Genomic DNA, 67448 nt, shown 5'->3' with positions numbered 1-67448 from the left:
CACAGGGGTCAGGAGGGGCTCTCCCAGTTCCTCCAGTTTCCATGGAGAACTCTTCCACCAGTATTCTCACTGCAGACACAGTCTGAGCTCCAGATTCATGCTGGGATGAACATTCTTTCTGTAAAGGTATTCTGGGGATGGCTGGGCTATGCTGGGTGTGGGGCTGTGGCCAGCATCAATCTGTCCTCACCAGGATGAAGGCAGTCACTACTGGACACATCCCGGTGAGGAGTCTTGGAGCTGAATGATCACTTTGTCCTGCAGCCAAAAGTCTTCTCCAATTGCCTGGTACTGTTTTCTCCCCAAGTTCTGATCCAGCTCCCTGGCCAGCTTCCCTGGGAGGACCCACGTGCATGGAGGTGTCCCAGTTTCTTCCAGCCCTTGAGCCATTCTGGCTGCCTGGTACCACCCTGTCCTCTCCAGCTCCTCTGTGCCTGCCGATGCCCATGGCTATACCACTGACCCACTTACATGGCACACCAGTGCATGAGGGCTGTGCCACAGAGCTGCTGGCTCGCACCCTCTGCCCACGTTGCTTTCCCAGGCTCTTGGAAGCCCTTGGTGATTCCAGAAAATGGGGAAATTATCTTTAAGCTGTTGAGTTATCCAATTGTTCCTCTTCCACAGATGACATCAAACATTTCCCTGCATTTGTGGGGGCTGGAAAATGGCTCCAGGCAGCAGTGAAGGGGAGGCCTCACTGTGAGCCAGGGCTACCAGGCCAGGTCTGGTTTCGGTTGGTGTAGCTCCTGCCCAGTTCCATAGCAATGTGTGGGGTGATACAGATGTGGTTCCCCACTATGTCATAGTCCCACATGTGATGGTCCAGAGCGCACTGGGGATGCTTGGTCCCAGACACCCCTTGATGACTGTGATGCTGCTGCAGAGCCTGAGAATGTGCTTGTGTAGCCAGGGAGAAGAGACGAATGAGATGGGGCTACCCACAAGCAAAGGTGGGTGATGACTCCTTTTTCTGGAGCACGGATAATGCCCAGCCTTGGCACTGCCAACCAAACTGCAGCTGGAGTGGGCATCCCACTCGTCCCTTTGGCTCAGAAATCATCACAGGAGCAGAGCAGAGCCCACTGCCAGGCTTGGTGCAGGCAGCACAGGACATGGTGCCAGTGCTGTCATCTCAAGCCCCCTGGAGCGCAGCTGGGAAGTGAAAGGCTCCAGTCCCATAGGCAGCACTGACTCCAGCAATTCCCCAGCTGCATGCCCGCCAGCACATCACGCTGCAGACATTACCAGGGCACTCACCTCCCTTCCCTCACAAGCTTCTGCTGTGCCTGGGGACCCCCAGCAGGATCTGCCCCCCCCCCCTTTGCAGGCAGCTATTGATCCACCTGGAGCCTCGCCATCGCTGGCAGGAGCTGCTTTTCAAATACCTTTGCTGTCGGCGCTGGGCATTGATCCGGCGCTAGCTTTTGTGTTCTCACCGCATCCACTTCCCAGAATAGCCGTGGCCAAACTGTCCTCTGACCAAGAGACTGCTTCATCCAGAGCCTGCCTTGCTCCCAGCCCCTCAGCCCCACAGCACCCGCTGCCGGGTGGTGCTGCCCTCCTGCCCCAGCTTCCCTTCCTGCAAAGCGCAGGGCTTGGTGGTGACCATAGCGCAACACCAGCACAGGGCTGGTCTGGGGGCACCTCTGCATGATGGCAGCTCCGGGCAGGCAGACCAGAGGCACATCTGGGCAGCCTCAGGAACATCTGATGCCCTCAAGCACATCGGCAGGGCACATCTGGGCAGCCAAACCTGCTCTGCCAGGGGACAACAGGCTTGGCTTTTCCTCACATCACCCCTCTGCTTGTCCCCTCTACTCACTGGGACCTCATTCTGCCCATGTGGGGCAGCCCCTCTGCTGCTGCCATGGGACCCGCTCAGGCACTGGCTCCAGCACAGCTCCAGTTGGCTTTCCCAGCTTGTCATGGTGCGAGGTGGAGGAGATGACATCCCCACTCCTGCCAAGACAAACACAGCACGTTCCAAACACGCAGGGCTTGGCAAGCCATCTCCTCAGCCATCGATCACCGACCCGCTGCGCTCCAGCCCACGAGAGCCCGGGCAGGGTGTGGAGCAGGGGGGAAGCAGTGTGGGGATCAGGGGGGCTCTCACAGCCCCCTTCCCCTCTCCCAGCACTGCTGGCTGAAGGATAGAGCACCCGCCTTCCTCGGTGCCAAGTCCCAGGCCTGGGACTCGGGCTTGCCCTGGGCTCCTAGCGCCCACGATGGGGTGCTGAGCAGTGTCAGGGGGTCTGTCGCCACCCCCTGGGCAGGCAGAGGGTGCCCAGAGTGGGGACATCTCATCCCAGGGGTGGCTGTGCCGAAGGGTGCCCTTCAGCTGCTGGCTTGGCCCCGGGCGGAAAGTTGGCCAGAGCCACCTCCAGGCTCTTAGAATAATAAACCCTGCTCAGGCAAGCATTTGTCACTGGGGCAGAGCAGCAAAGGCCCAGATATGCCAAACATTTGCGGGAGGGAGCGTGGGAGGCAGAGGGTGATCAGGGAGGTCCTGGAGAGGCCGGGCAGGGTCTGTCCTCTCCACTGTGTCCTCGGATGGTGACAGAACGTAGCATCGCCAGTCAACCCTTCTGGAGGCTCTACGCAGCCTTGAGAGGCAAATCCTACTTCTTTGCATCCCCCTGCAACAGTTCTGAGCTGGAAGCAGCTTGGGGATGCATATGAAGCTGGAGCCTCTGAGAGCTGCAGTGTGCAGGCAGCTTGTGGGGACGGGGCGGGGATGCAGGCTGTTCTCAAGGCATTGCCAGGCTGAGCTGAGGTGGAAGTGTGAGGGATGCTGCTTCCATGTCCTTGTATCCCCCTGCCCTGCATTGCAGCACCTCTCTCACTGCACCCTGTACCTCCCTGCCTGCGTATCCCACCTGCATTCCCTGCTGCATCCCCTGCTGCATCTTCCTGCCTGCATTTCCCTGCCTGCATCCCCCTGCCTGCATTCCCCTGCCTGCAGCCCCTGTCTGCATCCCACTGCCCTGCCCAGTCTCTGGGCCCTGCCAAGTTGCCCTGTAGCCCTGTCACGTTCTGCCCTCTCCTGCTGTGCTCTCCCCGGGACGGTGTCAGGCTTCAGGCATTCTGGAGACCTGGAGGGATCCCCTTCCACTGCCCAGCTGGGCTGGGGGACACTGGCAGTAGAGGCGGTCCCTCCTGTGGGTCAAATTGACAGATGCTGCTTCCCTGCTTCCCAGAGGCTCTAGGTAGAGGAGTGGGGCAGCAGAGGGTTAAGTAGTGTCTGGCAGGCGGGAAGGGGACCGGGAGGAGGGGGGGAGATGGAGGAGTTTGTTTAATAGCTGTAGACAAGCTATGCAGCTGTGCAGGTCGGACAGGCCCTGCAGCGCCTGACTCCTGCTGCCCCCCCTTCCCGTGCCCTGCCTGGGCACGGCCCCCCCGGGCTGCTCCGAAGCAGGCAGGCAGGGCGGGCAGGCTGGCACAGGGCTGGCACAGAGCTGGGGAGTGTCACAGAGTTATAAAAAGCAGGAATGCTTCCCCCAGAGCAGGACACTGAAGGCAATTGCTGCCAGGCTGTGGGGGGCTGGCACGGAGCACTCCCAGCACCGGAGCCCCAGGGTGCCAGCCTCAGGGGATGCTTTGGCATCTGAGCAGCATCCAAAGGGCTGAGCTGGTCCCAGGCTGCATTGCAGGCTCCCCTGGGGTAGGTGGCAGCAGGCTGTTGCCCAGACCGGCAGGCACGGAGGAGCCACCAAACCTGGTGCACCAAACCTCCCACCCCTCGCTGCCGGCATTACCCCTATCCCTCCTGGAACCATCCTCCTCCCTGGAGACACCCACCCGGCACCCCTGGCATCCACTGCTTGGGCAGGTGAGACGGGGACCCCAGGCCTGGGGAGGAGGTGAGAGACGACAGCCAGGCAGGGGACAGATGGCTGGAGCATGACGATGGCACAGGCTGTGCCAAGGCATCCAGGAAGTGGGAATGGGGACAGGAATAAGGGTAAGCAAGGGGGTGGGAATGCAGATAGGGACAGAGATGGGGATGGGGACAGGAATGGGGATGGAGACAAGAATAGGGATGAGAAGTGGGTCAGGAAGAGGGATGAAAACAGGAACGGGGTTCTGGGTAGGAAGTGAGTGCCCACCCCAGGCCTGCGGGCAGAAGCTGAGGAGGCAAAAACCAGCTCAGAGGAGCTGGGACAGACCGGCAGCGTCCCTCAGTGGTGTGAATGTGGCCCCTGTCCCTGGGGCTGGGGGTAGAGCTCATGGTGAGGGGAAGGGTCCAAGGGTCAGTGCATGACCAGAGAACGCAGTGACCAGCCCCTCAGAGTGGCTTGGAAGTGTAGAGAGGCTGGGGGCCAATTAACCTTACTGGTTAATTAGGACAGGGAGCCACAGGCTTAAACTGTAGCAGGGGAGAAGGAAGTTACAGGGAAGGCTGATTTATAAGGATGGGGACTTGGGAGGGTGAGGCCATTAACGGCTCAGTTCTGGGTTAATGATACACTGGTGGAGCCAGGACCCTTTCCATGCCAGCGAGCCAGGGTTCTGAGGGACAGGGAGGGGATGGTGGGTACCTACAGTCCTTCTGGGGGTCAGATCACAGGAAGGTGGCCTGAGGCAGGGCTGGGCACCCCCTCTCCTGCTTGGTGTCACCCCACTGCAGATGAGGGAGCACCTGCAGCCCCCCCAGCACCAGGCAGGTAGCTTGGAGGTGGCTGAGAGCAGCCTATGGCTGAGGCTGCCCCAGTTTAATTTACTGCCAAAATGTGTGTCACCACCTCCAGAACTGCAACCGGGGGCTGGGCAGCTCCACTGGAGCCCAGTGGCCCCAGGCATGCTGTGCGCTGGGGATGCTGGTGACCTGCTACCACTGCAGCCTTGAAGCAATGGCACAGGGGAGAGGGTGCCCCAAAGCATCGCCCAACGCACCAGCTGAGAGGAGAGAAAGTGAGACTGGAAATTCAGGACAGCCTTTGTGTTTGGACCAGACCGCAAGAGACTGGGGCTCTGAGGGGAAAATAAAACCTCTCCTCAGAAATTCTTTTATCCCAGGAAGCTCCCGCATATCGTATTTCGGGCCATTTATTTGTACTGCTGACTGGGGCCATTGCAGCCGCCCTCTCCTGCACACAGAATGGCCAGAGATCAGAAGCTGGTGACAAACTCCTTGTTTTTCAGAGAAAGCCAGAGAAGCATGACGGTGAAGGATGGAGCCTGCTGATTTCCAAGGAGCCATCCCTGGGACAGGAGGTGGCAGCGGGGCTGGGTGCAGACACCCTCTCTGCCTCCTCCTTGAGCCCCACTGGGTGCCTGGGTGGAGGCTCTGCCCTGCACACCGTCCCCAATCCCTGCAGTGTAACAGAGGGTAGAGGGGCACTAGGACAGAGCAGGGGACTGTGCTCAGGGGTGAAAATGCTCCAGCATCAGTGCCTGCTTGATGGTGTCTACTGGTCTCCATGCTGTGGCCCTTATGTCAGGATGGCCTTGGTCCCCTGTACCCTGCTCCTGCCCAGGGAGCCTGGCTCAGAGGCACCGGCATCACCCTGGGAGGGACAGCCCAGGCCCACACAGGCACAGGCTTGGTCTAAGATCAATGCACCTTTCCCTCTAGGAACCCTGTTTGTACTTTCTTGGAGTCCTTAATGCCTCATTACCCTGCGTGGGAGCAGGGTAGCGGAAGAAGAGGTGGAAAACCTGTGGATAGGACCTCTGAGGCCAAGGGGGAAGATCTTGCTAGAGTGGGGGTCACCATGCTTGCACCGGGGTTATACCCGCAGCAGAGGGAGAGGCAGCTCCTGCCTTTACAGGCAGCACCGCGGAGGCCCCAGGCTTCGGGAGCAGAGCAGGGTAGAGGAGTGTGACTGGAATCTGGAGGGCTCCGAGGTGCCCAGCTCCGGCAGAGAGCCACGGGGACCAGCTGCTCGGCACCTGCCGGTACTGCTTTGGAGGGCAAGATGCTGCGGCGTGCAGGGGAAATGGTGCTGGGCAGGGCTCGCCCAGAGGCCGGCAGGTCCCGGGACAGCGGGATGCAGGGGACTGGAGCAGGGCAGGGATCACCCATCTTCCCTTGGAGTGGGGCTGCGGGTCACGGGGGGATCAACGGCGGGGGCGGGGGGAGGGTGGGGGGGCAGAGGGAGCGAGGTGGGGCTGGGGGAAGAGCCCCGCTCCCTGCCCAAGGAGTTGCCGTGTGTGGGAGGCGGTTTCTCGCAGGAGCCGCAGCTCTCACAAAGCCGCCGGCTCGCCCGGGCTCGGCTCCCCGCTGCCTCTCGCCGCCCAGGGCCGCCCCCCGCCGCCCGCCTTGGCAGACAAAGGAAGGCCGTCGCTTATCTATCTGCTTCCTTCCCGGGGCCGCCGGGAGGGCGGTGGGCGCCGGAGGCCGACCGAGCCGCCCGCGGCTTCTCACTGCGGGGCGCCGCCGGCACGGAGCAACAAAAGGCCGGAGCTGGAGGTGAGCGATGGGGGAGGTGGCGGGCCTCGAACCCGCGGCCCTCGGAGATGGGCGGGGCTGGCTGGGCGGGGCTATGCAAATCACGTCCCCCCTTCTCCCCCCGAGCAGTGCGCGCACGGGCTGCGGCGCCCAGTCGGGGCCGGGCCGCTGCCCCGCCCCGCCGCCGCCGCCGCTCACGGGCCGGGGCTGGCAGTCGCGATGGCGGGGGGCCGTGGGTGCCGGGCGCGGCGTTGAGCCCCGCCGCCCTCCACACCCCAGCCGCTGGCCCCCGCAGAGGTAAGGGCGGGGAAGGGCGGCGGAGAGGAGCCCCCGTGCGGGGAAGGGGAGCCCCGGGAAAACTTTCTGCCGTTCGGAACTCGCGTGTGTCCCCCCGCGTCGTAACTCGCCGGTGGAGCGGGCAGGCTGGTGGCTGCAGGCCGGCGGCGGGATCGCTGACCTGAGCTGATGGCGACACCAGGTGTTCCACAGCGCAGCCCCGTCCAGCTTAGCGGGCGGCGGTAGCGGGGTGGTGGCAGCCCCTCCGGTGACCCCCGCTCTCGGGAGCCGCTGGCTGGGTAGGCGCGCCCCTCTCCGGTGGCGGGAGGGTTGTGGCTGGGCCACACGCCGGGGACGGAGGCTGGCGGGGCACTGCTGGGGCAGGGCGGGCTGCGGCAGGGCTCGGGGCGCCCGAGGAAGCGGGGCTGGGGAGGGGACGCACGCCTGAGCCCCCCGGCACCGCGGGGCACGCAGCTGAGGGCCGCCCGCTTGGGACCCCGATCACCTCCGGGGCCGGGGCATGGGGCGGGCAGAGCGCGGGGGACCGGGCGCTCTCCCGGGGCCGGGACAGGCGTGACCGGGGGCCGGCGGCGTAAAGTTGTGCGAAGTTATGTCCCGGGTGCGAGGGGCCGAGCCGCGCGGGCAGCGTCCTCATTTCGTTTTATTTCGTACTGTTTCCCCCCCCTTCCCGCCGGTGGCATCGCGCGTTCGGGCACCGCGGCCGAGAGGAGGGGGCAGGCTCCCCTCCCGCTGCCCATCCTGCCCGTGTTCCTGTGCTCCTTCTCTCTCCCAACACGTTTCCTGCACCCTAGGCTGGCTCCTGAGGCCACTGGGACAAGGCGTGCGGACAGCCCGACCTCCGAGCCCCCCGAATTCCCCCCTCAGGCCAGGGTCTCGGCCCCAAAAAGGCGTCCCCGTTCCAGCCAAGGAAACCTTCCCCTAATTGCTTCGGCTCCGCCGCGCTTGGTTGACCGGCCTGGGGAGGGGGGATAAAGTCGAGCGGGATTTTTCTCATCCTTCGGCAGCACCAGCAATGGCCAAACTTTTATTGCTAAGGAAAACACCCCAGCCCCAGCCAGCACGGATGCTGGGGGAGAGGAACGTGGCTGCTCTCCCCCCCTGGAGTTCCCAGTTTCCCTGAAGCGCAGATGACCCTGGAAATAGAGATTTTTCTGGCCAAGGTGCACTCCAATGGGCCATTTCCCTTTCTTGCTTCCTTGGAATTTGCCTTTCCCGGCCGGGCCTGGGTGCCCCCGCTCGCCGCCGGCCCTTTCCCCCCTCCTCGCCCTGCGCTCGCTGCGCTCCCCTCCTCTCCCTCTTTTCCTTTGTTTGCCATCTCGCTCCTTGTCTCTGACGCGTACGCCGCTCCATCCAAATGCAATAGTGGGATTTGCCAGAATTATTTCCTAAAGCTGCCGGGGAGAGCGGGGGGAGGTTTGAATGGAGAGGGGGGGTTATTTAACTGCAACCAACTGGAGTTTTGGCTGGCTGGAGGAACTGGGGGCTCGGGCTGTCCCGGCTCTGATGGGAAGGGCAGAGCCTGGAAATGGGTGGGAGAAGGGGGGGCAGCCTGGAAGGGGGCCGAATGCCAGTACAATGGAGAAGAGCTGGGTGTGCTCTGGGGGGAATAGAGCAAATCGAAATATTTCCTGACTCCGAAGGCAAGAGTAAGAAATAAGATACTGAGCCCCCGTGAACAGCGATGCCGCTGCGCTCTGGGGCTTGCCCCAGTGCTCGAGGAAGCGCGTCACTGGAGGGGCCCGCGTGCCGGTGACAGTGCTGCTGCCCTCGTCCCGCTCAGGGCTGGGGTCGGTGTGGTGTGTGCTGGGCACCCCGGGAGGGGCCAGCCAGACCACCCGGATGGGCTGTGGGCAGAGCCCCAGGGTGCGGGGTTGCCCCCTTTGCAGCTCAGCATTCGTCTCCCTTGTGCCTCAGAGGGTTCCTGGCCACCCACCTGGCACCTTCGTGTATTCCTGTGCCCTGTGGGGCAGTGCTGCTCCACCCAGCTGGCACAGCGGTGGAGGGCACGTCCCCATGAGGGTGGCATGGTGGGGACCCCCTAGCGCAGAGGCTGGGGCTCCTTGGATGCTCAAGCACCCCGGTACCACAGCATGGTGCATCCCACCCTGATCTGCAGCTCCTTGGGGATGTGAGGGGCTTCCCACTGCAGGCCTCCTTCCAAATCCTGTCCTGAGCCCCCTGGAGCTCCCCACCCCAAGGGTGCTGCCTTGGGAGAGGGAACAGGGCCCGAGGAGACTGTCCCTTGGTGGGCGTGCTGGGGGCTCTGCTGTGCCGGGGTGCGTGTGTGGCTTGCTGGAGGCAGCTTGGCGGACTCCGCTCCGTGCCGGAGCCCCAGGGAGTCCAGCTGCCTGGCACACAGGCAGGGCTCTTCTTTTTTTTTTTTTTTTTTTTTTCTCCTTTTTCTTCCTCTTTAATTTATGAAAGGGAAAAATTTTCTTTTTTTTTTTCCTTTTTTTTTTTTTTTTTTTTTTGTACGTTCTTGGTATAATGAAGTCCAGATTTCCTTCATGTTGGAAAGATTTGATCCCAGCTCTGCTTGCTGTGGCTTTGCTGGGGGCTGGGACGAGAGGTGGGGAAAAGAGGGCTGGGAGTGGGACCCCTCTGGGTGCTGGGGTGGGGGGAGCCAGTGTGGTGGTGGGGGGGGAATGCTGCAGGCTGGAGGGGTGAGGACGATGCTCCTCACCTGGGCAAGGCTTGCCGGCTCATCTGGAGGAGTGTGCCGCAGCCTCCAGCGCTGCCCTCCCCTCGCCTTGCACACTCGGCTTGGCACCCATGGAGGTGAGGCTGAGCACTCCCTATTCCTGCCCCCCCACCATGAGAGCAGAGTTCGGCTGAGATGCTCCGGGCTGGCGCCATCCCCCCCTGGAGGATGCTGCATGCTGGGGAGTGGGATGGGGAGATGTGGGGCTCGTCCCCGCCCCCGGGGGGTGGTGAGTGCAGCACACTGACATCCCTCCTCCCTGTGCACTCTTTGGCAGGCTCGGCCCCCCCCGGACTCCCCTCGACCCTGGCACCCAAGCGTGTGTCCACCATGCCCGTGGTTGGTGTCCTCCTCTGGACCACCCTGCTGACTCTGGGCTGGAGGGCTGCCCACGCCAAGGATCACGGCTTCGGCTTCGCCACCCCCAGGGTCCAGCTGTCCTTCAAAGGTAAGAGCCTGGCGGCGTAAGTCGGGAGCAGGGAGGGACCCCAAGAACGTGGAGAAGACCGGGGCACCCTGGTCCAGGCTGCTTCTTCTCATCTTGGCGGGCATCAGCAGGCTGCACCCCCATAAATCTCTGCGTGCTGAGCTCCCAGTCTGCCCCCCACCCCAGTCTTTAGGGCTATCAGCCAATCCAGTTCCCCTAGTATGCTTCCCCTTGCAGATGGGTGGCTCCCTCTGTCTGTCAAAGCTGGGTGCAGAGGTGCAGGGAGCCCCCCAGCTACACCCCGAGTCCAGACACCAACTTGATGTCAGTGACCCCCCCCCAGCTGGCGTTAATGCCTGGGAGCTGGCAGGGAGCCGGCAAGAGGCAGGAGGGAAGCATGCTGGGGGTGGGGGGAAAGGGGCTTAACTCTTCGGTAACAGGGCTGCCTGACCCACCCAGCCCGCACTGGGAACTCAGGGAGACCCCCCCGTTCAGCTTTAGGGTGCATGTTGGCAGAGGGGTTGGTTCTGAGTGCCTGTGTCAAGGATGCTGAGAGGGGTGGGATGGGGGGCAATGAGGCAGGTTGCAAATCTCAAGAAGCAGAACAAAAACTGGCTCTGCCATAGTGGTGTCTCCAGTGCCAGGGCCATACTTCCATGCATCCCAGCCCAGGGACAGGTGTCAGGGGGGTGACAGGCATGTGGAGCTCCCTGTCTGCCTCCCGCTAGGGTCCTGGGGGACATGAGCTGCCAAGGAGAGCTGGTGCTGCCTCCATTGCACAGTGCCTTTGCCCCTGCTCAGGTACCAAACCCATGAGCCCAGGATGCAGTGACAGAGCTGATGATGAGCACGGCAGCTCTGGTCTGTCAGAGTCCAGCAGGAGATGCCGGAGGGGGGTGATGGCAGCACAGCACAGATAGGGTTAGACACCAGTGTAAAGGCTGGTTTCAGCAGGAAAAATGGCTGGTATGAAGAGGCTGGGGACAAGTCTGGGCTGGAAAGGTGTGAGCAGTTCCTCCCCACGCAGCAGGCGCTGCTTTGCCTCTTCAAAAGGCGGTTTTGGTGGGGTTTTGGGGGTTGATGGGGCACTTTGGCCACTGCTGTTTCCTACCCAGGGATGTACCTTGTGCCAGCTCCAAGTGTCTTCCTCATGCCCACGGTCAGGGGAGGCTCTGGTGAGGCCCTGGCTGGACCCAGCACCCGCCGCCCCGGCGAGGTGTGTGTTAATGCCTGTCGTCGTCCCACAGCCGCCGGCATACCCGGGAGTGGGATTAATTCTGGATAAGCATGGTTGGGCCTGTTGTGCTGTGGGTGAGGGCTGCTTTGGGGTTGGTGTTTTGTCCCTGGCTGGGTGGAGCAGAGGTCACTGGCTGTGCCCAGGGGACCAAGTGCCTGTGTTGGGAGCTCCAGTCCTTCTTTCCACATGGGGTGGTCTGGCAGGGCCCCCCTATGCCCTTTCTGCCCAGAGAGGAATTTGCAGTGGGAGAAGGGCTGGTTTGCACTGGCATATGGAGAAAATAGCACACTGGGATTGCGAAGGGATGTGCTCACCCCTTCCTTGCCCCTGCCCTTGTAGTGTGGTGGCAGAGAATGAGCCCAGGGTCTTCCTCGAGGGTCAGCTATGAGCTGCATGCTGAGCTGCTGGTGAGCAGCTTCCCCCAGTTGATAATTGCCCAGAGCTTCTTTGAAGCCATGGGCTTTGCTTCCCAGTTGATCCCTTCTCTTGCATGGGTAGCCTGGTACAGTACCTAAATCCCTGTCCCCAACCCCCCTGGGGTAGCTGAAGGCAGTGGGGCTGGATGTGATGGGAGCTAGGCTGTGGGACACTGGTGTGGTGAGTTGAACTGAGCCCTGCTAGCAGGGGCATGACCACTGTACTGCAGGGGACCTGTTGCCTATTGGCGTGGGCTGGAGGGATGCTGCTGCGGTTGGGGTGCAGAGCCCCACCATCAGCATCCTTCATGCTGAAAGCTGGAGCATCGCAGTGCAATGGTGTGGCTGTGGCCTCGTGCTGGTGCCTGGTGGGGTGCTGGGAAGGAGCTGTGTGTCTCCGTGTCTGCCCCCCCCCCCCCCACTGCCTGGAGCTCTGCCAGCCCGGGGAGCGTCTCTGGGTTTGTTTGCCTTTGCTTGTTATCGTGCGCGGAAGGTTTGTCGCAGCTCCCTGGGGCCTACGTCATCCTCCACGGAGCCCCAGCGTCTCCGAGTGCTGTGAAAGAAATAATATATGAAATAAGGAAGCCCTAGGAAAGGAGCAGGAGCCAAGCTCCCTTGCCCTGCTGCAGGGTCATCCCCCGGTCCTTGCCCCCATCCCGTAACCCCTGTGGTCCCTGTCCGTCTGTACTTCTCAAGGCTTTCCTGTCCATGTGCTGGCGGGAGGAAGGTGACCGGCACGGAAAGAACAGTGCTGGGAGCGGCTCCGGCATGGCTCCGTATTGCCAACAGCTCTTCCCAGATCCCAGCCCAGTGCTGGCCAGAAATAGGGTGGATATTTTTAATCATCTCCTTGCTAACAGTTCCCCCTCTTCTCCCATACACATCCTGCGGCCCCCCCTCCTCCGAGCTTTCCTCTGGGCCAGGGGCTCGGGCACCAGAGAACTTGATGCTTTCCCCGCAAGGATGCAGGAGGTGATGATGATGATGGTGATTCATCCCTCTGTGTCCTGCTGCCCATCCGGCGTGGGAAAAGCATGCGGGAAGGAAGGGTGGGCTCTCGCCCCGCATCATCGCGGGAAGCCCTCAAGGTCAGGGCTCTCCATGGGGCTTCAAAGGGGGAGCAGCCATGCCAGCACGTCTTGGAAAAGTGACAGCGGAGCTCCAGCCGTGGGGCAGCCCTGGCCAGGAGGGGATGGGTGAGAGGCAGGGCAGTTTCTGCAGGGGGAAAATGTCACTTTAAAAAGGATAAATCAAGTGGTGGAGTCTCTTGTGGGCTCTGCTGTCAGACCCCTGCCTGACCTCGCTCCTGGATGCCTCATGCCTCAGTTTCCCCTCCCGCCCTCCTGGCATCTCGGCTGGGGGCCATCGGCACGCTTGATCCGGGCTGGGGGGGTAGCAGATGGCTGGAGGGGAGCCCGGCAAGGGGCCGTGTCCCCAGGGCCATCCTGGCGCCCTCCTAAGCTGCCACAGCTGTGGGCACTGCTTGGTGACAGCGCGCTGGGATAAACATGGGGGGAAACGGGGGGGGCATGGGCAGGGCCAAGGGCACGGGGACAGCCAGGTCTGGGGATGTGCTGGGGAGGCTGGGTGCCGTTAGTCCCCATCCTGGCATGGGTTGCGGGTGCACCAAACCCCTATGCTGCTCCTCAGACCCCTCAAAGGTGGGGGGCATGCTGCAGTCCTATCCTGTGCCTTGGGGAATGGGGAACATGGGCCTGAGCTCTGTGACCTCTAAGAGGATTTTCTCAGCTGTGCTGATGGGGGGCTGCAGCAGCCCCCCACTGTGCTGGGACCGGCTGCTGCCCAGGGATAAGCCCCCCAGGCTCTGGCTGCAAACCTCCATAAGCTCCTTAACCCCACATCCAAAAAACCCCCATGTGATTACAGCCCCCGCCCCCCCAAGCCAATATCTAATAAGCTCATTAGCCCTCAAGTTAACACCACTCCTCCTGGAGCAGCGTGGCCTTTCCTGGGGTCCTGGTATGTGTCATCCCCTAGACCCAGCTCCAGCCCTGTCAGCCCCTTCCCAGAGCACCCCCGGCTGCTGCTCCTTCCGCTACCTTTTTGGCATGGAGCAAATGGCCTGGAAAAGCAGCTGTGTTTCTGTCCGGCACCTTGTCTGGTGCTCGGGGGCTGCAGATAGAAATAATGTCAAAAAAATTTGAAACAAAACCCCCAAAGGCAGCGGGTGGGGACCCCTCAGCTCAGCTCTTTGGTTTGGGGGAGATGCAGGTATTTTTCCTGAAGCCATGCTCTTTCTCGAGGGGATTTTCCTGCTGCTGGAGCATCCCATGGCCCGGCTCCCACTGGGGACCAGGGTCACTGCTGCCCAGTGATGCTCGGTGGTGCCAGGGTCCCCCCTGCCCATGATGCTGCTGGGGCACATTTGCCGCCAGTGCTTGGGGCAGGCTCCAGGCTCCGCGGGATGAATCAGCGGTTTCGGGTGAAAAAATGTAGGTTTTCTTTCTTTTATGTCTTTTTTTTTTTTGTGTTGGCCTGTGCCCAGCTGGCCGGGCAGCAATGGGGGTGCACCCGGCCGGCCCCGCTTTCATCCTGAGGGGTTTGATCTTGGCAGCCATGGCACCTGCTGTGAGTGCTGGCTGGAGCGATGCTCCGGGGGCGCTGGGGATGGTCTGGGGTGGGATGCAGCGAGCGGAGCTGGAGCCATTTCATCTTCCAAGCCCCAGCAAGGCAGCTTTGGTTTCCTCCCACCTGTGAATCGGTTAAATGGGAAAAGAGCTTGGCTGGGGGCCACGGAAACTCTCTTATTACATGTAATTAGCTTAATTACATCATAAATAACCCATCAAGGGGTAGCGGAGTGACGTTCAAACAAATAAGCAATTCTGCTTTCATCGTGCGACCCACCCAACTCTTTGATCAACCACAATAACAACAAATGCTTTAGACACGCGAGGGGATGCATCCAGCCCCCCATTCCTCTCCCAGCATTGCTCCCCATCGCTCCCCTCCACCAGGTACCCAAGGAACTGCTTTCCAAATTTCAAGCAGGGAAAAAAATAGGGAGGAGCATCCCTCAAATTTGGGGTATGCTTATAAATTTATGGGATAAAATGCTTTGGGATGGAGCTGGGATTTATCCCTGCTTGGCCAGGCTCCCTTGGGACTAGCGCTGAGCTTATCCATCGGCATTTGGAGTGAATTCATTCGTCCCTGTGCAAAGAAAGGGCTCCCGAAAGGCGCTGCCTCTGCCAGCCGGGGGGGGGGGAGAGCGGTTATTGAATATAAACACGCCATGTAATTTACATGCTAATTATGTTGAATGCGCTACAAGCCCATAATTAGAAACTAATTAGGTGAGAGCGCCTGTAATTGGTTTTGGGGGGTGCAACTATGATGCACGATTGTGCACCTGGGGAGGTGACTGCCTCGGGTCCTTACGGCATTAAATCTTAGTGCCGGCGCCCTGGTGATGTTGGGGGGGAGATCAGGGGGTTTGGGGGGCTGCGGTGAGGAGTAAGCAGCCCTTTGGATGCTCGGTTTGTCGAAGGCCTCCAGTATCTCCCCCTTGCGTTAGGGGTCAGCTTCCCTCTCGTGCCAATGGGCGACGGGTCGGGACCGGATGGGGGACAGTGCTGGCAGTCAGCGGGGGTGGAGGTGGGGGCAGCTGCCGGAGCGGTAGATTCATCCCGAATTTGGCATTACGGGGGGAATGAGGCTTTGCAGAGGATGTAATCGGGTGGTGCTGCTTGCCACAGCGAGCCGAGCATCGCCGGTTCCTGGCCGCCGGCATCGCTCGAGGGCGCAGGGTAATTAAATCTCAATGCCTGAGGCCACCAAACGGTGCTGGGGAGGCGAGTCTGGGGAAGGGGGGCTCGATGGGGGCTCCGCGGGACGCTGCGAAGGGACTCTCCCCAGGGAGGCCACCCTGGCTGCGCTGCTGGGCAGCTCCTGGCTCCGGTGCTGGGTAATTAAAATGGGATTAGGCTCCCGGCCAGCCGGGAAAGCTCTGCTGGTGCCTGGGCTGGCAGCGTGGATGCAGGAGGGAATAAGCTCATCAGGACACACCGGCTAACGAGGTGGCTTCAACCGCCCCGCGGGGCCCCTGCCCTGCTCTGTCCCCAGGGTCCCGCTGCGTTTGCTGGGGGCAGGTTTGGGGGCACGGTGGCAGTGAGGGATTAGGAGGGCAGAGCAAGGGGGTGTCAGTTTGGGAGGTCAGAGGTTGGGGCAGGGGCTCGCCCGCCCCTCCGTCCCCTTTGGAGAGGGCGTCACGGGGCAGTGGGTCCGTCACCGCCCTGCTTCAGGGGTGCCCCCTCTGATCGCTGGGCTGTGGGGGGCTGAATGGCTCCCTTTTGTGCTGCTGGTCTTGTGTCCTGCTGAGTCCTGGGGCCTGCCATCCTAACGGATGTGGGGTATGTGGGACCATCACTCATATGGGACCCTTCTACACCAGTGTCCAGCACTGCCTGGCTCAGCCCCACGGTCCTGGCTAGAAGGGTGAGGATGAGAGCATATCCCCAGGGAGCTCGGACATGGTGTCTCTGGGCCAGGCAGCAGTGGCAGATGTGGGGTTGTCCCAGTGTGGGGGCTCCGGCCCAGTTTGGCCACCACTGCCTGTACCAGGGCTGTGTCTGCCCCAAGCACCATGGGTGAGTGCATGGTTCCAGCACCAGGTCCCTGGGCTGGGGGTCACCCACTGCCACAGCTGCAGCCGGGGCCATCCTGCCCGTTCCTGGCTCCTGACCTCCAGCCCCACAGCAGCATCCCTGGGGCGGGGAAAGCTCCAACAAATTCATCCTGTGTCCCCAGGGCACTGCATGAGGCGCACACATGCACACACATGCACACACTCACTGCATAGAACACCTGTGCACACACATGCAGTGTGGGACACATACATACACGCACATGCAGTGCACACTGTAAGTTCATGCACACGCATGCACGTTATGCTATACACACATGGTGAATGGGGCACACACATGCACGCACATTGCACACTATATACATGCATGGTGCATGGGGCACACGCATGCATGCAGGTTACGTGCTGTACACACACATGTGCTGCATGGGGCACGTGCATGCACACGCACATGCACACACCCACTGCGTGGGGCACATGTGCGCACGCATGCAGCATGGGGCATACATACACATGCAGTGCACACTGTACGTGCACACACACACGTGTACAGCATGTTACCCTCTACACACACGGTTCATGAGGCACACACATGCACGCACATTACTCTCTGTACACATGCACATGCTGCATGGGGCACATACATGCACGCACACTACTCACTGTACACACACACGCACTGCAGCTGCAGGCCATGGGACAGGCAGGAACCAGACCCATTGCGCCACAGCACAGGCAGGGAATGCTGGGACAGGCAGGGAGCATCTGGAGCCCAGATGGGACAGGCAGGAGAAGGAAGGAACGTGCTGTGGGTGGGCAGCATCCCCAGTCCCCTGTCCTTTGCCACCCCACCTCTGCCGTGGTGGGGGCACACTCCTGCCTGCAGCCGCTCCGCATGCCCACCATGCTCTCTCCATCCATCCAGCTCTGGCAGGCAGGCAGGCCCCAAGCTGGGGGGAGGTTGATTTCACCTCCTGTGATGCCATTTCCCATAGCCTGCCCCAGCGGCTTCCACCCCGTGTGCCCAGCACGTACTGGCCTTACCATCATGGCTGAGTGGTGCTGAGCAGGCTGTGGGTGTCTCTCCATGGGGCTGGGGAGCACTGCTGTGGCCATGGCGCAGAGAGGGTTCTCCCAGTGACACTGGTGGGCATGGATCTGGCTGTTCCTGGGCACCCCTGGGCCTCTTTGGTGTGGGCTCCCATGGAGACCCTCCTTCTCCCTGGCCAGGGTACCCACCCCTGGGATGCCAAGCAGGAGGTCCTCAGGGCTGTGTGAGGGAGTCCCTGGCACTGTTGGGGTTCCGGGGTGCAGGGCACAGCCCCCCACCATCCCTGTGCCCAGGATGGGAAAGGACCCTGGGGACATCCATGGGACATTGCCAGCCCCCTCTGGGGTCAGGGAGATCTGCAGATGCTTGACATCCTGGGTGGGAACGGCACCAGGTGCCTGGAGCCCTGCCTGACCCTGCTGGGAAGCTGGTGTGATTTTCTTGCTACTGACCTGCAGGACCCCATTCTGCTCCTGCCCACGATGGGGGGTCCCTGTGGGGTCCCTGACCCCAGTCCAAGCACCTGGCGCCTGCATGGATGGGGCCTCAGTGAAGGGACAAGCTCTGCAGGGTGGGGATGATCATGGGGCCAGCGTACCATGGAGTGGAATCTGATGGCTGGGGATGGCATCCAAAGGGGGTGACACCTTCAAAGGCGTCATCTGAGGCAGATGGCACCCCATGCATGTGACATCCAATGAATGGGGATGGCTTCTGATGGCTGTTGGTGTCACCCAAGGAGGGCGACACCTCCAAAGGTGGTAGCATCTCCAAAGGAGGTAGCATCTGGGGCAGATAGTGTCCCATGGAGCTGGCATCTGATGGCTGTTGGTGGCATCTGAAGAGAATGGCACCTCCAAAGAGAGTGGCATCTCCAAAGGGAGTGGCATCCAGTGCAGATGTCATCCCATGGAGGTGGCATCTGATGGCTGAGTGGCTTCCAAAGGGAGTGGCACCTCAAAGGGGTGTCACCTCCAAAGGGGCTGCATTCAGGGCAGATAGTGTCCCAAGGGCTTAAGTCCTCTCTCGCTGTTGCCGTGGCCCCTGCTGCGTGGTCCTTGGCACGGGCCCACATCATCTGCAGCACTTCTGCCTTCCATCTGGCTGCCTCATTGCATTTGTGAATATTCATGACCCTCATTATCCTCTTTCACTCGTTGCTCCCACACTCGGGCTAAAAATAACTTCCAAGGGGGGATGGGGTGTGCGGGGCCGGGGGAGGCTCATCCCGGCCCCGAGAGATGGCTCCTTGGGGTCCCAGCTCCCCATCCGAGCAGCCTGGCTGGGACATGAGGTCACAGGGCAGGAGAGGGACAATGCTGGAGCTTTTGGGAGCTGTGGGCTCCTGGATGGGATGTCAGGAAGCACCCCCTTCCCGACCCATCTTGGTGGGGAGCTCCACTCCCTGCTGTGGGGCGCTGGGTCTCTTGAGCCTAGATCCTGTTATCCCCTCCTCTGGCCACTCCTGGTTGTCCAACCGGCCATGACCATCTCCATTGTCCCATGTTCTGCACAGAGGTGGCAGCATCATGGCACTCATGGAAGGGGAGATGAGCACCATGGCCTGGAAGGTGGCATCTCCTCTCGCAAGACGTCCTCTGGCCAGGACCAAGCTTGGACTTGGGCACGGATGCACCAGAGAAAGTTGGGGTCCTTGGGGTGCTGACACCTTTGCCCCCACAGAGCTGAAGGCGACGGGCACAGCGCATTTCTTCAACTTCCTCCTCAACTCCAGCGACTACCGCATCCTGCTGAAGGACGAGGACCACGACCGCATGTACGTGGGCAGCAAGGACTACGTCCTCTCACTGGACCTGCATGACATCAACCGCGAGCCCCTCATTGTAAGCAGCCATAGCGGGGCCGGGGGAAGGTGGAAGGGGGACAACCAGGGGCTGTTTCGCATGCCAGGGCAAGAGTTCGATGGGTATCGTTGGTGCTGGTGGGGAAGAGGTGGAGCAAGGCAGGAGCTCTGATCTTCCTTGGTCTGGTGTCCCTGCAGATCCACTGGCCCGCGTCCCAGCAGAGGATTGAGGAGTGCATCCTGTCGGGCAAGAACAGCAACGTGAGTGGCCATCACCAGCACCCTTTTGGTAGCAGTGGGAGGCCTGGTGGCCAGCACTGCGGGGGGATTCATGCCCTGCCCTGGAAAAGCCATCTCCTGAGTGCCCTCGCTGCTTCCTCCTGCCAGTCAGGGTTGAGCCCTCCTGTTTGCCAGATCATGGCCCATGCCAACCCCAACCCGTGCTGTCCCATGCCACATGCCATCCCATGGCCACAATAACCCATGGCCCCACCCCAACCCATGGCCCCTCACTGGGGTTGTCACCTCCTCTTTTGCTTCTCAGGGAGAGTGTGGCAACTTCATCCGCCTGATCCAGCCCTGGAACCGGACCCACCTCTATGTGTGCGGCACCGGCGCCTACAACCCCATCTGTGCCTTCGTCAACCGTGGGCGCAAAGCCCAGGTGAGGGGAGGGAGGGTTGAGGGGTCTGAACTGGTGCCTGGCCCAGCAGTGCTGGCTCGGCTGGGTGCAGGAGGGTGGCATGGCTGTGTTGGGAGGGTTGGGGGGCAGAGGGCTGGGGGCAATGGCAGGCTGGAGGGTGACCGTGGCTAACGGTGCTGTGCTGCCGAGCGGGGCCAAGCCATCTCTGCAGACCGAGGACATCTCTCCATGCTGGAACTGGGCTGCCCTGGCTGGACCCTGATGCTGGCTTCCATGTAATGTGCCCTTCCACCTTGCTGGCTGCAGCCACTGCTGGATCTCCATCAGGACAAGGGGCATGTCCCCCCTCGGCTTCCCACCTGCCGCTGGGCTGCTGAGCCCCTCATCATATATGTGGAGGATGCTCAGCGCTGCACCAGTGCCGGCACTGCACAGGGAGAACCATGGCAGTGGCAGTGGCAGAGCATGAGACCATGGTGGGGATGTCCCTGGATGGATGTCACCAGGCCCTGAGGACCACAGCATGCAGCAGAAGGTGGCATTGAAGCCACATGCAGCCAAGCTGGATGCACAGTGGACAGAGGAGTGCTCTCAGGACAGACCTGGAAGGGAGCTGGTCTCTGCAAGTAGCAGCATGCGTGTCCTGGGGGGCCCCGAGCCCCGCGAGGTGTCCGTCCCCTCTGTGCTGGGTGGCACTTCCCAGGCCGTGTCCTCTCCTGTGGTTGGAGTGAGCCAGGTGCCACCAGCCCGAGCCAAGGGAGGATCACGACGCTGGACATGGAGGACATGGAGGATGGGCATCTGCCCTGATGTCCCCAAGGCATAGGCACAAAGTGATGTGGCTGCTGCTTGGGCCACTGCTGACTGGAACTGGACTGGGACCAGATAAGGACTGGACTGGGACTAGACTGGGCAGTGGCAGCTTTAAAGGAGGACCAGGGTGCTGGTGCCGTTGAGGACATCATGGCCTGTCCCCTCCATCAGATCCAGCAGCGATGTGGCAGGGACGGGTGGTTCCAGTGGCCCCATGGTGCTGGCAGCTTCCCACATGCCACAGCTCATCCCTGAAGTGTTGCTCCTCTGCACAGGGCGCTGCCGTCTGTCAGGTGCCATCTTTGTGTCCCCGGGTGTGAGCCCAACCCGGGTGGCTGCAGGCAGCCGCCTCGCTGCTCTGCCCTGCCCCAGGGCACTCCAGTTCCGTGGGGGAGAGGAGGATCCATCCAGGAGAAGCTCCTGCGGGAGGCCAGCCCAGCCCGCAGCGTCCAGGGGAACCACCAGCACAGGCACCCATCACCCAGTTTTAGGGTCCCCTTCACGTGTCCCTGCTCTGGGGCTTTCTCCCCCCACCCCCCAGCGCTAACTCTCTGCCCTGCTCCTTTTCCCCAGGGGTTTCCGCCGAGCCAGCCGGGAGGCCGGGAAGGCAGATCCACCGCCAGCCCCCTCAGCCCGAGACCAGCGCAGAGCAAGGTGGGAACCGCTCTGGGAGCCCGCTGCAGCTCTGCCCGCCTCTCCCCGGGCAGTGCTGGGGCCGCGGGCTCCTTCCTCCCACCGGCATGCTTCCAATCCCAAGGCAGGGGCCCCATGCCATGGGCATCCCTGCCATCTCCTTCCCTCTCAGCACAGCATCTTCCGGCCACCGGCCTGGCATCTGCTCTCCTTCCTTCACTAACTCCTTCCTCCCAGGACGCGCACGAGTCCCCATACAGGACACTGTCAGGGATGATGGCTCCCCACTGCTGGCTTTGCCTGGCTCTGGGCTTGCTGTGTCCTTTGGAAGTGGGACCATGTGTTGGCAGAGCCAAAGGGCTCAGGATGTGTTAAGGGGACAATGCCAAGTCAATGTGCAGGAGGTGTTTTGGTAGGGTCTACATAAAAATCACTGAGCAGCTATTTTGCCATGACCTGGAGGGGCTTGTGTCCTCCCTGGCTTCCGGGGACACCCAGCCCACCCTGACAGTGTCACCCCCTGAGCCATCCTTCTGGACTAACATGGGTCAGTGCATGGGCTGGGAAGCTCGTGGGACCTGGACCCCCCTACCTGTCCCTCTGTCCCCTGGCCCCTCCACTCTGAGGGGAAGTAGAATTGGGGCAGAGGCCATGAGCGCCTCTCTGGCTGTGGGCAGCTCCTGCTGCCGAGTTCCCCAGTGCCAGCTGAGTAAGCACTTTGCCATTTCAACTCCCTCAGCTCCTCTGGTTCCTCCCTCCCTTCTGGACCTGTCCCCAGCATCTGCAGGGAGAAGCTCCTGGATGCGTTTCCTGGGCCAGGGCTCCCTGGCGGCTGCTGGCCTCTGCTTCCCGGCAGCTCTGATGTGTTTCAAGGCACATGAGCCAAACAGCAGTGCTGGCACTGTGACGGCTCGCGGGCTGCCTGACTGGGAGGGTGAGATGGTGCAACCAGGGCCAGGGCTGTACTGAAGAGCCAGGCTGTCCCTGTGAGAGTTTGCCCAGCTTGGGAGCAGGGCCAGTGCCAGGCAGAGGTGTTGGTGATGGTGATGGAGGTCCAGATGGTGCAGTGCAGCGACAGGGACAGTGGAAACATGACTGTGCCCATCTCTGTGGCTGGGGTTGCGTCGGGGGGAGCTGGCCTGAGCAAACCCTCTGGTGGGAGATGTTTGTGGTGAGCATCCTGGCTCCCCACTCCCTCCTGCACTTCCTGGAGCTGAGGGCTCTACCAGGACACTGCTCACCTCTCAATGGATGGTGGCTGACACCACATCCATCACCCCTGCGTCAAAGCCAGAGTACAGGACCAGCCCAATTTGGTTGCCTGAGGTCCCCCACAGTGCCCATGGGAGGCGATGTGCGGCTGCTTCATCCCAGATCTGGGGGTTCATATGCTGGGGGTGAGGGGAAACTGCCCCCCCAACCAGCGCCAGCAGAAGACTGGCACTAGTAGAGGATTTTGCATGCATCTTCGGAGGCAATGTGGGTCTTTCCCCTGCCTGGGGACATGAGACAATGCCAGGGGATGGCTGCAGGGAAGGCAGAGGCAACAGCGGGGAGATGGCCTCTAACGACATGGGGCGATTTCCCTGGAGTGGGCACAGCATCTGACCGTGATGCCACCCCAGTGGCACCCACTGGAAAATGGATCCTGACAAGAGGAGCGCATCAGGTCCAGCAACTGAGCTGTGCCAAGCTGTGCCACTGGCCAACCCCTGCCTACCAAAGCAGCTGGAGCTGAGTGACCTGGAGCCAGCCAAGCAGTGATGTGTAGTGTGACCGGCCAGAGCAAAGAGGCGGCTGGAGGGAGATGTTTGCCCAGAAGTGGACCTGGGGAATGGATGTCCTGTTTCAGCCTGGCAGCTCAGCCAATCTCCAAGTGGTGGAGGGCATGAAGAAGCACCCAGAACATTGGAGGTGTAGCTCATGGGAGCTTCAGCTTCTCAGAGACCTGCAGACTCTTGGTGTGGTCCATCTGCACCCATCCTTGCTGCTGAGCTCCGTCCTGGAGGAGGCTGCCTCTCCTGATGGGCTTTGGAAAGTGCCACAGGGATGGAGGGGTCACAATCTCACCGGCTCCTCTGTTTGCTTCCTTCTCCAGGATTATATCTTCTACCTGGAGCCAGACAAGCTGGAGTCGGGCAAGGGGAAGTGTTCCTATGACCCCAAAGTCGACACCGTCTCCGTGTTAATAAGTAAGTCTTGTAGCTCCCTGGGGCTGGTGTTGCCTGTGTTAGGCAGAGTGAACATGTAGGTGATATGGGACAGCTGCTCACACTGTCTTCCTGCATTGCCCAAATATCCCTCAGGAGTGGGGCTCCTGCCCCTGCCACCACTGTCTGCTACAGCTGTGGATGGCCAGGCACCTGGGATGCCCAGTCCTTGGGCACTTGGCCCAGTGGAGCTGGGGTCCTGGTTACAGGCCAGTGCCCGCCTCCTGAGCTCTCTGGGACAGCCCCTGGCAGTGGTTCTTGGTTGCCTGGTGACTACCAGCCAGGGCTGGGACTTGATGGAGCCAGGGGCAGTGGGAGAAGATGGGTGGATGGGACTGGCTGGGGGTCTCTGGCTCTGCTCTCTGCAGATGAAGAGCTCTATGCTGGCGTCTACATTGACTTCATGGGCACAGACGCAGCCATCTTCCGCACCATGGGCAAGCAGACAGCCATGAGGACAGACCAGTACAATTCACGCTGGCTCAATGGTGAGTTGGTGTGTCATTGGCCCAGGTTCTCTGCGAACCCAAGGGTTTCAGCCCTAGAGATGAGACCCATTGTGTCATGCTGCATCCTTCTTCCAGGGCAGAGACAGTAGCCAGCATGGGCAGGTGAATGGGTGGTGGTGTGGGGCAGATGGGTGTGTGAATGGTTGGACAGATGGGTGAACAGATGATGGATGGATGGATGGATGGATGGATGGATGGATGGATGGATGGATGGATGGATGGAAGGATGGAAGGATGGAAATACGGGCAGAAGAGCAGAGAGATAGCTGTGTGGGACAGTGATGGATGTGTTAGGAGCTTTGCTGGGCAGCAGGAGCAGCCAGCTGGTGAGAGATGGGGCTGGCCCTGCCAGAGTCCGTGAAGGGGTTTGTGCAGGGCTGAGATGTCAACCATGTCGCCTGCAGTTGGTGACCCCGAGCGTCCATCCTGCCCTCCTCGGAACACCCCTGCCCGCGGGGCAGCAGCTGAGTAAACAGAGCAGAGCAGATGGGATGATCCTGCCGGGCGGGGGAGCCGGCGGGGCGGTAACCCGAAGAGGGGGAGCTGTCAGCACAGGCTGGGCACTGGCTGATGGATGGCAGGGAGAAGCTTCCTGAGAAACTTCCAGGCTGCATGGTTCCTCCCCAGGGGGGAAGACTAGATCCCACCACCCTGCTCATAGAGCTGCAGGAGCTTCCCACCCCATGGACCTCAGGGATGCTCTGAGCCCCTTCTGGAGCATCAGTGTCCTCTGGAGAGACTTGGTTCCTCAGCCCACCTCTGGCCTAGATCCATCTCTCACCCTGTGACCACAGCAGTGCTCTTCTATAAGTGGGGTGATGCCGGAGGAGAGGGAGCTCCGCATGGGGTGCGGGGTGCTGCTGGGCTGACAGTGCCATGCTGTACCATGTCATTCCAGACCCAGCCTTTGTCCGAGCTCAGCTGATCCCTGACAGCAGCGAGAGGAACGATGACAAGCTCTACTTTTTCTTCCGAGAGAAGTCGGCCGATGCCCCGCTGAGCCCTGGGGTCTATTCCCGCATTGGACGCATCTGCCTGGTATGTGGAGTGGTGGGTGGGCTGCGGAGCGGGCAGGGGAGGCAGGGCTGTACACAGGGGTCCCTCTGTTCCAGAACGATGATGGGGGCCACTGCTGCCTCGTGAACAAGTGGAGCACCTTCCTGAAGGCCCGGCTCGTCTGCTCCGTGCCAGGACCCGATGGGATCGAAACACACTTCGATGAGCTCCGTGAGTGAGCGAGGATGGGGATGGGGGCCTTCTGCACCCCTGTGCACTTTGGGGGAACCCTTGATGCCCCACACCTCGTAGTCTCCTCGCTGCCCTGGTGTCTCTTGGTGCAAGGGGGTTCCTGCCCACCTTCCCCATGGTGACACCACCATCTTTCTGTCCCAAGAGGACGTCTTCATCCAGCAGACACAGGACACCAAGAACCCTGTTATCTATGCTGTGTTTTCCGCTTCGGGGTGAGTGCTGACCCTCCTGGCACACAGCAGTGGATGAGGGGTCCCAGCTAGGGGGATGTCCCGGTGGTGCTGCAGTGGTGGCAGCACCAAGCTGGAGGGTGACAGCAGGTCCTTCCTCTCAGGTCAGTCTTCAAGGGCTCTGCCGTGTGTGTCTACTCCATGGCTGACATCCGCATGGTCTTCAACGGGCCATTTGCACACAAGGAAGGACCCAACTACCAGTGGATGCCCTACACAGGCAAAATGCCCTACCCCCGGCCAGGCACCGTGAGTACCCCTAGGCACTCATGGGGAGGTGACTCAAACCCACACTGGGATACCGGGTCACCAAGTGCTGGTGATGTTTGTGCTGTAGTGCCCCGGGGGGACCTTCACCCCATCCATGAAGTCAACCAAGGACTACCCTGATGAAGTGATCAACTTCATGCGCGCGCACCCGCTGATGTACCACGCTGTGTACCCCACACACCGGCAGCCGCTGGTGGTGCGCACCAATGTCAACTACCGCTTCACCACCGTGGCCGTCGACCAGGTGGACGCGGCAGACGGGCGCTATGAGGTGCTTTTCCTGGGCACAGGTACCCACGCCGCGCACCGCGGGGAACGCAGCATGCTCCGCCGCGGCCCCGGAGGGCACGGCCACCGCCGGGACTGGCCAGAGCACGTTGCCCTCCGCCATGCTGGAGCAGGGTCAGGGGCTCCAACCCCCACCCTGAGATCCCTGCCCTTCCTCAAGGCTCCAGCCTGGTTCTTCCCCTGCCCCGGTGCCCAGTTCCCACCCCCAGGGCCAGCAGTCCAGCATGGTATCTCCTATGCTAGGGGTGACACCATCCAGCCTGGTCCTCCCCCTACCCCAGAGCCCATCCTACGTGCTTCCTCTTGTCCGTACTAAGCCGACCATCATCTAGCCTTGTGTCTCCTCTGCCTGATTGCCAATCCTAGAGGCACCAGCATCCAGCCCTGTCCTTCCCCAGCTCCAGTGCTGGGGACACCATCATCCAGCACAGTGCTTACCCTGCTCTAAGATGCACCCTAGAGTCCCTGTGATCTATCCTCGTCCTTTTCTGCCCTGCTGTCTGTCCCCAGCTACTGTCCCCACCTTGCCCTGGATAGTGACAGTCCCTGGCCACAGGCAGTGACCTGAGCTACACACCAGGCACAGCTGCCCACTATGGCAGGAGAGAGATGGGAATGATCCTGGGGGGATCATTCTTCCCCCCAGCCCCAGCAGGGACCCCCTTCCCAGCCAGGAAGGACGCAGGTGTCCAAGGGTGGCACTGAGCTCCTGGGCATCGTGGTGTCTTGCAGACAGGGGCACCGTGCAGAAGGTCATTGTGCTCCCTCGGGATGACATGGAGACAGAGGAGCTCATGCTGGAGGAAATCGAGGTGTTCAAGGTGAGGGCTGGCCTGTCCTCCACCCTCTGCCAAGTGTCCTCAACCCTTCCAACCAGCCCCTTGGGACATCAGCCAGTCCCTTGAGGCTGCTTACCCCTGCCCCAGCTGCCTGCAGGGGGTCTGGGGTACTCACCCTGGGGCTGCAACATGGGCCAGGCAGTCCCCCCTCCATCTCCTTCATTTCTGCTCCCATCTAGATGCCAGCACCCATCAAGACAATGACCATCTCCTCCAAGAGGGTGAGTCACAGCATGTGGCAGGGGTCTGGGCAGATCCTATCACAGGTTTGGCTGTGGCACTGCCCAGTGTCACTGCAGCAGCCAGATGGCTCTGGTGTCTCAGCCAGACCCAGTACCGGCAAGCTGCAGCTTATTCTGGGGTGTCCTTGTGGAGTGGGGATGAGACAGCACCTCACCTGTCCTCTCTGTCCCCCAACAGCAACAACTGTATGTATCCTCGGCTGTAGGTGTGACTCACCTGGCCCTGCACCGCTGCGACGTGTATGGGGAAGCCTGTGCGGACTGCTGCCTGGCCCGGGACCCCTACTGCGCCTGGGACGGCAGCGCCTGCACCCGGTACTCCGCCTCCTCCAAGAGGTACAGGGGGGCCAGGGAGTGGCAGGAAGGTCCCCCTGGCCCAGACTCTAATGCTCACCTCCCACCTCCCCACAGGCGCAGCCGGAGGCAGGATGTGCGGCACGGCAACCCCATCCGCCAGTGCCGAGGCTACAACTCCAATGGTGAGGGAGGCCTGGGGGCACCCCGCAGCGTGGGCATAGAAGGGTGCACGCTGAGGGCATGGGAAGGACAAGGTGGCAATGGCTGGAGGGAGCATGGGTGGCCTGAGCGGGACATCTCTCCATGGGTGGATGGATGCCCTGGTGGGTTGATGATTGTGAGTGTGGATATATGGGTAAAGGGAGAAGGGAGGGAGGGATGAATAGATGGATGGATGGATGGATGGATGGATGGATGGATGGATGGATGGATAGATACACTGGGGAGGAGAATGACTGTGTGGATGGAGGGAACATGGATGGATAGGTGGATATTTTGGGGAGGAGAATGAGCAGATTTGAATGGGTGGGTGGGTGGGTGGATCATGGATGAATGGATGGACGGATGGATGGACAGATGGACTGTTGGAGGTACACCCTTGTGGAAGCATGGCTGCACTCAAGGAGCACATTTGCTGGGTGGCTGGGGACCAGACAGACCTGTGGCTGGCAGGGGACAGGAGCTCCTTGCAGAGTCATTGGTCAGGAGGAGGGTGGCAGGGCAGGGGTGCAGAGGCGCATAACCCGCTGCCCGTGGCACACCCCCGCAGCTAACAAGAACGCAGTGGAGGCCGTGCAGTACGGGGTGGAGGGCAGCACCGCTTTCCTGGAGTGCCAGCCCCGCTCTCCCCAGGCCAGTGTCAAGTGGCTGCTGCAGAAGGATAACAGCGACCGGCGGAAAGAGGTAGGGCAGGACACAGTGTCGGGGGGTGCCGGGGAGTGCTGGGCTCCATCCGCCTGAGACGTGCCTCCTGTGTCCCCCCCAGCTGCGGGTGGAGGGCCGGGTGCTGCGGACGGAGCAGGGCTTGCTGCTGCGCGCCCTCCAGCTCGCTGACAGCGGCCTCTACTCCTGCACTGCCACCGAGAACAACTTCAAGCACACGGTGACCAAGGTGCAGCTCCGCGTGCTCAGCAGCCGCGCCGTCCACGCCGTGCTGGTACAGGCAGAGACCCCCCCTGGCCTGCCGGGGGCCCCCACTCCCCGCTACCAGGACCTGCTGCAGCTCCTCACCCAGCCCGAAATGGGACTCCTGGACCAGTACTGCCAGGGCTACTGGCGGCACATAGCCGCCAGCCCACCACAGCCACTGGCTGGCCTCAAAGCCAAGGAGCAGCAGGACCAGAAGAAGCCTCGAAACCGCCGGAATCACCAGCCAGAGACCTACGGGCATACATGAAACCATCATCAGGGACTTTGCTAGCACAAGTGGTCTATTTTTCCCCCCTTTTAATATTAAAAATATCTATAAATAAATATATATATATACACATCCATGCACACACACACGCAGACACATGCACTCCCCACTCCCATGGGAGGTGGTATTTATTTGTAGGTTGTACATAGTCACTGGGGTGATGTGACCCCTCTCAGCCTCAAGGAGGAGCAGGGACCCCCGGGTAGCCACAGCAACCATCACTGTCTTCCTTCCTGCCCCAGGATCCTGGTGTGCGGAGACCACTGGGCACTGTGGCCACTGTCATCGCGCAGCTGGGGAACGGCCCATGCAGGGCCTGGAGGTGCTGCTGTGGGAGCAGGTGATGCCTGGGGGAAGGAGGGGCAAACCCCATCTGGGGGGTGAGGCAGGGGAGAGGGAGCCTTGGACAAGGTCTGCCCGTGCAAGCTGAACACGACCCTTGAAGCTTCGTGCCTCAGTTTCCCTACCTGGTTATTGAGGAGCAAGTGCTTTGGGAAGCTGCAGCTCACCAGGCAAGCCTAGGAGAAGGGGTCTGTGGGGCAGGGTGTGTGGCCTAGTCCCTCTCCTTGCAGGCTTAGTAGGGGGGGAAACAGGACACTTTAGACAGAACCCAGGAGTCCAGGCCACAGTGGGGGCTCAGCCAGGGTCTTTGTGTGGGGAAGGGAAGGAGAAGGGGCTGTGCCAGGGTAGGACCTCGAGCAGACGTGCGTGCTTTGGCACCGGCACCCACGGATGTTTGGGGCACCCATCCATCAGCCTGCCTCTCAGGGCACCCAGGCAGGCGGGAGGGTTGTAAATAGCTGTACATGGGAAGCACAGGGGTGGCCAGGGCTGAGCAAGTGTCCCCCAAATAAACGCTGGCTTTGGGACAGACGTGGGGCCTCGTGTGCTCTGTCGGGACGCTGCTGCTGCCCCCATCCTGTTATCCCTTAACGCTGCTCCTGAGCTCTGCCGGGAGGGCAGAGCACAGGGCTGGGGCCAGCCAGGAGCGAGGGTAGCGCTGGGACCACTGGGAAGCTGGGATCATTGGGTGCTGGGGGGCACTGGGAGGTGGCAGTACTGGGTGGTACTACCTGGGTGTCAGGAGTACGCTGGCCCAGTGCTGGGTGTTACTGAAGGCACTGGGGGCACTCACAGTCAGTACTGGGAGCACTGGGAGCATTAGGATTTGGTACTGGGAGCTGCTAATTGGTGGTAGTAGGGGCATGGGACAGTGGGACACTACACGGAGCACTGGGAGTGGTACTGGGTGACACTGGGCTGTACTGGGAACGTTGCGGTTGGTACAGGGTGCAGTAGGGGTGGTGCTAGGCTCCTCTGAGCTGTATTGGAGGTAGTACCGGCACACTGGAGGTTGGTATTGAGAGCACCAGGAGAAGGACTGAGGCACTAGGATTTGGTACTTGGAGTCACTACGTGGTGGTACTGGGAGCATGGGGTAGGAGACTGGTAATGAGCTCTAGGGCGCAGAGCTGTACCTGCAGCAGTACTGGGCACGCTGCGGGGTGTGCGGGGACGCTGGGCTGGGTCCTTTCTCCCTCTGGCGGCCAATTGTGGTGTTGCGGCTGCAATGGGGGACTGGGGACGGGGCGGCTGCCTGCGCAAAGGGGCACTGGGCTGTACTGGAGACACTGGGGGAGTCCTGCCGGGGTCTGGGGACAATGGAAGCTACTGGGGTGTCCCTGGGGACCCTGAGTCTTACTGGGGTGCCCACAGTGGCAATGGTGGGCGCTGGGGACATGGGAGGAAGGAACTGTTGCCATAAAGACAGCGGGATGGGGCACTGGCAACGCTAGGGTGGTCACCTTGGTTGGTGTGGGAGCAAGCGGTTGGCACTGGGCTGCCTCTGGACATGGGGCAGGTTTTAGGGAGTGTGTGTACGTTCTGAGGACACTGAGGGGCATGACTGGGATTGCCTGGGGACACTGGGATGACACTGGGATTTCTCCTTGAGATACTGAGCAGGAGGAACTTGGGAGACCCTGGGGAGGGTGTTCGGGCATCCCTGAGGATATTGTACCTGGGGACACACAGAGGATGACACTGCGCTGGCCTGGTGGCACTGGGAGTGTACTGGTGGGTGGCTGGGGACACTAAGGAGTGCACACAGGAGGGCTGGGGGCATTGGTGGAGTGTCTTGTAAGGAGCTCTGGGGACACAGGGTGGGGTGACTGGGGCTGGCGTCCGATCACTGGTTGTGCCCCTGGGGACACTGGGATGGGTTAACATGGGGAGCTGTGGGCGCTGGCCCAGCACTAGGGGGTGGCCAGTGGGAGCTGGGTCTTTCCACCCACTGCCAGTCCCCATCGGACTCACCCCAGCTCCAACCCCACAGCAGAGCTGGAGCTGGGGGGGGGTCCCACATCCTCAGGGGTGGCTGGATCACTGCCCTAGCCACATGGTGAGGGCAAAGCGGGGGGCTGGCTGCCTTGCACCCCTGCGGGCAGAAGCGCTGACACCAGGAACCTGGGATTGCTGATCTCAGCCTGCTGCAGATTGAAGGGGCTTTATGTGGGGAGGTCGAGGGGGGGCACCTGGCTTAAGCCTGGCTGCTGAGAGCAGCACCAGCCGGATGGCCCTTGGGGACCTTGGCCCCGTCCTTGGCCCACATTGGTGGCCGGTGGTGGCAGGCACAGGGAGGCTGGTGCTGGAGGCGACGCGGGGCTGGAGCTCGCTTCCCATCCTGGTACTGACCTCCGAGGATCGGGTGAGCCGCAGGGCCGTGGGGCCGAGGATGGGCGCCGGGGCCAGCGCTGAGGAGAAGCACTCCCGGGAGCTGGAGAAGAAGCTCAAGGAGGATGCTGAGAAGGATGCCAGGACCGTAAAGCTGCTGCTGCTCGGTATGGAGGGGGACAGCACCCTGGGGGAGATACCCATCCTTTGTGCACCTTACCCTCACAGCCCTCCCAACAGTCCTCTGACACCTCCTGGCACTCCTCAACCCGACCAGGCCTCTCCAACAGCCCCCCTAAACCAAACAGCCCAACCAGCTGTCCTCTGGCACCTTCTGACACCCCTAAACCAAACTACCCCATCCCAACAACAGCCCTAAACCCAACAGCCTATCTAACGTTTCCCTGACTCCCCCAGCACCCCTAAATCTAACCAGCCTACCCCAACAGCACCCTCACCAAACAGGCAGTCCTAAACCCACCTCAACAGCCCACCCAGTGTTTCCCCTGATGCTCCAGCACCCTTAAACCCAACCAGCCCACCTTAATATTCTCCTAATGTTTTCCTGACAGCCCCAGCTCACCCTAACAGCCCCTTAATGTTTCCTCACCCCCACGGAACCTGTAAGCCCAACCAGCCCACCCCAACAGCTCCCCATTCCCAGGTTCCCCATACCCAGTTCATCTCAGCAGCTCTCTCAACAGTACAAACACACACCCCGCCAGGCCCCCCAAACCCAACAACCCATCTCATCAGCCCAACCTAAGATCCCCCCTCCTCTAGGCATCTCCCAAACCTAACCAGCCCACTCAGTATTCCCCCCTTCCCAGGCCCCTCAACCCCCAACCAACCCATCTCAAGAGCCTTCACCACCCCCCCACCCACCCAGCCCCAATACCACCCCACCAGCTCCCCCCTCCTCCTAGGCACCCTCATGCAGCCCACACGAGCACTCTGTGTCTGTCCTTGCAGCCCCACAGTACTGCAAGTCCCTCCCAGTTGCCCCAGTGGTGCCTGAGGACTGGGTACCCTGGACATGGTGGTGCCATCAGTACCATCACTGGCCTTCCAGCCCAGGGCTCATCTCCCTGCGCAGCCACTGGGGCATGGGGTGGCGGGTGGTGCGGTTACAATGCCAACGTGTCCCCATATCCTCGGTTGGGTCCCCGAGCACGTCTCGGCTGAGCCGCTGCAGATCCCATTAACCACCACAGCTTAATGCCCGCTGGCACCAGGCTGTAATCCCCCTGCCTGAGCCACGGACCTGGCACTGCCACCAGTGTCCCCAGTCCTGCCCAGCACCAGAAGCCCCAGCACGGAGGTGTCTGTGCCACCAGGACTGCCATGACCTGTGTTTTGTCCCCTCAGGTGCAGGTGAGTCAGGGAAGAGCACCATTGTCAAGCAGATGAAGTAAGTGCCAAGGGGTGACACCTGGTGCTCACCATGCCCAGCTCTTCCCCATACCACAGCCATGGAGTATACCCACTCCTTAGTGCCTGGCTCAGACCCATGGCACCAGCCCCATGCTGCACCCATGGGTGCCCAGCTCAGCCCCATGCTTTTCTCCCTGGCCAGGATTATCCACCAGGATGGTTACTCACTGGAGGAATGCCTGGAGTTCATCGCCATCATCTACAGCAACACGCTGCAGTCCATGCTGGCCATCGTGCGGGCCATGTCCACCCTCAACATCCAGTACGGGGACACAGCTCGCCAGGTGAGGAGCACCCCAGGCTGGGCAGGAGGGTCCCCCTGGTCGCCCAGCCCACTGAGCCCCTGTCTCTGGTAGGATGATGCTCGCAAGCTGCTGCATCTCTCAGACACCATCGAGGAGGGCACCATGCCCAAGGAGATGTCAGACATCATTGGGCGGCTCTGGAAGGATGCAGGCATCCAAGCCTGCTTCGACCGTGCCTCTGAGTACCAGCTCAACGACTCGGCTGGCTAGTACGTGGGGTGGAGGAATCTGGGGAGGGGTCTGGGGGTACTGACCCATGTCTCATGCCCACCATGTGCCCGGCCAGCTACCTGTCAGACCTGGAGCGCCTGGTGACCCCTGGCTACGTCCCCACGGAGCAGGATGTGCTGCGCTCCCGTGTCAAGACCACTGGCATCATCGAGACCCAGTTCTCCTTCAAAGACCTTAACTTCAGGTGGGGCCAAGACCCCAGCAAGGGCTGGTGTCAGGGGGTGTCGGGGGGGGGGGGTGCTGACCCCATCCTTGTCCTGCCCAGGATGTTTGATGTGGGGGGCCAGCGCTCAGAGCGTAAGAAATGGATCCACTGCTTCGAGGGGGTGACCTGCATCATCTTCATTGCGGCCCTCAGCGCCTATGACATGGTCCTGGTGGAGGATGATGAAGTGGTGAGGAAGGTTCACCATCCCACACACCCTTCTGCTTTGTCCCTGTCATAACATGGGAGTCACCATGGGGCTGTGTCCCTCCACAGAACCGCATGCATGAGAGCCTGCACCTCTTCAACAGCATCTGCAACCACCGCTACTTTGCCACCACCTCCATCGTCCTCTTCCTCAACAAGAAGGACGTCTTCCTGGAGAAGATCAAGAAGGCCCATCTCAGCATCTGCTTCCCCGACTATGACGGTGAGTGCGTCAGCGGCTGTTGCGTCGGGCGCAAGCGGGTGGTTGGTGAAGGCTTGGGTGCCAGCACCCTGCAGCAGACACCCACCAGGTGTCCTCAGCACCCCATGCAGTGGTGCTGCACTACCCTTGCTCATGAACTAAGCATGGTTTGGTCGGCCGGGGAGAGTGCTTGGGGACACTCCATGGGGAGGGGACCCAGCTCACGGCTGCGCCATCAGGTCCCAACACCTACGAGGATGCGGGCAACTACATCAAGCTGCAGTTCCTGGAGCTGAACATGCGGCGGGATGTGAAGGAAATCTATTCCCACATGACCTGCGCCACTGATACCGAGAACGTCAAGTTCGTCTTCGATGCCGTCACCGACATCATCATCAAGGAGAACCTCAAGGACTGCGGGCTCTTCTGAGCCCCAGGCCTCGCCCTCCCTCCCCAACCCTGGCCTCCCCATTCCCCTGGGGGTTCAGCTCCACTGTTGCCCCCACCCCACCTCCACTGGCCCCAAACCCCTGGGATTTGACCAGCACAGCCCCAGAGACACCCCTGGGTGGGGGGGGGCACAGCCCCGCTTCCCCTTCTTGTCTGTCCTCCCACCAGCCACCACACAGGGCACTCAGTGATGCTGGGTGCTGTGGGTCCCTGGGTACCCCATGGAGCTGGGGGGTATTGGGGATCCCTTAGGCGCTGAGGGTCCATGGGTATCCCCTGGAGTTGCAGAGTACTGGGGGTCCCTTGGGTGACAAGGGTCCCTGAGTACCCCTTGGAGCCAGTGCCCCCAGGGGTGCTGGGGGTCCTGTGGGGTCCCTTGGGGTGCTACTGGGGGTCCCTGATAACCCTTGGAGCTAAAGGGAGCTCAGAGACCCTTTGGGTGCTGGACGTTCCTGGGTACCCTTTGGAGCTGGGAGGTACTGGGAGGCTCCCTCGGGCGCTGCAGGGTGCTGGGGGTCCCTGGGTGCCCCCTGGAGCTGAGGGTCTCTGGAAACCCCTTCATTCTGGGGGCTACTCTTTGTTCATGGGTGTCCAGTAGACCTGGTGTCCCTATGGAATCCTGGGTGCAACAGGTGCTGGATCCCGCTCGAGGTCACAGGGTGCCCCTAAGGTATGGTACTGGAGCTCCCGGAATGCCACCATCCCCTGCTGCAGGGGCAAGGGGTGGTCATGGTCCCCCATCAGCTCAGACCCCTGGCAATGTCCCAGCTCTCTCTCAAGGGTCCCACTGCTGCCCTCACCTCCCGCACCCAGGGGATGCTGCTGAGCCCCGGGGTGATGCCAACCCACCCCATGCCCCTCTTCCAGCCTGGGCCCCGCCCCCCCCCCCCCCCCGCTCGGTCACAGGTAGGGGGGCATCACTACGTACATTTTCTCTTTTTTTTTTTTTTCCTTTCTACATTTTATTATTTCAAACCATGTGAACAATTCGGAAAAACATCCTGTGGGGAAAGCAAGGCCGCAGGCACCGGCTGAGGGGGGCCCCCGCGCTGGGGGGGAGGTGCAGCGGGGGCCACTGTACAGCAGGCTCTCCTCGCCCAATGCAACAGCTAGCCCTACAAAACTAGGCTTAGAAAGAAGGGGGGGGGGATACAGGCAGCGGCAGCACCCCCTGCCCGCCCCTCGGGCAGTGTTGAGGGGCAGTGAGGTGGGGTGGAGTCGGGACCCCCCGTCAAGGCACACGGTTGGGGGTGGGCTGGCCGTGGAGGATGCTGCCACCACATAGCACTCAACGCTTTTAAATAGTTTGGTAAAAAGGTTTCTTTAAAAAGCAACCTGGCCCCAGCCGCTGTGGTGTGGTTTTTCTGCATGGGTTTGGGGAGGGTTTTTTGCCTTTCTTTTCTCGTCTATTCAAAGGAATGTCATCGTCGTGTTTTTGGCCAGGTGGGCATCCGTGAGGGGACCCCTGTGTCCCCTCCCCATGCCAGCAACACTTGCAATGTAAACAGAGAGAGCGCCAGGGCTCGGAGCACATCAACAGGGGGCATGGAGGACGTGGACAGAGGGGTGGAAGGGTTCAAGGCTTAAAAACCAAGATTAAAACCTCGTTTTCCCTGGGAAGGGTGACGCCGGCGAGGAGGAGGAGGATGGTGGGGGACAAACACAGGCAGCAGGGGGCACACAGGCCCTGCGACTGCGCTGGCACCCAAAAGTCTCTTTATGGGGTGGGGGCAGAGGGATGAATCCGAAGAGAAGCAGGAGTGGGGGGCGGCATGGTCCTTCCTTCACTGGTGGGCCCAGGGGTCCTAGGAGAGAGCAGGGGGTGAGTGGATGGGATAGGAGGCATGGGCACCCCCAGCTAGTGATAGAACAGGACAGGATGCTCTGTGGCCACCCCAACTGGCCCTAGTGGGACCAGCACGCACCTGGGCAGCACCGGCGCTCAGAAGAGCCCGCAGTCCTTCAGGTTGTTTTTGATGATGACATCAGTGACAGCATCAAAGACAAACTGCACGTTCTTGGTATCGGTGGCACAAGTGAAGTGGGTGTAGATCTCCTTGGTGTCCTTCCGCTTGTTCAGGTCCTCAAACTTGCTCTGGATGTAGCTGGCGGCCTCGTCGTACTTGTTGGCCCCTGGGGAGGAGCACACACTGGGTTGCCCCACAGTCCCACAGGAACATCCCCCTGCCACCAGCACCCAAGGTGTTTGGGCTTGGCTTAGCTCCCCACAGCATCTCAGCCACTGCTTCGATGCTGTACTGATGCTTCCCAGGCACAGCGAGCCTCAGCTAAACCCCCCAGGGCTGCTTCCCCTTGGGTCATGTGCCCATCTTTCCCCATAGCCTGGGGCATCACAAACACCACTGCACACCACCGCTGCCCCAACACACCACTTCCCAGACACACGAAAGCCACCATATCCATCCCCAGCATCGCGTGCTACACAAGCCGGGCAAGGCACTGCCCAGTCCTCCTGCACCACCTTGTCTTATTGCCAAGGTGCCCTTTGGGGGAGCACCAAAGGTCCTGGTGGTACCTGTGTACTCGGGGAAGCAGATGGTGAGGGGGCTGTGCACGATCTTCTCCTCAAAGAGGTCTTTCTTGTTGAGGAAGAGGATGATGGATGTGTCCGTGAACCACTTATTGTTGCAGATGCTGTCAAACAGCTTCATGCTCTCGTGCATCCGGTTCTGGCAGGGAAAACGGCAGTCTGAGCAGGGCAGGAAACCCCAAGCAGCTCCCACCCTACTGCTGACCAACCTGCCACCTCCCCACACTCCTGCCAGCCCAGGCAGGGGATGTTGATGGCCCTGCAAGACTTGGGCCACACTGGCCAGAGCACTGGGGACCACCTGAGGAGGCAGTGCTCCCTCTGCCCCACAAGGATGGGATAGCTCACAGTACCCACTCCATCTGCCCCGACTCACCATCTCCTCGTCTTCAGCCAGCACCAGGTCATAAGCACTCAGGGCCACGCAGAAAATGATGGCTGTCACCCCCTCAAAGCAGTGGATCCACTTCTTCCGTTCCGAGCGCTGGCCCCCAACATCGAACATCCTGGGGCAGGGAGGTGGTGTGGTGATGGGCAGCAGATCCAGTACTGCTCTCACCCTCACCCTGCCTCAGTTTCCCCAGCTTCCTGGAGCAGGAGTGGCACTGGGGCAGGCAGAGAATGGTGCCTCTGCCCCAGGGACTTTGCTGGTGCTGTGGATCTGCTCAGCACCCACTGCCCATCCCAGGGACAGCAGGGTGTCTGGGACCAAATCCCCACTATAAGCCAGAGCAGGATCAGGCCACCTTTCGCAGGGGTGTCACGGCTCCAGTAGATGTTCTTGGAGATCTACTCTGGAGTGGGTGCTGTGGGATTTTTCTTTAGATCTGGGACCAAGTGGAGCTGCAGTGCTTGGCCAAGAGGCTGTAGGCTCAGCAGGATCCCAAGAAGCGCAAGGACTCAGGGGATGATCCTGGTGCACTGCAAGCCTCTCCTGCTGCAGGTGGCAGAGGATGCTCTGCATCCACAGAGGAAAGCCCACCAGCAGCACTATGCCCACTGCCAACTGCCTGGCTGGCAGCAAGGCTTCCTCACTGCTGTGCCCCCACCAGGATGGGCCACATTCCCCTGGACCATCCTCTCTGCCACCTCCAAAGCGCTGCCCTGTTGATGCACAGCCAAGTGCCTCCATCCCACCAGGGCTGCAGAGGGGTCACCGCTGCCCCCGCAACCAGAGAGGACCCCTGCAAACCTTTCTGCCCGCAGCTCCATTGCCAAGTGACTAAATTCCCCGGAATGTGCACAGTGCCAGCTCTTTGCCTCGGAAACTGGAGCTCTGGCTATTTCCCATGGGTTTTCAGCGGAAAGCAACCCAGTATGCTAGCAGGCAGCAGGGTCACTCCGAACACAGAGACCCCCGGCTCACGCCCAGTGCCCTTCCCACAGCAGAAGCAACATCAGGCACATGGAGGATTCCTTCCCATTTCCCCTCCTGCCCAAGGATGGATCTGGCCCCTGGATGAGCCCTGCGAGGCGTTTTTGAGGCTGCTCCAACTATTCCAGCAGTTTCCGCTCGCTCCGAGGCCCCAGCTCTTGCCACAAGCAAACCCAGGGGGAGTCAGTGCAAGCAGGATCCAACCCAGCACAGGGAGGAAGGGATTTCTTGCCTTGGAAAGGCAAAAGGGAAAGGGTCAGACATACTTGAAGTGCAGGTCCTTGAAGGTGAAGTGGGTCTCTACAATGCCGGTGGTCTTCACCCTGGTGCGCAGCACATCCTGCTGGGTGGGGATGTAGTCAACACGGGCTATCCGCTCCAGGTCATTCAGGTAACTGGGGAGGGAGCAGAAAGGCGCTGAGATCATGGGTCACAACCCACCCAAATTCCATGGGGCACTCCCACACCAGGCCACCCTTCCCACAGACCCTGGCATCATCCATTCAGAGTGGGCAATGCTGAGCACAGTGGACGCCACCAGCACCCTGGGGTCACCCCAGAGCCCTGCCAGCTGCTGGAGTGACAGGGGGATGCAGCCAGGGCTGGAGGGCTCCCCCCATTTCCCCGGCTGTTTGCACGGGGGAAATGGCGAGAGGAAAGTATTCAGTGCTATGGCAACCAGCCACAGCGCCGGCGGAAACAATCGATGGCGCCGGGCCATTTATAGTCACAAAACACAAAGGGATGGCATCCTGGGAGGAAGCGGGAGGCAGGAGAGACAGGGAGCAGTGTAGCTTGGGGGTTGTCGTCCATCCTGAGCCCCTCCGGGGTACCACTGCCTGCCCTGCTGTCTGCCCTGGCCCTGTCAGACCCCGGTCACCAGCAGTGGGGTTTGGTCCCCAACACTGGGACCAGCTGAGGGTTGCTGGGAGAATCAAGGCAGGTTTCAATTTCTCCAGCTCACATTGGTTTAATTGGGTTACTATAAACAGGCTCCTTTAAGCACATTAGGCTTGTGTTAATTAAAGGCATTTGCAGCCCTGTAATCTGGTGAAAGGCAGATTACAGCTCGCAAAGCCATGGGGATCCCTGGCTCCGAAGGCAGCACGGCTGTTGGCCAGCTCCCAGGAAACCCTCCGGTGTGCCGCATCAAAGCCAGAGCTGCGGGTGCCCCGGGACCCCACGGTGGGTGCAAGGGTTGGGGGACCAGCATGGCGCTGCGCGGAACAGCTTGAAAACAGCCGGAAACACACGCGGCCTCCGGCTGACAAAAAACAGGAAACACCGCAGCAGCGCCGGCGGCACTCGGACCATGCACTCACCCAGGGTGCCGGTGAGCGCCCACCCGGCACCCTGAGCTCCAGCTACCCCAAGTGGCTGTAAAGAAGGCAGGGGTACAGAGAGGCTGCGTGCTGGCCACGGCACAGGGCTCCTCATCCCCTGGGTGCCTTGTGCCAGTGGCACCACAGGCACAGCACCATCGCCACAGGGATTGACAGGGCATCGACTACTGCACCAGCATCTCCGTGGGGCTGTAGGGGGCTCTTAAGTCATGCTTGTGCAACCTCTGCAATGTGCCAAACCCACCAAAAATGCACTTACAGCGATACTCAGCTTGCAGGCACCTTGCAGATGTATCTACTTGGACTGTGCCTGTGAGCTGCCAGGCACCTGCCAGGTCCCTCCTGCCTCCAAACCAGCACCCATGGCACTGCCGGCTGTGGGACAATGGCACTGAGCAGGACAGGGACCAGGGAGGGTGGGTGGGGGTCAAGCAGCAGGAAGAGAAAACCGCAGATGCTGGAGCAAAGAGCTGGTGGGAGCTTCTCTGGGGTCATCGCTTGCCAGGACCTTTCCTCTACCTCTTACCCCCAGTGACCTCAATGCAGAAAAGGGACCCAACAGTGCCAGAAGGGAAAACTGGGCTGGCACACAGGGGACCAAGCAGTGGCGAGTCCCAAGGATGCTTAATCCGCAGTGGGACCAGCCTTAATGGGGTTTTCCTGGCACACCACAAGCTCCCTTGTGGCACTGCTTTACCACAAAGGATCTAGGCAGAGAGGGTAGGAGGACACCATGCAAACTCAATACAGCCTTGGCCATACCACCCTCTCCAGCAAGCATATTTTAGGCAGATTAACATATTTATTAAATCTCTTCAGGGATAAACCCGACCAGATGCAGGCAATTTATCCACCTAAACTCGAGCTTGCTGGCTAATACACTAGCATAATGCCAAGTCTTTCCATATAAACTCAGTTAAGATGAAAAGCCTCATGTGCATCCTTCTTATCCTGTTCACACACAAGGATCCCCAGTGCCCTCTTTGGAGCTTTTTTTTGCCTTCATGCCCATGAGGGGCCATGAGGACAGGCAGAACCCCTGGCTCTGCTCACATGGGGGGAGCTATCTCAGGGACAACAGGGGAGAGCAAACCCCAGGAAAGGCAGTGGGTGCAGAGCAGTGGCAGGAGGGGGATGCCCCGGTGCCCCCCTCCCGGGGGAACGCAGCGCCCTGCCAGAGGAGGAAACAGCTTTCGAAACATCCGCCTTCCCAGTTCTGCTCTGGCTCAGCCCCAGCACCGGGTGGGAAGTGGCAGCACCAGCCCCTGAGGCGATGGGGAACAGCAGCCCGCGGGGGCATTTTCTGCTGCTCAATAAAAGCTCCACAGGCTGCAGGGCCTGGGGAGAGGAGCCAGGGTACTCACTAGGCAGCAGAGTCATTCAGCTGGTACTCTCGGGAGCGGTTAAAACAAGCCTGGACCCCGTTGTCAGCCCACAGCCTCCGGATCACACTGGCCAGGTCTTCTGGCATGATGCCCTGCTCCTCGGCGGTGCAGGAGAGCGCAAACAGCTGCCGAGCATCATCCTGCAGGGAAAAAAAACAGGGATAAAGCACTGGCACAGGGTTATTGAAACTCACTCTGCCCCAAAGGATTTGGCTGGAGCCCACCGTGTCCCACCCAGATGGCAAGGCAGGAGCTCCAGATGGGGACGAAACAAAAGGGAAGCAACGGACCCCCACCTCTGCACCCATCAGGGGTCATGCCAGGGTAGCCACCTATGGGTTATGCTTTGCGTGCCCCCTTCCTCAACACCAAGGACAGGAGGTCACAGCCAGCAAGGGAACAGCAGAGCTTGTGCAGGACCACCCTAATCCTGATCCAGCTTTGGGATCCCCAGCCCCTGCCAGGTGCACTGGGAAGAGGACACTCACCGCTCTGGAGGAGTCTCCAAAGTCAATCTGCAGGTTCCCCATCGCCTTGATGATGGCCATGATGGACTGGATGGTGTTGCTGTAGACCACAGCTTTGTACTGCCGGCACTCCTCCTCAGAGTAGCCATCCTCATGGATGATTCTGGGGCAGGGAAGAGACACAGGCAAGGTCAGCCCTCCACGGGACACCCCATGGTGCTTCTCCCTCCCCATGCTCTGCAGCAACACTGATGCTGCAGAGGGGAACTTTCCTCAGCCGCCACCGGTTTCAGAGCCCGTGGCTGGGGTCTGTGTGGTGTCAGCCGCAGGGATGGCGCAGGGATACTCACTTCATCTGTTTGACGATGGTGCTCTTCCCAGACTCGCCAGCACCTGTGGAGAAACAAGAAGGGGGGATGAGCAGTGAGGTGCTGCCCAAAGCCAGGATCCCCACACTACTGGGACCACCCAGCCCTGGCAGGGAGGGCAGCAGCAGCTTCAGCCACTGGAGGAGAGCTCCCAGCATCGGCCAGAGCAAGGGTCTGGATGGGCACTGGGAACAGCAAAGCCAGGAAAGGGGGAGGAAAAGGGGAGCCTACAGGAGTTTTTGCAATAGGTCCCATAGTGAAGAAATGACACCAGCTCCAAGCCAGGAACATGGCACCAAAGCACTAATGTTTGCCCTGTGGTGCCAGAACACTGCAGCCAAGACAGCAGACAGCCCCAGCTTCAGCTGAGCTTGGGAACCCTCCACAACGCCCATCACCTGCCATCCCAGCTCTGGCCAGAGCCTGAGCTTAGCTGCCATATCCCAAATGCCACATCCTGCATCCCTATTGTGCCGGAGGACAATGGAATGTCAGCCTTGCCACATGCCCACAGCTGGAGCTGGCAGCAGCAGGACACAGGATGCTGGTGCCACCAGGTACAGGCAGAGGGCTGGGCACCCAAAGCCGAGCACTCCAGGGAACACAGGAAGAAGTTGCCACCTCCGCCAGTGCTTGAGAGGCTCCCAGCAGGATCAGCCACCCCCGGGTTGCTTTTCAGTGTGCACTTCCCAGCCTGCCAGGTCCCCAGCCTGGCTGCGGAGGTGGCTGCCAGCAGGGAAAGCCGATGGCTTCCAGGGTGGATTTATTTCTCAGCATCCAAACACGGGAGGCCAGGGCTCAGAGGGGACAGCCAGGGTGCCTCAGGCTCCCACTCCATCATCCTGTCCCCCCTGGGGACGTCATCCCCACACAGGCGGTGTGCAGGTCCCAACCCAGCCCTCCCTCCCCAGGGTGGGAGCAGGAAAGAGCAAAGTCACCCTGGCTGCAAGAAAGGGGAAGCTCAAAGGGGAAGCTGAAAGAGACAGCGCAGGTCCTTCGTCTTCTCTCCAGGCAGGGAGTGACACCAAGATGGACGAGCACCAGGCTCACTTCACCCTGAGACCCCCAGCAGGACAAGACCCCTTTGGCCAGGACCAGCGTCGTCCCTGCCCCTGGCTGCAAATCCCAGGGGATCCCCCCACACCAAGTCAATCTCCAAGTCCTCTCCCATCCTGCTTGGTAGATCCCGGGGCTGCCCTCAGCCATGGAGCTGCCCTTACTGGAGGCCCCAGGCAGAGCCGCACTGGCACAGCCATAGAGAGGGGAGAGAGATTCCAGAGGAGTTTAGAAAAAAAGATATATATATATATATATATATATATATAAAGGAGATTATGCTAAAATTAACCAGGACAAACAGCCTATCATGCCAGCTGAGACATGGTGGCAGGGAGCAAACGCCTTCTGCCTGTGCCACCAGTGTAAATGCAGCCCTGGTGATGGGCACATACGCCCATGGACACCACTCAGGGCATGGAGCCCCCTGGGGCTGGGGCCATACGGGGGCTACAAAGACCCTACATTTATTGCCAGGACCACCTGCTCCATGGTTTCCATGCTACATCTGCCGAGGCACAGGCTCTGCTCAGCCCAGGGTGAGTGTTCAGCATGGCCAGGGCTGCTCCCTGGCCTGCACCAGCACCCTCAGCTTGCTGACACGGCACCCGGCGCAGCCAGGACAGTGTCCGTGGTCAGTGGTAGCAACTGCTGCCTGGAGCTGGGAGCAGCAGGGGAAGCATTCTGCCTATCCCTTCATTTTTTCCATTAAATACCTCTGGTTTCTGACAACACCAACCCTGTACTGCCGGGCTCGGTGCCCAGACAGGGAAACTGAGGCATGTAGCAAGGGGGAACCTTGCTTATAAGCATCCCTGGGGTGAGGTGCCAGTTGTCCCCCAGTCTCCTGCCCTGCCTAATGTTTGCTCCCTGCCCAGGAGGGAAAAACCCCTCTGGGACCTCCTGTCTGCTCCCAGCACGGTGACAGTCACCAGGAGGGCAGGAGTCACTGACACCAGCCATTTGCCTCTCAAACTTCCCCTACAGCTCCTGGCTAGAAGGCAGCTGTGCCATTGCCCCCCCCCCCTCCCAAGTTCAGGCCAGCACCTCTGCTCACTGCCAGGAGTACGCCCCACATGCTTGTGGTGAGCAGAAATTCAGACCTGATTTTTTAACACCCTGCAGCTGCCCTGCCAGAGCCCAGTAGAAGCCAGGGAGGCAGCAGTTGGTATCTTCCCCCTCCAATTTCCCTTTCAAATCATCATCTTTGCCTAATGAAGGGGCCAGGGGATTGCCACCGTCAGCACTACCAGGCCCAACGGGTGCCCCAGCACCTGCAAATCCCACCCAGCACAGTGCAGGGGGGACCCTTCCCAGCCCCCCCATTAAGCACAGCAGAGGGGAAGGGTTTCCAATCCCCGGAAAACCCCGGCTGCCGTCCATTCAGCCCCAAAACAATCCCTGGGCAGGGCGCCAGCTGCCACTTCCACCCTCCTGCCCAATCCAGGCAGGAGACAGGCAGTTCACAGGGGTTTCACATCATCCTTCAGCCCCCCCACGCTGGTCAGGCATTGGGTAGGATGGAGAGCCCCCACCATGGGCTGACCCTCATCCGGGCTTCCTCCAGCCCTGCGCACCCTTCCTGCCTCATTCCCAGAGCTGCGCCCATCAAAAATAGGAGAGCTCTCTCTTGGGCTGATTTCCCCCTTTTTCTGTTAAAAATAATCTTCAACAATTTAAAAGAAGAAGCTGCCTGGCTCCAAAACGCCCCATTAATCCACTGGCAAAACATTCATTTAGCCAACATATATTTTGCATCCCACGATTTAAGACGCTTTCCGGCCAGCACAGACTTAACGTGATATATGCAATATACTTCTGGTCAGCATGTATTTAACACCATATATTTAAGCAGCTGGTCACAGGTTTTGGGGTCCACCTCACCCCACATCACCGAGAGGGAATTTTCCATCTTGCTGCACGGCACCATCCTGTTTTATGCCTTCAAATATCCAGGCGTGGATGGAAGCAATGTACAGCTGGAAAATTTTCCTTATTACAGGGGAGAAGGTGGAATTCGATCCACCACCGGGTCCGGAGCCATCCCCAGCACCCACAGCCCCATCCTCAGCGAATGCGCTGGGAAGTTTTCCCAGCCCAGCAAGCAGCAGCTATTACTTGAGCATGGATTTATGGATGGTTTTAACTCCTGGACAAACCCACCGAACCTCTTCTAAGCAGGACAGACACCCTCATGGGGTGGCTCTCTAGGCACCTGTGGGGTCTCTGCCATCAAACAAGACTTACAAAGGCGCGTTAAAAGCAGTCACCCTAAAGACTCAAACAGTAATAATGAGAAGAGATTCCCCTTGACATTTTCCTTCCTACCCAAAATAGATGGAAAATTGCTGTAAAAACAATCGTGTTTTTTTTAAAACCCCACAGCGACACAGGGCGTTTTTCCCAGGGGCCATCCCGTTCCGGCACAGGGCTGGCCACTTCCCAGGAGGAGCCTGCGCATTTGCGCATGGTGGGATGCCACGTCCCCAGACAGGACCCCCAGAAGTTAAGGGGCACCAGGGAGCTCTGAACCCCCCTGTCCAAGACAGCAGATGGAGACACAGAAAAAACCCCACAAAAAGAAAAGAAGTAGAAATAATTGGGCAGCGGGAAGGACATTTGGAGTACATGGGGGAGGAGGAGGTGGGCTGGGGATGATTTCCCATGGGGAGCACAGCAAATGCACCCCAGGTGCTGACAAGGGCCGCTGGTGTTCACGAGCTGGACAAAACTATCCTTGTGCTGGGCTTTTTCCAGGAATCCTAGAACTTTGCTGCTCTGTTTCTGTCCCTGCCGTAGCCGCAGAGGTCTCTCCCTCTCTCCCCTCTTCAGCTGGCACCAGCCACTTCCGAGCCCTCGCTCCCCACACTGGCTGGGCCAGCACTGGGGTGGCGGGGAAGGGCCCCCCAAAGGGCTCAGCATTGAGCTGTCCCCTCCTCCCGCACACATTTCAGGTTACCAGCATCAATTTTCTCGTCCCTAGAAAAGGGGGTTCCTGAAGACTATCACCCACCAGGTCACCCCCGGTTGCTCCAGCACAGAGACACCACGGTCCCCACATTCTCCTGCCAAACACTGGAGAGTTGCCCCCAGCAGTACTATGACTGTGCCCGAGTGCCATCACCCCCTCATCCCACCCTGATGGGCTGGGGCTCACCGGCACCCTACTCCCCCCGCCTGGGTTTTCCGCCAGGATTACTCAGCTCCCCGGCTCTGGTGATTCAGCCAGCCTCCAGCCCGGAAACCCATGCTCCATCCCCGAGCAGGAAACCCGGTAGCTGCAGAGAGGCCAGGCCAGCCCCGGCTACAGCAATGGCACTGAGGCACTCAATTATCCTGGCACCCACAGCCCTGGGTGGGCGAAGCCCATTGGAAACCCTCTGTAAAGCTCTCTATGTAGGTAAAGCAATATGTACGTATGCTTTTAAATATATATATACAAAAATCAATTTATATATTACTCCATAAAAAAGAGCAATATATATACACAAAAAAGCAATATATATAAAAGAATGAAACATTTTTCTAATGCATACACATACAATTCTATATTAAATATATATATCTGCTGCCTCTTCTGTGCGAAGCCTAAGCATTCATCCCAGAGTGGAGGGCAGCTGCCTGCACCTGGGATATCACCAGCAGGGACACCAAGATGTTCTGCCTCAGGGCCGGGGTGCTGTGCTCCTTCCATCCCATCCCAACCCATGCGAGCACCAAGCTCTTCCCTGCTACATGACACCTCCTGCTCCGTGGCCAGAAACACCCCTGGAACCCTTCAGTGTCCCCACTGAAGGGAGGAGCTGATCCCCTTCCCACACCCTGGGCTGGAGCAGAAGCACAAAACCAAAACCCCAAGGCAGGACAAAGTGCAGCAGAATGGGCGCTCGCACACAAGCCCAGGGCAGAGCCGGGCACCGCAGCCGCTGAAAGTTGCAGCTGGTCCCTCCCTTCCTCTATTTTTATGCAAGCCTCAAAAAAAAAACCAAATACATTAAGCTGCCGAGCCCTGCCCCAGCCACCCTTGCCCCGGCTACAGCTCACCCAGGCAGGATCTCGTACAGGCGAGACTCGCTCCTGTGCGAGTTAGTCCAGGCAGGTACGAGGGGAGCATCCTCACCCCAGGGTTTGCACCTCCAGCACTAAAAACCATTGCGGATCAACATGATCAACCCACAAGCACCATCCCTGTCCTAGGCACCTTCACAGCCTCTAATGCTCCCTGAGCAGCCAAGAAATCCTTTTACTTTCCTAATCCTCCAAAGGAAAATACAGTATTAGGGGCTTTAAATGAGGCAACTGCTTGCCTGCACTGATCCTGCATCCCCCCAGAGTATCCCAGCACCAGCAGGCGGGAGTTGGGCTGGGCAAAACCCAACTTCCACTTACAGCCAGTAACTCCAGTGGTTTGAGCCATGGAGAAGCCGACAGCGGCACCGGGAGCTACTGGCAGCATTGCTGCACAGGGTGGATGCTCCAGGCGCCACTGATGGCTCCTGGCCTCTCCCAGCACCAAAACCTTGGGAGGCTGTTGGTTTCCAGCCACAGGGATAAGGGGGATTGCTTTGTTTGGGTGTTCTCCCCATCAGAGACTGAAGCTTCAAACTATCTGCATGCAACTATTTCAGAGCTGGCGAACGGCAGAGGAAAACCTGCAGGCGGGGACAGGAGGTGCTGCACCCACACCTGCAGTGCCATGTGCCATTGGGGGTCCTGCCCGCCCTACCACACCAACAGCACACATCATCCCTCTCCAGCTTGCCCACCATGGTGGAGGAAAGGCATCAGCACTGAGCCAAGGTGGCTGTACTGGTCAGCCCCAAGCCCTGCATGGTGCCGGTGCCCAGCATGGTTCTACACTTGCACTGCCACCCCGCTGCCATCAAGCCCAGAGCTCTTCCCCTACGCCGCATCCTGCTGGCTGTACCAGCAGCTCCAAGTGCCGGCAAACCCCACGCGGTGCTTGGAAAAGCCATCTCCTCTTTCTGCCACAGGCCAATTAGGCACAAAGGGTGAAGCTATTTTTCTTCTTATATTTTTTCCTCCCTAATTTTTCCTCCCTGTTTCTGGAGGACGTGGGAGTGCTGCAGCCCTGAGGGAGGGCTGCGAAGCTCTGCCTTGCCAAGTGTGCCTAAGAGCTGTGGTGCTCACCAAAAGGCACCTGCTGGGCTCATGTGAAGCCCTGGTTCTCCTCAAAGCTTCCTCCAGCTAGGGGGAAAAAATGAGGTGATGGGAAGAGCGGGTACGGCATCCCCATGTTGAGCAACACTGGCCCCACCTCCAGCCATTCTCTCCTGTCTCAGGAGGATTTCCCAGCCGCAGCTGGGATCGGAAACAGGCCGATGTGACCCAAGGATCCAGCACTACTTACACCTGAACTCCTGCGAGGGGAAAAAATAAACATAAAAAAAATAATTTAGAAGAGCCATTTCACACTATTTTTGGCTTTAGAAACCAACTGAGATCAGAAATACCGCTTGTAAATGCTGGCCTCAACAGAAAGTGCACCCGCCGTCCTCCTCCTGCCTCTGCTTCTCTAGAGAGCAGGACACGGGAAAGGGCTGTGGGCTGGCCAGCTCATACCGTGATCCTCGCCAGCCGGGAGCCCCTGACCTCTCAGAGATGCTCAGCACCAGCCAGCCAGACACCCCAATGCTGGCAGCACTGGGATGATGATGCCCAACCCGGCCGGTCCCTGGAGCCCCTTGGGAAGGAGGTGCCAACCCCCCTGCCCAGCTACATCCCTTGGCACCGTTATTTCAAGAGCTGCCAAGATAGCATCAAGGCCTGGCTCAGGAGCAGCTCATGGCAAAGTGGGACCACGTGTTTCCCCAAGCGAACCCCATGGGGTTTCACTGCATCGGCACCCACCCCTCCCCGGAAACAAGCAGGTCAGCGAGCTTGTATAAGCAGCCAGACCCCCCTCGATGGCACAGCCCCCCCTGACAGGTCCTGCCCTGGCACCACTCACACCAAGGCTGAAATAAACCCCAAAACCCCTGAGTGCTCTGTTAAACGCGCAGTTCAGGGCATTAATTACGTATTTCTCAAGGCAGGCAGGGGTTGAGCAAATAAAGGGCTGCCGGATTTCAGTTGACTTCCTGCTGCCGGCAGCTTCCTCTGCCGATGGCAGTGATGAGCTGAAAGACATTTTCTGCCGGGGCTGCCCTGGCAGTAGCCAGGATTTCTGTGCTCACCCCGGGTCTCGCTGCCCCAGGGCGCTGTGGGAGCCCCGCGTCACACCTGGAGCGAGGCTCTCCCTGGGAATTTCGGAAAAGGAATTAAAAACCCCAACTGGGAGTCATTAAGAAAAATAATATTAAAGTAAATAAGCGGCTGCCTTGCCTGCAGGCGCAGGGCAGGTCTGTGAACGCCCACAGCAGCATAGTGGGGCCGCTTTGAAGAGTGCAAGCGGCCCGTTATCGCTATGAAAATCAGGTGTCCATGGGGCAGAGCGCCCGTGGGCTGCACGGGCTCCTGCCCACTGTGGGCAGTGTGTGGGACCAAGCATGCTGCCCAAGCTCCCCATCACTCCATGGCGAGGGGAGGGTGACAGTGGGATAGAGGGGCTCAGCTGGACCCATTACCTCTGCCCCAGCCAGTCTGAGGCTGGAGCAAGGCAAATCCATGGAGGACCCCCCTGGCATGGCCAGGCAGCCGGGGGTCCTGCAGGCAGGACAGGGGGTCCCAGCCAGCGGGAGGGTGGAGATGTCCCCATCTGTGCCCAAAGGGATGTGTCGGGCTGGATGCCAGTGGGGTGGGGGGATGGAATCACAGTGGGGTGGGGCTGGCACCCAACTTCAGGGGAACCCCACAGGCAGGGGTGGGGCTGGCACCCCTCTGCAGGGGGGACCCCTAAGGCCTGCAGTGGGGCCAGCACCCCACCCCTGGTGGTACCCCTGCGCCTGAGATGGGCTCCACACCCCATTCCTGTGGGGAGCCCCAAAGCCTGTTGTGGGGCCAGCACCCCACTTCTGGGGGAAACCCGGAAGCCGGGGGGGGGGAGGGTGAGCGGGTACCCTACTGCCCGAGAGATCGATGGGCCGACACCCCACTGTGGGGGGGGGACACCGAGGGCTGGGTTGGGTCCAGCACCACATCACTGGTGAAACCCCGGGGCGGGGCCGCAGCCCCAAGGGCTGGTGCCCAGGCTCTGGGCAAGCGAGGCGGGAGCGGCGGGGCTGCCGGGTCCGGAAGGACCGGGCCGGGCCGGGCCGGGCCGGGCGGGGCTGGCGGTGTCCCGTTAGGTGGATCCGCAAGGGTCTCACCCAGCAGCAGCAGCTTCACCTCCCGCGCCGCCTTCTCGCCGTCCTCCCGCAGGTTCTTGTCGATCATGCGGGACCGCTCGGCGGCCGCCTTGTCCTCGGCGCTCACGGTGCAGCCCATGGCGGCGGCCGCGGCTGCCTGCGCGCCCCCGGTCTGCCCTGCGCGCCGCCGCGGGGCGGGGCCAGGACGGGCGGGGTCGGGGGGCGGGGCCGGGAGGGGAGGGGGGCGGGGCCTCGTCTCTTTCCGGAGGGATCGGCCCCCAAGCGGCAGCGCCGGGCATCGCCGCGGAGTGACGGGGACGGGCGGGCCCGGGGCATCGGGGTGACCGGGGCGGGCGCGAAGGGTCCATGGTGGGAGCGCGGCCGCGATGTGCCCTGGTACAGACATGGGGAGGGGGATGGAGCGTGGGTGCTGCATTTCGGGACCGGGGTCCTTTGGGTGCAGCCCTGTGGCCAGCGGTGCGGGGTAATGCTGTGCCTCAGGGCCACCTGCTGCGGGGACAGGGTGTCGCAGGGTGGTGGCTCACATCTTGGGATGTTTTCATCCCCTCGTTGGCCACGGGGCTCAGCCCTTGGGGACCCTTGTGCCAGGCTGCCAGGGGAGGGAGCCCCTCGGTGGGTGCCAGGGCTGGAGATGTCCACAGCAAAGGATGGAGCAAAGATGGGTCTGGGCAGGACGGAGCACCCCTGAGGCAGCTATCGCCCAGGGCAGGGGGTACCCAGCTCCCAGGATGCTCCCTTGTGAACTGGACACCCCACACAGCCCAAGGAGGGTGCCCAGGTGTGCCAGCACCCCGCAGCGCTGGCCCGTGACCAGGAAGCCTACCTCACTCCATACCAGCTCCATGGCAAATCCTGAGACCCCAGCCCCTCCTCACCTAGCAGGTGAGGTAGGGGCAGTGAGGGATGCTGTAGCTGAGAAGCCACTGTGCCAGGGGGAGAGGTGCAGCACCATCGCATGCAGCCCAGCAGCGGGGTTCATGGAGCAGGACCCATGGGCCTGGCGTGGGGGGAGCAGGGCTGTTCCCGTGGGAGCAGGCTGCGGTGCTAATAAGGCTTTGCTAATGAGGTGGAGCTGTGCCCAGGCCTGGAGCAGAGCCCTGTGCCTGTGGGCAGGGGGGAGAGGGCCCGACTGAGGGAGATGGGGGGGGTCACCCCCAATCCACACAGGGTCATGGGAGAGGCTGAGGGGCTTGGCGCTGCCCCTGGGGCAGTCTGTATGTCTGGGCTGTCCTGCCATACGCCTGGGCATGCATGTAGATGCTTCTATGTCCATGCTGTCCCCATGTACATCCATGCACCTGTGCGTATCTGTATGTCCATGGTGTCATGGGTGCCAGCCCCTTGCCCACCCCAGTGACACCTGAGACCTGGGCACATTCACATCTTTATTCTTGCTGCCGGAGCTGCTCGGGCTGGCCTCCTGCCAGCACGGGCATTCCCTATGGATAATTTAATAGCATCACCCCCCCAGCATGGAGCAGCCGGGCTGGGGGCAGATGACAGGGTCGCGCTGTAGCTGGCAGCCCCAAGGCAATGGTGAGGGTCCACAGTGATGCCCCTCACTGTCTCTCCTTGTCCCATATATATATATATATATGTACATTATACAGAGCTACCCAGAGCGACACAACATGTTAAAAAAGATCTACTCTTATATACACTATTTATAAAAAGCATCCCAGCCTCCACCACCCCGGTAAAAAAATACATCTCTTATGTACTTCACTGTGGGACAGCCCTCCTTGCCCCACGCTGCCCACCCTACTGGGCTGCCTCCCACCCTGGGAAGGGAGGCAGGGAGTGGGAGACCCACCCTCCAGGTTTTGGCATGACATGGGGTGTCCCAGTGGCATGTACAGGTGGATGGATGGGCGGACAGGAGAGGGCTGTGAGCGCCCATGTGCTGGGCCTAGGTGCAAGACTAGCAGGGCCAGCTTGGGTTGCGGGGTGTGCCCATCACCCTGGCATCTGGGCACGCAGACAGGGAGGTGGCTCGGGAGCCCCCAAGCTGGCCCCCAATGACATCTGCCCACAGCATCCCCCAACCTGCGCCCCTCAGTGGGGCCAGGCCCCTGCCAGCATGCAACCTCCCCAGAGCGATGCTGCTGGTCCCCATGCATGGCCTGGGGTCACTGGGGTCCCATCCATGGGTATCGGGAGCCAACCGTCTACCCAGCAGGCTCAAGAGGAGCAGGCTGGTACTGTCAGCCACAGCGGCAGGGCCACACTGCCCACAGGGACCAGGGTGCCCCCATGATGCAGGGGGAGCGGGGTGGCATCTCTCTGGGGACCGGGAGAGGATGTGTATCTTGGGCACAGGCTCCAGCTCCCCACGGACACTGTTCAGCAGGGCTCTGGATACTGTCTGGAGGGCCAGGTAAGTGCCCCCTGTCCCCACACCCCTGGCAGTACCCGCTGCTGGTGGCTCTAGGTGCGCAGACCCGAGCTCCACCAGACAGCCAGCTCCTGGTGAGGTAGGGCAGTGTTATTCCCATTTTACAGATGGGGAAACTGAGGTGTGGAGCAAGGAGGGGACCTGCTGGAACGGGGAGAGGGGCACAGCACCTGCCCCAGGCTCGCCGCCCCATCTTTAGCATAGGTCAGGGGGATCCCCGTGCCTGCCATGGCTCATGCCCATTCACCACCACCATAGGTGATGGGCAGCAATGAGAGACGGTCCCTGGGGCAGCCCATAGGGCCATGGCACGGGGCTGAGCTCAGGGCTGGCTGTCCTGGGGCACCAGTGGGGTGGGAGGGGTTGGTGTGGGCACCCAGTGCTGGCTAGTGGCTGCCACCACTCTTCCCCCCTCCCGTAGCCCAGTCAATGATGATGAAGCTCAAGCTCATGATCATGAAGAGCACTCCGAGGAGGGCAAAGCAGGCAGCCTGTGGGGACAGGGAAGCAGTCAGGGACAGTCAGGGTGACAGGGTCCCCAGCACAGGACCCCATCCCTCTCCCCATTCCTGTCCTATCCCCCTATGCTTACCAAGATTTTGGGGGTGGAGCGCAGTGGTTCCTTGTCCTTGGGCATGATGCGGATGTAGAAGATGGCAGGAAAGATGAAGATGAGGCAGGGAGCGGAGGTGGCACCTGGAGCAGACAGAGACAGAGCAGCTCAGCCCTGCCAGCCCGGATGCCAGGCAGGTCCTCTCCCCCCTGCCAACCCCAGCCCTGGCAAAGCTTTCCAGGAACCCAGGGACACTGTGTCCTGGCACTGTCCCCACATAGCAAGGGCCTTGGCACTGCGCTGGGTGCTAAGCAGGGGGAGCCTGGATTGGGGGTTCAAGGGGAACACCCAGGGGAAGAGCAAGCGCTCGCCAGCAGCGTAGCAAGCAGCCAGCACTGCACCACAGAAACCTGCCTGCTGGGACAGGGATGGGGCTGGGGGACATCCCACATGCCCCTTTGTCCTGGCATGTTGAAAAGGGGAAACCGAGGCACAGGGAGGTCAGGCAAAGCTGAGCACCAGGCAGGGGCTGTTGTGGTACCCATAACACCCAGTGCCAAAGGGGGCCACACACCGATCATGCCGAAGATGCCAAGGATGGAGGGAGCAAAGATGACCAAGAGGTTGATGAAGGTCAGCAGAACCACAGCAATGGTGACATGGCGGATCCAGCTGAAGTCCTTCCCTTGGAACAGCATCTGCTGGATGGCCCGGCGCACCTGGAGACAGGGACAGAGGGTCACATTCCATCCTTGGAGCCAGGGCCCATCCCATCCCCTGTCCCTACAATCCTGCCAGTCCCTGTCACTCTTTCCCCTGCTCCAGCCCTGTCTCCACAATCCTGCCAGTCCCCATCACCCTTTCACCTGTCCCAGCTCTGACCTTGATGCCCCACTGCTCCCCGTCACCTCTTCCCAGCCCTATCCCTGACACCCAGCAGGTCCCATTCCCAATCCCTGCAGCCCCACCAATCCCTGTCTCCAGGTCGCAGCCCCATCGCTGCCTCAGTTTCCCCTCTCAAAGCCTGGTGTCGAAGCCCTGTGGCAGGCAGGGTTGCAGTGCCCACAGGTCCACTCACAGGGAAGAGGACGATGGGGACGGTCAGGGTGACAGCTGTCAGCACGGCGACCCGCACACACAGGACAAGCACATCGAAAGGGTCCACCTTGTTGTAGGTGTGCAGCAGCTCCGACTCCACCCGGTCTGCGGGCAGCAGCGGATGAGCACTGGCAGCGCCAGCACCAGGTACCGGCATGCGGGCAGGACCCCCCTCCCCATCCCCAAGTCCTCACCATAGAATGTGAGGTAGCCAAAGAGCGCAGCCAAGAAGTACATGAGGTACATGACCGTGATGGAGATGTTGGAGATGCACTGCATCTTCTTCTTGGAGGGACTGCAGGAAACAGCGAGCTCAGCACAGCCCCTGCAGTCCGTCCCAATGCACAGCACCCACCAGCACTGAGCAACCACCCAGCAGGGAGGAGTGATGCTGGAACACCAGCTTGGGGTGCATGGGGGCTGTTTAGAGGAGCTGTGTTCCCCCTTCCTGTGTGGTTCGTCAGATCACCCACCCATCCACCACCCGTCCTGAGCCGTATCACCCACCTCCCAGGGGTGACATGACCCACCGCCAACCAGCCATTCAGCCCCAGTTGCATCACACATCTCCTGGGACATCCCAGGTCCTGTCACCCACCACCCAAGCAGGGTCATATCACCCACCTCCCGATGATGCCCCTGCACAGGTCCCACACTGGATGGCACTGCCTTTGATGGGCTCATCCCCCTGTGTAGGTGCCCCCACCCAGGACTCACTTCTTCAGCTCAGTGTAGATGGGCAGGACCTCAGGGTGGCAGACGAAGGCAAAGGCCATGATGGGGATGGTGTATGCTGTCTGCATGAGAGGAGCGCTGCTGGGCATTGAGGCCAAGCTGGTGGGTGCCACCACCACCAAACCACCAGCCTTCATGGGGTGCACAGGGTGGGGGCTCACATAGAGCCCCTGGGGTGCATCCCAGGTCCCTACCTGGGAGTTCAGGGTGAAGAAGCTGGGGGTGCAGGTGCCCTGCTCGGGGGCCTGGAGGACGGTGTAGCTGTTCTGGTAGTCGCTGGTGCTGACGGAGGTGGAGTTGAGGCTGCCTGTGAGGTTCCCTTCCTGTTCAGGGAGTGGGCAGGGGATCTGGAACTTCTTGTAGATAACCTGGGTTTGGGAGGACACGGGGATGGTCAGCACCCAGCGCCACGGCCCTCTGGCACCGCATCCAGCGGGAGGGTGCCCCTACAGTAACCCCTCTATGGGGCACCCTTTGCCAGCAGTGCCCCATGGCAATGCTGGCCCCCAGCCTGCACCTGTGAGGGTGGACATCAGGCACAGTGGGGCACAGCAGGGCAGCAGCACATGGAGGGCCCACATGAACCATTTCCCCCCGGGCACCCTCTTCTGTCCCCTTTCCACAGCGTTTGGCTCCTTCAGCCAAAAATAACCCAGCAGCATGACAGCACCTCCACAGCCCGGAGCACCCAATGTCCCCACTGTCACCATGGCATGCAGCCTGGCCATGTGGCAGCAGAGCCATGCACCCCAGCACGAGGGTGCTCAGCATCTGGAACCACCAGCATGTGCCAGCAGGTGCTCACCGAGATGAGGAAGAACACCATGCAGCTGAGCGAGAAGCCGCTGGCGTAGCCGAGGTAGCCTGAGGAGGGAGAAGAGCACGGGTATGGGTAGGACTCATCACCCCAGGCTGGCACTGTCACCCCATTGGAGCACCGGGGTGCCAGATGCTGGTTGCAGGGAGCATCACCGACTTACCCAGCTGCTTCATGAGGGCCAGGGGCAGGATAATGGTGAGGGAAACCAGGATCACCAGATAATTCCCATTCATGTACCAGTCCCTGGAAGCAGAGGGCCTGCTCACTGCCGCACTCTGCCGGGGCACGTGAGGCACAGGCAGACATACAGGGGGCCTGTCCGCCACACATGGGGACACTTGAGCTGGCAGCCCAGGGTCGCTGGCATCCCTTGAGAGATCCACTAGCATCCCGGCTGTGCAAGCATCCCCATGGACCCCTGAGATGGCATCCCTGGGACCACTGAGGCCAGCATCCCTGGGGACTCTTGAGCCGGGGTCCTGCCTACCTGCAACGCGGTGCATCCCCAAGGGCTAGCGCTGCTGTGGGTAGGCTGAGAACTGCTGTTCTCAGCACATGTTTTTCCATGTGCAGCCCAGGGCACCAGCATCTGCAAGGGGGGCTCAGCCAAGTCCTCAACACTGTGGGCACCACCACTGCCCAGCCCTGGTCAAGCACCCCAGAGCAGCCAGGATTAAGCATGGTTGGGATGTCCAGTCCTGCACTGGTGGAGGTCTCTGTGGCAGCTCTGCCCAGCATTTGCCCAGCTCTCACCCCCCATGCTGCCAGGCTGGGATGCAGGCATGGGGTCAGGGAACCCATTCCCAACCAAGACCTCCCACTCCCCACCCCGCAGCAGCTCCGGGTTCTGCTCAAGGAGGAAAGCCTGATCCCAAGGGGATGTGAGGAGCAGGGATTGGAAGTTCAGCTCAGTTTAATCCCACCCAAGGGCTTATTCATCACTGATGGTTATCAAAAATAGTAGTGGCTTAATGTCAGTAAATCCCTGCCACGGGCTGCACAGCTGGAGCCGAAGCCCCAGCGCCTGCCTGGGGAAGGCACAGGCAGCACGGGCGGGAGGTGCTCACGTGGTCTTCTCCTCCAGGTTGAGGAAGGTCTGGATGACGAGAGGCACTTCGGATTTGACGATGTACAGGTAGCTGGACATGGCTGCAGGGCAGAGCGAGGTTGTGCTGCACCAATGTGCCCCAGTGCAAATCCCTGCTCCCAGCCCTGCCAGCCCCATCCTCACCTCCAATGTTCTGCAGCGTGATGGCGATGGCCGCAGCCAATTTCCCCGGTGTGCCAAAGGCTCGGTATCCCAGCTGCTCATAGGCGCGGATGCCTGTGGGATGGGGAGAGGTGCTGGCTGAGGGTCAGGAAGGAAACCCCTGGCATGGATCCCCCACGGACCTGGCACTCACCCACAATGCCTGAGGACTTGAGCAGCAGGTGGATGGAGTAGCTGGAGAGCAGGGCCACCGCTGTCAGGAGGAAGCTGTGGGAAGACAGTGCCGTCACCAGTGGGTCACAGCACAAGGCTTGGGCACAGCCATGGGGTAAACACTGCATGGGTGCTCTGCCACCCTGGCGGGCCACCCAGACCCTTGCCTTGGCACTGGCTGGGTGCTCACAGGGTGGATGATCCACAGCGTGCTCACAGCCCCATCCCCAGCCCTGTGGGTGCCTGTCCCCATGCCCAAAAGGAGCCAGCACCCATATCCTTTGGGCCAAATGGGGAAATCTGGTCCTGTACTAAGGGAGTCAAGCCTCCATCATCATCCTCCTCCACCAGAGCAGGGCACAGCACCCGGCAGGGGCAGACAGACTCATGCCAGGGATGGGCATTGCTCAGGCAGCAGGATGTTGGTCCCTGCGTCACCCTGCACCTTTCTCACCTGCACCCCTGGCACCCACTGAGGAAGAGCCCCCCCGCACCCAGATCCTCCCCAAGCCCCCACGGGTGCGCAGCACTCACAGGAAGAGGATGATGCCGGTGTTGGCCATGGCATAGGCCAGTCCCAGGATGCCGCTGCCCATGATAGCATTGCTCAGGTTGAAGACAGACATCCCAAAAGACGTCTTCCCTTCGAACTGTGCACATGAGTCAATAAGGAGGGGACAAAATAGTCACACCGGGAGCTACCCCTATCCCACCACTCCCATGGTGCCTGTGCCAATACTTACATCAGTGAAGTGTGTCTGCTTCTTCTCAGCGCCGTGGGGCAGGAACTCCTCCATCTCTGCCGTGCCAGTCTGGTTCTCCTCAAACCTGGCCGCCGGAGAGAGCAGGATGAGGCCGAAGCAGAACCGTGTCCCACCCAAAGCCTGGACAGTGCCAGCTGGCATTGCAAGGGCAGTGAGCAACCCAAACTCTGGCACCCCAATTTGTCCCAGGGTCCCTACCTGTCACCTGCCAGCGAGGCCATGGTGGAGGTGGTGAGCGCGGCTGTGTGCTTCCCGTTGGGCACCAGCTCCACCATCTCGGCCTGGAGGGGCATGTCCGTGGCATCCATGGCAGAGAGATGGCTGGGCTCACTGCGGGCTCTCCTTGGGCTCTGCAAGAGTGGGGCAAGAGGGGTCCAGCTCTAAGCAGGAGCACTGGAGGGGCTGGCCTGAGGTCACACAAGTCCTGCATCTGCAGGGGATGCTGGTGTTGGGTTCAGCACCAGCGCTGGTGGCACTGTAGGGACAGGCACTGGGATGACAAGGCTACCCAGCCAGCCAGCACCACGGCGGGGCCTCTGCCCACTCAGCACACTTCACCCCACAGAGCTCACCCCCTCTCCAACAGTCCCACAAGGCCCCCCTGGTGCATCCACACCCCACGCAGCCATCCTGCAGCCCACCCGCAGGGACATTCTGCTCCCTTTCCCGTAGCACGATGCCAGCCCAGCCCAGAGCCTCCATCCACAGTGCCTGCCCATCTCCATCCCCTGCCTGCTGCACTCAGCTCCGTGCCTCACTTTACCCTCCTGCAGATGGGCGCCAGCAGGCAAGCAGGGGAGTTCTGGGGGGCAGATGGAGAGTGGAGCTCAGGGACACCCCAGCCATCGTCCTTACATGCAGCCTGTGGCACTGCTGTGAAGGTCTCACCCGTGTCCCACCGCCCTGGCTGGTGTGGCTGGGCTGCCAAGACAGGGGCTCAGGGGCATGTCAGGGCTGGACAAACAGAGCAGGAAAGAGCGCAGGGCTATGAGACAGCTCCTTGGCAGGAGAAGGAGGCCGGGCTGCCGAGAGCGGGACGCCTTGGCACGCCGCACAAAGCTGCCTCTGTGCGAGCACTGGCCCTCCGCGCCCCACTAGGAAACAGCACAGGGTGGCTTTCTGGGGCAGGCTGACAGCAGGAGCAGGGTCCCCGCCACCCCCCGCCGGCTTGAGGGGCTGGGGTTCTGTTTTACATGCTGGGGGGGTGCCACTTTGGGGCCATGTCTGGCCAAGGGACGATGTCACCTATCCAGGGTGAGGGCTGGCTGGGATGCGGTGTGGACCCCAACTCCTGAAGGATGCTGCTGCCCTGTCACCCCAGTGGCTGGGGTCCCCATGGGGTGAGCAGAGGGGGACGTGCCTATCTTTACACTCCCAGGGGATTGGTGGCCCTGGGACAAAAAGTGTTCTCCCGTGGCACTGCTGGGGCAGGGAGACTCCAGAGACAGCAGTGCCCCTGTCACGCAGAGGAAGAATATGACAGCAGGGTGTGGGTGCCAGTACCTCCGGGCTCCAGAGCTGCTGCCCTGCCTGGCCCTGCCTATCCAGGCCACCAAGCAGACCTGGCAAGGTCATCCCAGGCCACACGCAGGATGCCGGCACTGCCAGAAGGCTGAGCCCCTAAGGCTAGCCTGGAATGAGGGGCACACGGTCGGGCCACCCTGCCTGAGGCACCTAGCCAGGTGGGGAAACAGAGGCAGGGCACAGGCCAGTGGGGACCAGAGCAGGGAGGCTCAGCTCTACGGGGGAAAAGAGGGAACCGCAGGGCAGGCACTGGGATGATTTATCCCCTCTGCTAGGCCTCCGCTTGGGCCAGATCCAGGCACGAACAAGGCTGCCAGCACGTCTAAACGCCGCCGTTAACTCTGTGCCTTCCCACTGCCGCGGGCGGGCACAACCGAACCGGTCACTCCAGGTGCTGCGCTTGAGAGGGGCCGACGGGTCCCTGGTGCTCCATCACTTCCACGCCCCCCCAGCCCCGCCAGTGCCGCAGGCAGGGCTCTGCTGCATCCCATGGGCGGTGGGCAGGAGCTTCCCGCTCCCGGCCCTCTGCCCCACGGGCGCCGGGCAGGCTGGGCGCCCTCCTCTGCAGCCCCTTTCTTCTCCCAGGTTATAATTACACCTCGCCGGGCGGCTCAGGAAATACCAGCTGCTTCCCCCGAGCGCCTCTCGGAATAGCAAGCGGCACGGCCGGGCTTATTCTGCATGCACCGCGCTTAGCGCTGCCACCCAGACGCTTCCTCTCGCTCGGCAGCCCTGGCACAGCCCCGGCACTGCTCGCTGCCACCTCCATGACCAGCCCTGGCCTTTGCTCCTCGGCCAGGGTCTCTCCCGTCATCAGCGGCCGGGGAAGGTGGGAAGATGAAAGGGGAGTAACAGGAGACGCTTCGATCGGGCAGAGCGTGCCCTGCCTGACGCTGTTTGCCTTGCGATAAGGTGGGCAGAACAGCAAATACGTGGAGCAGCGGATGGCCCTGGGCGGTGCAGTGGGTCCCCAGGGCAGAGGACTCACCCCTTTCCCTGTATGCCCAATTCCCCTCTGCTCTGGGAACAGAGCATGTCCCCAGGGATACCTTCCCACAGCATGCCAGCCCCGAGAGCCCCAGCCCACCACAGGCCTGCCATGCCACCACACAGATGGGATGCTGCCGTCCTCGCTGGACCCTTGGCCAGCCCACTCCTGACCACCACAGATCGCCCACCCTGATGGCACGGGCACAGACATGCGCATGTGCACAGAATCCCTCCACTGTGGCACCCAGGGCCATGTCCCTGGGGGTGCTGAGCCAGCTACATTGCTTTCCTGACAGCTCCGGGGGACACGACAGTGGCAGCCCCGCTGCTGTCAGACCTCCCGCCTCTCTCTACCCATGCCAGGCTCTCCTGTGGGCTGCTCCTGCTGCCCCACTGCTCAGTGACACGGGGGACATCACCCACCCACCAACCTCCCGTCACCGCAGGCATCCCGAGCCGGGCCCCGGTGTCGTCCTGCCCCCCCCCGCGGGGAAGGCCGAGCCCTATGCGTGGGGCGGCACGTACCCTTCCTGCCGGCCACGTCTGTGCGCCGGGGGGAGGATGCGGTCGGTCTCGCCCGCCGCGCCCCGGCCAGCACAGATGCCTGTCCCCGCCTTGCCGGGACGAGGACACGTGTATGGGTCGGCAGGGTCCCCGAGTCCCTGCCTGGCAGGCAGCAGCCCTGGGTTAATGCCGGTCCCCCGCCAGCCCTCCCAGGTGGCCGGGGCACCATTGAGGGGGATCCGGTCCTGGAGGGGACCGCATCCCTCTGCCTGACGCTCCACTTCCATCCAGATGCCTTTTAAAAGGTAGAAAATCCCAGCTGGGAGCAAGGCACAGCCAGGAGCAGGGGGAGCTCTGTCGGCAATGCCAGCAGAGCATGCTGTAGGGAGGGGGGGTCCCTTGCACCCCGCAGCATGGTGAAGAGGACACATCAGCCCCGGGAGAGCCTGGCTCTCACACTGCACTGGTCATCCCAGTCAATCCTTGGTATGGTGCAGTCCCAGCAGAGCACACTGTGCCGGTGGGAGTACGGCACACATGGGGCCTGGCAGCCGCTGCCTGCCAGCACCACATGGTGCCAGCCCCGGGGTGTTGTGACCCATCATGTCCCTGCAGCCCGTGACACCCATCCGTGGGCACCTGCTGCTCTCACCTGCGAGAACGAAGGTGCCAGATCTCCCTGACAGCGTGTGGGTGCTCCCCAAGGCCGGGGACCCCCACAGGGCAGAGACGCCCTCCCCATCTCCTCTCCCTCTGCAGATGAATCCCAGCTAATCCGCCCAGCTGGACCATGGGACTATTCCTGGTGGTAATCCGGCTTTAGCACCAAGCCTGCTGCTGCTGCCGCCTGCGTGCTCACAGACAGGTACCCCACTGGGTACTCACCAGTGTGTGCCAGGGGGCCAGCAGCAAGACCCCCCCCCCCCCCATGCCCGCCTGCCCAGGTGCCTGTTCAGGTTTCAGTGCGTCTGGGCACACAGAGGTCTCATGTTCCCTGGGGCTGCACTGGTGACAGAGCCCTTCCACGGAGATGGGCAGAGTGGGCAAGCGGGCAGGGGTGCCTCCACTGCCACCAGCACCCAGCCCTGGGATTACCCCTGGCACTGCTGCTCAGCATGGGGTGGCTCCCAGCCTGGGGTCACTGGTCAGCCCTCCGGACTACTACTGGAGATGGGGTGACCCCTACCTTGAGGTCCTTAATCAGTCCCCTAAACTGCTGCTGGGCACGAAGTGACCCCAGCCTCGGGTCCCTCATCAGCCACCAGCACTGCTGTGGACGCAGGGGTGTGCAGGCAGAGCTGGGACAACAGCTAAAACCTCAGCAGTCCCTGAGCATCATCTCCACAGGGAGGCTGGCCTCAGCAGGGCAGGCACACACAGTGGGGACCCCCATCACCTCCCCTTGCCCCTCAAAAGAGAAGCACCGGGGGTGGCCCTGGGAGGCCAGATGCTGACAGCAGAGTCAGCTGGACGCTGCAGGAGTAGAGCCTGCCCTTCCCCCCGAGCACACACAGACGTGGCTTTCCCCCTGACCTGTCTTCCTAAAATTAGCACCCCAACCCTGTTTTTAAACCTACGCCACTTCTCCCCTCCACCTCCCAGCCAAACGGAGGCAGTGCCATCATCCCACCTACCCCTGCAGCAGTGGGCACCCAAAAAGGCAAATCCAGCTGCCCAGGGCCACAGATGGGCACCTCACCTTTGGGGTGAAGGTTCAGGAGTGCACCCCATGCAAGAGAACATCAGCAGCTGTGTGAAGGGATGATTGGAAACAACCTGCCCAGTGCACAGCTGGAGAGCCCCTCTGGGTAGCCCCAGTATAGACCCTCCCCAAAGAAACATGCTGGAGAGCCCCCTGAGAGCCCCACCAGAGACCTTCACCGCACTGCCCCATCAGACAGCCGTGCCAGTCAGCCCCACTGGTGGTCCCAGCATGAGCTGGGCAGTGCGGCACCACTCCTGGGCTCACCTAGCCCTTGGGTGACCTGGGCTTTCAGCCCCAGATTCCACACCATGGCTCAGCCTCTGCCCAGGTGATGCCACCAGGCTCTGTCCAGGGCAGAACTGGCAGTGGCAAGGAGTAAGTGACTCCTGAAGCCACTGTCCTGGCTGGCAGAGCCACGGTGGCACCAGCACCTGCCCTGGCAGCTCCAGGCTGTCCCCTCTGCACCATGTGGGAAGCAGCGCCCACCTGGGGTCTTCCCTTGAAGAACACAAGTAGCAACCATATCCTCAGGGATGGCTCTGCCCATGCTTGTGGACTTGCCCACAGGCAGAGCGTGCCAGTGGCTGGGCTGTTTCTTGGCCACGAGTCCCAGCAATGGACGTGCCATGGCCTGGGATACGCCAGGGAGGGGAAAGGCATCACAGAAAAGGGGGTGACAGAGCCAAACATCATGGAGCAGCTCAGCCACAGCAATCCCCTGCCAGCCAGACATCCCAGGACAGAGCCATGGGAAGAACGAGGGGCTGCAGCACAGCTACCAACCACCACCATCACCCTAGGTCCTCCCACATCCAAGCACCAGTACCAAGGTGATCTGGGAAGAGAGGCGGAGAAACTGAGGCCAGGTGAGGGCAACCAAGGCCAGGTGAGGGAAAGCCCAAGCTGCTGCTGATGCAACCCAGCATGAAGGGAAGGGGTTGAGCCTGAGTGGGACAAGCTCAGCAGCAGAGTTGGCCAGCCATGTTGGAACAGGGCTGACAAAACACAAGGCCCCTGGCACCCAGCATGGTTCTAGGAGATGCTGGGTGAGATGGAAGCTCAATCCCAAAGTGTCTCAGATGGCTCGTGGCTGGATATTGGATTTTGGTTTCAGATTAAAGCCAACGCACTGCCTGTCACTGTCACTGCTCAGGCCACCCCAGAAAGATGGTGACACTGATGGTGGCAATGCAGGGACTGATGGGCAGGTGACACCTGGAAAAATATTAGGTTTTCTATCACACTTCTGAAGATGCATTTCACCTGGGAAGCAAGATGCTTTCTTGGAGTTCCCACTCCTTAAAATACACCTGGCTTCGGCAGGATGATACTGAGGGGTTGACGGCAAAAACTCCAAACAGGCAGCAGTGGGGATGCCAGGAGGGACCAGCCTCAGCCCCAGCTGTGTCCCTGCCACCCCAGCACAGCACCCATCCCAAGCAGGGGCCACAGCCCACCCAAGCCCCATGGGACTACCAGTGCCCACAGCCCTGCCATTCTTGCCACGGGGCTACCCTACCAGCCTGACATCTGCTCCTCGGCTCAAGGAGAGCAGGACAAGGCTGTCTGTTCCCCTGCTGGCATGGGGGACCCAGCCAGCCACAAACCTCCGCCAGCAGCCAGGTTAGCGCGCGGCGGTCGAGACCCACGCAGTGAGGAGGAATGAAGAGATGGGAGGCTCGTCCTGCCCCCGACCCGCATGTGTTTTCTCAAGGGCTGCGTGTCCAAAGGAGCCCGTGGATCTCGCTCCATCCCCCCGGTCTCCATGCGCCAAGGAAAATAGGCTCTGCCGGTGCCTGTTTGTTTGCCGTGGCTGCGGCCCTGGCGTGTGATTACAGCTGCAGCGCGGCCGGGCGCTGTGGGGCTCTGCGCCACCGCCAGGCTCCCCCATGGTGCTGGCACCCCCTATTAGCCCCCGGGGGGCCGGGGTGTTCCACTACCCCCAACATTCCTGGCCACCGGAGTCAGGGCACTTCAGCACTCGGTCCCTGGGACCAGGGCAGTGCCGCAGGGATGGAGGGTATTTTTTGGGGTTCCCCCACGAAGCCGGGGAGCGAACATGTGCCAGTGGCCGGCAGCAGGGACCAAGCAGGTCTAACGGCTCAACTTGGGGCTGATCCAAACACCAGTGGAAAATTCCCTGTCTGCTCCGTGGCGGCTTGGCGCAGCCATGCCCTCCGCTGCCAGCCGGGCTCTGCCTCCCTCCGTCCTACCTGTCGGGATCTCACCCTTGCCACCGCACAGCCAGCTCCGGCATGAGGATCCCGAGGCCAGCAGCTGCCCAGCGCGCCTCAGTTTCCCCTTGGAGAAAGTTTCTCTCCAGCAGGAGTTTTCCAAGCCGCTCCAGCGGAGTGGGACACAGTGCCGAGTGGCGTGGGCCACGCGTGGCTGGTGGAACGGGATGTGCCTCCTGGCTTTCTACATGGCTGTCCCGGCTCTATAAATACCCGGTCTGGGAAGCACGGCAAGCACGGCCCCGCCAAGCCCCAGCAGCTCCCGAAGCAGCAGACATCCCTCTGCTCTCCCTGCCCGTGCCCCTGCTTCTCAGCCCAGCACCCTGACACCCGATCCCGTCCGCCACCGCTCCCAGCCTTCAGAAACACACGTTATTCCCAAGGGCGATTAAAAATTAAAATAGAAAAAAAAAGAAAAGGAGGAACGAAAGGGGTATTTGGGGGCTGGCGATATTATTAAATATCAGCAAAGAAGGCGGCGATGCTCAACCCCCCCGGCACCACGCTGCGGGCAAGAGCTGTGCCTGGGCGTTAGGTGCAAAGGCAGCGAGTTAGAGCTCTACCTTCCCTCTGCCCTCGCAGAATTTGTTACCCACTCGCCGGAGGGTTTCAGCTCTTGGAGAGAGAAGTAGCAGAAGAAAAGCAAAGCAAAACACCCCGGGCACTGCAACCTGCCAGCACTGCCGGAGCCTTCCCCAGCAGGGAAGGACCCGTCTGGCTCCGGGACAAGGAGGAGCAGAGGTTTGCGGGGAGCGCCAGGCTGCGGGAGGAGAGCTGAGCAGGGCGCGGGGCAAAGGGAGATGGGGTGGGGGGATAGGATGAGGTGCGGGGGGGGGAAGAAGGCAAAAAGCACTGGAGTGAGAGCAGCTGGGGAGAATGGGACGGGACTCACCTGCCCCCCTCTCCGGTGGTGCCTCTGCTGCGGGCTGGGGCGAATAGCCCCCGGTATCCAGCCCCGCGGTGCCGCAGATTAGAGACTATCCCGCAGCCGTAATCCCGGCGGAGCCGGAGATTAAACCGGAGCTGGGCCCGCCCCCAGCGCGGCGGCTCCCAATCTCCGCTCCGCAGGGTAGTGTCAGGGGCAGAGCCTGGGACGGACGGGCCGGGGGGGGCCGGGTGATGAAGAACCCGGCGCTGGCTGCGCACGGGCTCCGCCTCTCTCACCGCCCCGTCGGCTATCACCGCCCCTCCAGGCACTGGTGCCTCACCGGGCATGGCTACGCACCGGGCATCACTCCCACCGCGCACCAGTCCCGCTGGGAATCACAGCGCAGTGGCCATCAGTGTCTCACTGGGCATTGGTACCCAACCGAGCATCCCCAGCCCACTGGATACTGGTGCCTCACGCACCACCCCACTGAGCATTACCGCACCACAAGGTATTGACACCCCACCAGGAATCATCACCCACAGCACTGGGGGCTGCTGCCAGCGGCCAGCAGCCAGCTCTCAAAGCAACAGGACTGTAGCAATTGCTCTAATCTAACCTGAAGGGGTAAATTCAGCACATACTGAGTGCGGTTGCTGAGTTTTCTCCCCTTTTAGGTAGGGACAGAGTCACTCGGCAGCCAGGGAAGGTCCTCACCAGCACAACCCACAGCCAGATTCTCTCCCTGGCCTGGGAAGGTCAAGCTGCTCCCATGTTAAACCGACCCAGCTGACTGCCCTGCTCAGGGTGCCTGCGCTCCTGCACTGTCCACCACAGCATCTCAGAACCCTGGGAGCAGTCAGTCCATGTGGGATCACCCCAGTGTGACCCAGAGCAGGGAGCACAGCCCAGTCTCCTCCTTCAGTCTCCATCACACCTCCCCACCTGAGTTGAAACACCTCTTCTTTCACAGAGGCACAATTTTTGGATCTATCCCCGCTAATGTGCCCCAAAGAGGAAATTTCTTCTCCCAAGAGCATCCCATGTACTGCAGGGAAAGCCAGAAGCTCCTGACCAGCCATCAGCTGTGTCCCCACGCGTTCCTTGCCCCTTCCTGAGGACTGTCACCTCCAACCACCTCCTGCACCTCTGCCCTGCCTGGCTTTCACTTCACTTGAAAGCCTTTGGGGTCCACACTGCAGAGAGGCTGGGGTTTGATGCTTCCACCTCCATGCAGAGCAATGAGCCCTGTGCCACGGCTGCGTGCTGGCTCTGCACATTGCTGGGAGGCTTTATTTGTGTTGTGCATATCTTCCATAAATCCTTGCAAAGCCTTGAGAGGTCTGGGATGGAAACGACTCCGGCAGCCGGCAGTGAGCATTGCCATCAGGCTGGCAGGAGGAAGACCTCTGTTCGCGCCGCCGGCAGGCAGCCTCAGCACCTCGCACCCAAGCATGGCGGGGTGTTAAACACTCAGAGACAGCTCTGCCCTCCTGGCAGTCCCACAGCTCCTGTGACCGCCACTCGCCTGTGGCTGGAAACATCCATTAACTAATTTCTAATAGCAGCAGCGTGCGTAAGTGCTGAACCAGCACTGGCTGGCATGACGGGGGACCGCAGGCAGCCAGGTCCACAGGCATGGCTGGGCTCAAGCCATCTGCTTAACCCTTCCCCTGCTCTGATGAAGGCAGCACCTGCCACGTGGCACCAGTACAGAGACATCCTGACGTCCTGGGGATG

The 67448-nt window shown here is 60.9% G+C and overlaps 4 protein-coding genes across 6 annotated transcripts; 2 read left to right on the top strand and 2 right to left on the bottom strand.

Moving 5' to 3' along the window:
* Positions 1 to 6139: 6139 nt before the first annotated feature.
* On the top strand, positions 6140 to 28647 carry LOC136018104 (semaphorin-3F-like). Of its 3 annotated transcripts, none has more exons than XM_065687024.1 (19): positions 6140 to 6415; positions 9670 to 9840; positions 18813 to 18973; positions 19132 to 19194; positions 19478 to 19597; positions 20963 to 21043; positions 23121 to 23214; positions 23601 to 23720; positions 24640 to 24779; positions 24854 to 24968; positions 25135 to 25204; positions 25327 to 25471; positions 25560 to 25782; positions 26513 to 26601; positions 26799 to 26840; positions 27040 to 27197; positions 27273 to 27340; positions 27928 to 28061; positions 28144 to 28647. In XM_065687024.1, the coding sequence occupies exons 2-19, from the start codon at positions 9723 to 9725 to the stop codon at positions 28552 to 28554; spliced, it is 2352 nt and encodes a 783-aa protein (XP_065543096.1). In that variant the 5' UTR covers positions 6140 to 6415; positions 9670 to 9722; the 3' UTR covers positions 28555 to 28647. The 3 variants fall into 3 exon arrangements, with proteins under 3 accessions (XP_065543096.1, XP_065543095.1, XP_065543097.1); XM_065687023.1 differs by lacking the exon at positions 6140 to 6415 and adding an exon at positions 6549 to 6691; XM_065687025.1 differs by lacking the exons at positions 6140 to 6415; positions 20963 to 21043 and adding an exon at positions 6549 to 6691.
* Positions 28648 to 31309: 2662 nt separating this feature from the next.
* On the top strand, positions 31310 to 34270 carry GNAT1 (G protein subunit alpha transducin 1). Its single transcript, XM_065686896.1, has 8 exons — positions 31310 to 31415; positions 32617 to 32659; positions 32825 to 32966; positions 33039 to 33196; positions 33274 to 33402; positions 33484 to 33613; positions 33700 to 33853; positions 34072 to 34270. Exons 1-8 carry the CDS (start codon positions 31310 to 31312, stop codon positions 34260 to 34262), a joined length of 1053 nt encoding a protein of 350 aa, XP_065542968.1. The 3' UTR covers positions 34263 to 34270.
* A 943-nt stretch (positions 34271 to 35213) lies between these two features.
* GNAI2 (G protein subunit alpha i2) lies at positions 35214 to 50270 on the bottom strand. The gene is made up of 9 exons (XM_065687700.1): positions 50096 to 50270; positions 41754 to 41796; positions 41425 to 41566; positions 40916 to 41076; positions 38475 to 38603; positions 37210 to 37339; positions 36819 to 36972; positions 36208 to 36415; positions 35214 to 36087 (listed from the first exon to the last, which is right to left on the bottom strand). The coding sequence occupies exons 1-8, from the start codon at positions 50211 to 50213 to the stop codon at positions 36225 to 36227; spliced, it is 1068 nt and encodes a 355-aa protein (XP_065543772.1). The 5' UTR covers positions 50214 to 50270; the 3' UTR covers positions 35214 to 36087; positions 36208 to 36224.
* Positions 50271 to 51467: 1197 nt separating this feature from the next.
* Positions 51468 to 65909, bottom strand: SLC38A3 (solute carrier family 38 member 3). Its single transcript, XM_065687699.1, has 16 exons — positions 65733 to 65909; positions 58082 to 58233; positions 57863 to 57947; positions 57654 to 57769; positions 57100 to 57173; positions 56928 to 57020; positions 56764 to 56845; positions 55857 to 55939; positions 55682 to 55740; positions 55071 to 55244; positions 54859 to 54938; positions 54336 to 54436; positions 54122 to 54246; positions 53618 to 53762; positions 53083 to 53186; positions 51468 to 52981 (listed from the first exon to the last, which is right to left on the bottom strand). The coding sequence occupies exons 2-16, from the start codon at positions 58189 to 58191 to the stop codon at positions 52877 to 52879; spliced, it is 1536 nt and encodes a 511-aa protein (XP_065543771.1). The 5' UTR covers positions 58192 to 58233; positions 65733 to 65909; the 3' UTR covers positions 51468 to 52876.
* Between the last annotated feature and the right edge of the window lie 1539 nt (positions 65910 to 67448).

This window comes from Lathamus discolor, chromosome 7 (assembly GCF_037157495.1).
Source record: "Lathamus discolor isolate bLatDis1 chromosome 7, bLatDis1.hap1, whole genome shotgun sequence".
Taxonomy (NCBI): domain Eukaryota; kingdom Metazoa; phylum Chordata; class Aves; order Psittaciformes; family Psittacidae; genus Lathamus; species Lathamus discolor.
This window is presented reverse-complemented; position numbering and strand designations above follow the sequence as displayed.

Coding starts and splice junctions, on each gene's coding strand:
- LOC136018104 (XM_065687024.1), top strand. CDS start 9,723: ATGCCCGTGGTTGGTGTCCTCCTCTGGACCACCCTGCTGACTCTGGGC. Junction 9,841..18,812: donor GGTCCAGCTGTCCTTCAAAG/GTAAGAGCCTGG, acceptor TTGCCCCCACAG/AGCTGAAGGCGACGGGCACA. Junction 19,195..19,477: donor TGTCGGGCAAGAACAGCAAC/GTGAGTGGCCAT, acceptor TTTGCTTCTCAG/GGAGAGTGTGGCAACTTCAT.
- GNAT1 (XM_065686896.1), top strand. CDS start 31,310: ATGGGCGCCGGGGCCAGCGCTGAGGAGAAGCACTCCCGGGAGCTGGAG. Junction 32,967..33,038: donor ACGGGGACACAGCTCGCCAG/GTGAGGAGCACC, acceptor TGTCTCTGGTAG/GATGATGCTCGCAAGCTGCT. Junction 33,614..33,699: donor TGGTGGAGGATGATGAAGTG/GTGAGGAAGGTT, acceptor GTCCCTCCACAG/AACCGCATGCATGAGAGCCT.
- GNAI2 (XM_065687700.1), bottom strand. CDS start 50,213: ATGGGCTGCACCGTGAGCGCCGAGGACAAGGCGGCCGCCGAGCGGTCC. Junction 41,797..50,095: donor GGTGAAGCTGCTGCTGCTGG/GTGAGACCCTTG, acceptor GTTTCTCCACAG/GTGCTGGCGAGTCTGGGAAG. Junction 38,604..40,915: donor CTGAATGACTCTGCTGCCTA/GTGAGTACCCTG, acceptor CTCCCTCCCCAG/TTACCTGAATGACCTGGAGC.
- SLC38A3 (XM_065687699.1), bottom strand. CDS start 58,191: ATGGATGCCACGGACATGCCCCTCCAGGCCGAGATGGTGGAGCTGGTG. Junction 57,948..58,081: donor GCCTCGCTGGCAGGTGACAG/GTAGGGACCCTG, acceptor TCCGGCGGCCAG/GTTTGAGGAGAACCAGACTG. Junction 53,763..54,121: donor TCCCCATCGTCCTCTTCCCT/GTGAGTGGACCT, acceptor CCCTGTCTCCAG/GTGCGCCGGGCCATCCAGCA.